This window comes from Haliotis cracherodii, unplaced genomic scaffold (genome assembly GCF_022045235.1).
Source record: "Haliotis cracherodii isolate W230 unplaced genomic scaffold, xgHalCrac1.p SCAF_4, whole genome shotgun sequence".
Classification (NCBI taxonomy): domain Eukaryota; kingdom Metazoa; phylum Mollusca; class Gastropoda; order Lepetellida; family Haliotidae; genus Haliotis; species Haliotis cracherodii.
Genome location: NW_027266297.1, coordinates 4750184 through 4809848, shown reverse-complemented (window position 1 = coordinate 4809848; position 59665 = coordinate 4750184). Strand labels below are relative to the sequence as shown.

Below are 59665 nucleotides of genomic sequence, written 5' to 3'. Positions count from 1 at the left end.
AATAGAAATTGCCTATACAGTTTGATATGGAGCAACATTATTATAAGGGTCACGACTACCTCGGCATTGTGTTGCGTAACATGATAGTCATGTGAATTCATGAAACTGGAACCCGCTCCAAAATGGATGCCTACCCGAGGGTTTGAGGTGATCCGAGTGATCGGCTAAGCAGCCACGTGTTTACGATTTAGTGCTGGTCCAGTCCTGATATATACTGCCGAGCAAAACAAGTATACACTTGTAAATTGGATTTGACCAAACAATTACAAACGTTATCAAAACGTCACTAAGCTGAATACAGTCGCCGAAACCTTGCAAAGGTCCAAAACACAACTAAATACTGCACCATCAAATGACAAATTCTTGCTTTTTTCATGTTTAGCTACCATCCAACATGGGTGTATATTTTCTGTTGTCCGGCAGTTTAGTTAGTGCGAGTTGTGCGTATGCCCTGCGGGAAACTAATTAAAGACCACCATCAGAGATAAAATATTTTTTTCGGCCACGGCTTCAAAACAAGAAGAGGAACACTGTAGCCGAAAAAAAGAAATGACATTTTTATGACATCCAGCATGTCTACCGAACATGGTAAAAACCTTGGGATTTTGTTTCCATTTTGCTTCTGGAACGAATGTTTTTAACCACCATTGGTCAAATGGTTGGTTCAGTGTCAAAGCTGTGGAGCTGGGCTTATCTTTACAAATCACACTGCATACTCCGTGGACTGTTATGGGTTCAACTATTCCAACGGGAAAATGTGACGATGCTTCATATAAAGTTCAAATAAATTTATTCTTTGATTAAATAATGAATCTTTCATTACCTATTCATGAAGACATCACCTCGACTTTAAGGTCGTGATTCACAATTTACACGTTAATGTTTTAGCAGGACGCACAATTTGGATGTTTGCGTGTTTGTTGGGAGCATGATACTCACACACGTGGCTTTTGAACAAATGTTTAGCTATCAGGTGCTCATAAAACACTTTTGTTGAACCGTAAACAAAGTTTACCAATTCTCCGGCTTGCTGAAAATGAACATCTACGCGCCTGGGGTATGCTGTAAAGAGAATTGTCTGCCAGACATTTTAACACAATATTATCTCTTGACCCGCGAAGATTACGGGGTAAAATAGGTCTTCAGCAACCCATGCTTGCCGTAAAAGGTGACTATGCTTGTCGTAAAAGGCGACTAACGTGATCGGGTGGTAAGGCTCGCTGACTTGGTTGATGCTTGTCATTGATCCCAATTGCGTGGATCGATGCTCATGATGTCAATCACTCGATTATTTACAGACGGCTGTCATATAGCTGGAATATTGCTGAGTGCGGCGTTAAACAACAAACAAACAAACAAACAAAACAAACAATATTATCTCTTGGAGACGATATCTAAAGCAGGGCAACACCAATGACTTGCCACGGGCCGGTCGTCCACGTGTGACGTCACGTCAACAAGACAACCACATTCGGTTGGTTCATTTAAAGAACCAATTATACCAAACTTCAGCATTAACAGGTCGGGCAAGTCTTGTGTTGAGAGACCGCGTCCTTGGTCTAGTGGTAGAGCGTCCGCCCGGAGAGCGGAAGGTTCGATCCCCGGCCGCGTCATACCAAAAGACGTTAAAAGATGGTAACCCTGTCTGGCGCTCGGCATTAAGGGGCTTGCTTTAATCAACGTCGTCAGTTTTAGGGTGGAGGTGTAATGGTATGGGGTGGCACCACAACTCATGGGAGAACACAACTCATCACTGTTAATGCACGTGACTTATTTTGCAGACATTTTGAGACAGCATAACATTGCTGTACTGCCATGGCAGACCGTTTCTTCAGACCGCTCCTCCATAGAACATGTCTCTGGGATGAGACGGAACGACGCCTACTACAGGACCAGAACCAGCCGGTAACGCTAAGTCAGTTGACAAAATTAATGCTCCACATGTGGAACAACATGCGCCCCCCCTTGATGTGGTCTTTGATGTAGAGGTACAGGTGTCATGCGGACAATTAAAAAACATAATCAAGACGATCATAGGATTCAGGCAAGCCTAAGGGACGCAACTCTGCTCAGCGATTCGCGGCTCTTTAGACGAATATATGCATACCTGGCAAGTCACGTGCACGATACTGCTACAGATGACAGGGCAACTACAAGGCAATGGCCTGTTCCACGAAGCGATCTTAGTGCTATGGTTGTCGTAAGCCTATGTTAAAGTATGGGAGTTACGATCATCTTAGCGCTAAGATCGTTTTGTTGAACGGGGCCCAGGACGGCTGCTGAGCTCAATGCCTCAGGCTGCTGTCACTTTCATATTCGTTCTTGTTCTGCACCTAAAACCCCGTCAAGCATGTAACATGCACCTACCTATTTCTCCAGTCATAGCCGTATCCCCTGCCAAAACCTGGCCCGTGCTTTTATGTGTGCGATCAGGGATACAGGTGAGGTGAAATGTTTTTTTTACGTCGCGTACAAGATTATTGCAATTATATAGCGACGTGCATGAACGCGAGTGCGTGCGTGCGTGCGTGCGTGCGTGCGTGCGTGCGTGCGTGCGTGCGTGTGTATACTAGTGAGGACTAATGCCGACTTTCAAGTGCTAGCTCACTGAGATGCCATGCCGCAGTTTAACATGAATACCCCACTCAGACACAGCATACTGACTCCGAGCCGACCGGTCCTTGTTTTAGCCCCTAAATGCCGAGTGCCAGGCAGGTAACAACAAGTGCCATCTTTTAACGTCTTTTGGTATGCCGAGGCCGGGGATCGAACCCCGGACCTTCCGCTGGTCACGACTAGACCACGGAGGCGATCGTCCCCATCGCCATCATGGAAAGATATGCAGGAGACTACCGTTATAACGAATTCAAAGGGACCACTTATTTTAGTTCGTAATAACCGTAGTTCGTTATAAGCATGTATACAGCATATACGCAACACATGGCCGGGACTAAAAATAAGTTCGTTATATCAGTCAGTTCATTATAAGCGTGTTCGTTATAAACGTAGTTTACTGGATTTTCCTCATGCGTGCAGATGCATATAAGCCTTTAAGCCAACGTTTAAATGTAGAATTGTTATAAGATGTGAACAAGTCAAACCTTGACTTCCTTTCAGCCCACCATCATCTCAGCGACTAGAATCACGTTACAGATGCACTGTAGGTACACACTGTAACAACTCACAGCAAGCAAACCGCCTCGTTGTTACAGACTTCGTTTCGAGGCTTCATCTCCTCTCCACTTTGTCCACCTGTTTGTTGTTTGTGTAATCTCTGTGTACAGACAGACAGACAGATGTACAGACAGACAGACAAACAGACAGACAGATGTACAGACAGACAGACAAACAGACAGACAGATGTACAGACAGACAGACAGACGTATAGTTTTATTACAGTTACAAAATAAAATACATACATGGGCCACTCCGTAAGGAGTTAAGTGAGAACAATCTAAACGTATTGACATATTTACAATAGAGAATGGGACTAAACAGGCCACTCCATACGGAGTTAAGTGAGAATAATCTAAAAAGTATTGACATATTTACAATAGAGAATAAAACCAAACGCTGACTAACAGCTGTATAAAACACCTTTCCTCTTTTGTAAAATGTCATTGCAGGTTCTGGCGGTAAAAGACGAAAACATATTATCTTGCAAATCTTAAGCTGTTTCTGCACAATACACAGGTTGAAAAAATGTGAGTTTAACTCGTGACACTTGTTTAAAAGACTGAGACAATTTAAAATAAAATCGTATTGTTGTAGCCATAAATATGTGCATATCCCAAAACATAATGACACAGGCTAGGGTGTGAGGTCTGATTAATTTATTTTCTGTGGTGATAAACCGACACCCTGGGACAATGAATACAATAATAAACATACAATTATATCCAGTACATTAAAACCGAAGCAGATTAAATAATAATCTACTACACTTATAAGTTATACATGTTATAACATTTATAACATTTAACAATTATAAGCTTAGATATGTAAGTTTAATGGATTTACACATTTAATATAAATATGGTACAATAAATATAATATTATATTATTTTATAACAATGCAAGCAATACATATATATATCCGATGAATCCCACTGGGGTGTATTTGGGTGGTCACAATCCCTCGTAAATAAGATAAATAAGATAAATCCCTCCATGAAGACATGTTTATTTACACATATGAACTTTACATGTAAACTATTATCAAATTATTAATATACAGTACAAGTTACTGAATACACAAATGTCCTAGATTAACACAGACACACATATAGTGAAATGTAATATATATACAGTATACATACACTCACCATGCACACACTAATACTAGTAAAAGTGACATGTTTAAATTTAATTACGAATATATATATATAATTATGTAAATCACTTTAGTTTTATAAATGTCTATAATATATATATATATATATATATATATATATATATATATATATATATATATATATATATATATATATATATATATATATATATATATATATATGGACATTTATTACACTAAACTACTGGCATAAAATACTAACCTTTATATAAGTATATCCTTTCTCTCAGTCCAGTCCACAGTGAAGTGTTTAATGCAAAGAGCAGGGTGAAAACAAAGGGGTTTGAAAGTGGGACACAGAGATTTAAAACTAGCCAATCCAGAGGATGCCTGGGCTTACACTCTGATTGACCATCAAGAAGTTGACTGACCCACTAAATAAAACATGACATTAGAATAGGGCTTTAATGATGATACTTGACTTACAACAACTGAAGTATCCAGCCTGAAATGAGAAATACAATAAATAACTGTTAATTAGTGCAATATCTGAAATATACAAAATAACATTATTGACGACATACATAAGTAAATTAAAAGCTAATTAATAAAACATGATCAATATATACAGAACTACTCTCTACTACAGTATTTCATCTTCAAAAACATTCAAATATATGTAATGTCCTATCTAGCTGTTGATCACTTGCCTTATAACTAGCACCATTGATAACAGTCTTAGAACCTACACCGAAACGTCGCTCCTAATTGCAATAAAGAATTTGTTCATCCATTCTTAGCACCAAGAAGTTTTTCCTTTTTGCCAAGATATTGTGCATCAGAGCAGTTTCTCTGCCACACACGCCATTATGAAGAGGTACTTCCTCTCAACCAGAGGCACTTCAGCCATGATGTCAAAGTTTGGGATGAAGAAATGTTCCATGGGTAGTTCTCCAGTGAGCATCTTCTTCAGTTTGCCAATGCACAGTTTTAACCTGTTAACTAAACTGTCATTGCCCCAAACATGATCCCCTAGTGTAGTCACATAGAACTCATTCCACATCAGCGTCCTCAGCTGGAACGTAGTGAACTTGTGTTTGTCTACACGATACCCATGTTCCCGGGTGTATTTCACCGCACGACGTAGTTTTGAGGCGATCTCTTTGCCCCCAGTAGCCAGACTCTCGTCAATCTTGCAGCGATCTTGGTCGTCCTTTGCTATCTCCAGTATCATTTTCAAGATTCTTAGCACCTTCTTCCTACACGTGCCCTCTGCTTTCGACTCACTTTTTCCAGCACATCCATCTTTTTTCTCCTCGCCCTTTTCTCCCATGTCGGCGTGTTTAGTAATTGTCTTTTCACTTGCTGAAAATGACAGCCGCCAAAGAAGATCCCTGTCTTGAGCATCAGCTATGGAGAGATATGTATTCAGTAAACAAACTTTGACATCACAAATACATGACATTTTATAGGCATTTGAATTCTCTACAATGTCATGGTTAAATCTTATACAAGATTATATATATATATATATATATATATATATATATATATATATGTGAGATAATTTTGCCATGCTTTTGCCATGCTGAGACATTGCCCCTTCATAATCACCAGCTGCTAGATTATATCAAGGCAACAACCTTGGTTTTGAATGTCCTCATTAAGACTTGTTGGGATTGCCTATACCAGAGTCCACAACATTTTAGATCAGAGAGGGTTACATTAGCCGACTTGCGTTGATATACTCATGGCTCTCTTATATATGTAAAACAGATGCTAAAGCGTTAACTCACTGCTCCAAGACATAAGTCCTCATCATACAAACACAGTGTAGGAGTGTAATGCCAAAGAAACCAAATATGAACAGGTAATTGATTTTTGCTAAAGGTAGATTAAGAGTAAGAATACATGGCCATTGAAAATACAGTAAACTACGGTTATAACGAACTCAAATGGACCACTAATTTAAGTTCGTTATAACCGTAGTTCGTTATAAGCATATGTACAACATCTATACAGCAAATGGCCGGAACCAAAAATAAAGTTCATAATATCCGTCAGTTCGTTATAAGCGTGTTCGTTATAAACGTATTTTACTGTAACAAAGTATTATCTTTAAATATCCTCAACTTGAAATTGAAAATGTAGTCGAAAACATGTTGAAAGTACCTCTGTCACACGCCTTAGCCACAACATGGAAACCTTTCTTCGAGATGTCCTTCAGTCTTCCCTGTGAGCAGCTGCTGAAATCTCGAGCAGTTTTTGGCCAGCCGGGGAAGCGGAGAGCAGGCACAAGGTCAATGGAGATGAGGAATTTACTGTCACCGGTTTTTAGACCAGTGTCATAGGTGATCCCATAAGATGGGGACCCAGGTCCCAGGGTAGTGTCCCCTATAACAGAGTGTACATGACTGAGTGTATTTTCCTTTCCTGTTGCATAAATTCATCCATTGGGACTGGAAGGGCCATCATGCTATACGAGTGAGTGAGTGAGTATGTTTTACGCCGCTTTTAGCAATATTCCAGCGATATCACGGCGGGGGACACCAGAAATGGGCTTCACACATTGTACCCATGTCGGAAATCGAACCCGGGTCTTCGGCGTGATGAGCGAACGCTTTAACCACTAGGCTACCCGACCGCCCCTCATGCTATACGAACGGTGCAGTGATTATCAAATGCTGTTAATGTTCCCGATGTCAAATCATGATGCATGGGTTTGTTCATGAATAGAATAGTCAGAATAGGTACAGAACGTAAATAGTCCCGTGAAGATCCGGGGTAGAATAGGTCTTCAGCAACCCATACTCATCGCTCATCATCATCATCATCATCCTCATCGCTCATCATCATCATCCTCATCGCTCATCATCACCATCATCATCATCATCATCGCTCATCATCATCATCGCTCATCATCATCATCATCATCATCATCGCTTCTTGATAGTTCTTCATACACATAATCATGATACAGTCGGAATATGATGACCCAGTTTGCTTCAGGATAGCCCATATAAATTGTATTGTCGCTAGGATGTAAATAACTTTTCTCATTTTCTGACATACTCTTTACTCGTCTGAGTTCCATGTCCTCCAGGCAACTGAAGACATACTGTCTGAATTTGGTGGCGCTCAGGAAGCCTTTGTTACAGAGACTGCTCAGGTCCGTCTGCGATTGTGTGACCTTCACATAGCAGAAGCCAGCAGGGGCTCCGAGTGTGGACACATCCAGGCCCTTCAGCTGTGCCACAAACATACAGTCCATCTCATCAGGACGAGAGACCTGGAGCCAAAAGAAACAATATTTTAGGCATTTGTTTTTGAGGATAAACTTGAAGGTGCTGGGGTGTGCTGGACTGTGCTGTTTAAAGCAATAGGAATCAGTAATCCAGTCGTATATGACGGCGGCTTGTAACTAATCGAGTTTGAACCAGGCACATCACTGAAGGCGCCAGCAACTATTCACGCCACCGGGCCGTTGTGCTACGCAGTTAGCCAGTGACAGGATCTGACCACTCAATACCCAATTCAGACAGCTCTTAGGGAAAGCATGAGGTACTTGTGACCTATTCTGAATCTCAAGAGAGGGTAAGGTTAGTTGATGTAGAGCAATGAGATGAATGTGTATACTGTCTTAAATAATAATCCCCACCCCCAAGATAAACGACCCGTGAAGATCCGGGGTAGAATAGGTCTTCAGCAACCCATGCTTGCTGTTAAAGGCGACTATGCATGTCATAAGAGTCGACTAACGGGATCGGGTGCTCAGGCTCGCTGACTTGGTTGATGCTTGTCATCCCATTGCGTGGATCGATGCTCATGATGTCAATCACTGGATTGTCTGGTCCAGACTCGATTATGTACAGACCGCCGTCATAAAGCTGGGATATTGCTGAGTGCGGCGTTATACAACAATCAAACAAACAAACAAACCAAATGGCTGTTAACGTAGTAATCTCTCCATTAACTACCAGTTTATTGTGTTCTTTCAAGGTCTCATAAATCCACTGACAATGCCACATGTCGATACATTCATTACACTGTTTGCTACTGTGTTGTGCTTACCTTGGTGCCATCATAGTAGGATCCGGACTTCAGATCCTCCCAGACCCACGTGGTCTTCGTCTGCAGGTGACTGATGACTTTACCGACTAGGGGGTTGAACATTTCCCTAGCAGTCTTCATCTGAAGCTTCCGCAGCTGGACCTCCGTCCCAAAGAAATCACTGATGTTTCTTGTATTGCTGATCATAATTATTTTATTTTCAAAAATACCATTTGCAAATTTGTCCAGTTCTTCTTTATCAGTTGGTGAAAGTGCAGGTTTCTGTCCATTGTATGTCTTCTTACTTTTGATATGCATTTCGGTTTGACGCTTTGATTTATCATAACAACTGAGAACCACATGTGTTTCTTCTCTGAAGGAAACCTCATCTCTCTTTTGATATTTCTCCGAATCTTGGCATTCTTCTTCCTTAATGTCATTTCTTTTCTGTTTTACAGTTGAAACTTTTGGTTTTGCTGACGACAGAGCATCATCTCTCTTTGGACATATTATATGTTTTGCCAACGATGTGTACTTTCCCTTACAGTAAGGGCACGTTTCCTTAGAATCTTGGCATTCTTCTGCCTTAACGTCATTTCTTTTCTGTTTTACAGCTGAAACTTTTGGTTTTTTTGACGACATAGCATCATCTCTCTTTGGACATATTATATGTTTTGCCAACGATGTGTACTTTCCCTTACAGTAAGGGCACGTTTCCTTAGAATCTTGGCATTCTTCTGCCTTGACGTCATTTCTTTTCTGTTTTACAGTTGAAACTTTTGGTTTTGCTGACGACAGAGCATCATCTCTCTTTGGACATATTATATGTTTTGCCAACGATGTGTACTTTCCCTTACAGTAAGGGCACGTTTCCTTAGAATCTTGGCATTCTTCTTCCTTAACGTCATTTCTTTTCTGTTTTACAGTTGAAACTTTTGGTTTTGCTGACGACAGAGCATCATCTCTCTTTGGACATATTATATGTTTTGCCAACGATGTGTACTTTCCCTTACAGTAAGGGCACGTTTCCTTAGAATCTTGGCATTCTTCTTCCTTAACGTCATTTCTTTTCTGTTTTACAGTTGAAACTTTTGGTTTTGCTGACGACAGAGCATCATCTCTCTTTGGACATATTATATGTTTTGCCAACGATGTGTACTTCCCCTTACAGTAAGGGCACGTTATCTTATCCATAGCTGCGACAACAACTTCTCCACGGTGGCCCTTATGAAGTAGAACTTCTGAACCAGTTTTTTACTTTACACACTGAGTCTTATGTGCTGCAAGGGAACCTACCTGGACCCTTCAACATCCACCTTGTCTTGGTCAAACATAAGTTCCTTAATGTTTTAGCATGAGATTTCGTTTTATTGCTACGTGTTCTCATAAATATGTTAGACATCCCATCTGAAAGGAAATATATTTTAAATTATTTCCAGTGGGACTGTCAGATCGATTAATGGAGGTATTGTGAAAAAAGCCCAATGATACTGGTATTTCTGTTGCCCTATCTATAATACAAGATGTAATTATTTGGCTCATACGGATCGCTGTAGGGTGTCCTGCGTCATTGAGCTCAGTGCCCGGACTGACCAGTCGTCCCCAAGACACCGTAGTCCACTGTGCAGCTGTGTGGTTTAGGTTTGCCAGAAGTTTATAATGGTCTCTGTTTCGCCCTGGTTATCATCCGTGATTTGTATAGACCACATCCGTGCGCGTTGGTTACACCAAATGCTTAAGGGACCGACCATTTGATTTTCAGGGCTGTTGAAAAAGCCGAAATTGTCTGGCACAAAAACAAATTGTTTGAAGGCATTTTGTGGTATTTTTAAGACAAGATTAGGTTCCTAGTTTTTTGGTTTTTTTTTAATATCTGGTTCTGCTGCAGTTGATGAAAATAAATATCTAGCCTCAATTGACAAGCTCTCCTTAAGAATATCGAAAGGTCATACTGTTCACTTTTAAACCCATCTCACTTGGTAACTTATGGTTATGACTGTGGTTTTGTCGCTTTTATTCTTATTAAGGAGACGAACTATTTTTATCCCACACTACATGTTTCTTCAGGAAAGCCACTGAACAATTATTTTCTCGTGTGAAAACATGTGGACAATTATTTCTTTAAAAGAAATTCAGACATTTCATTCTTCATAACCACCATGGCTGCTGGACCGCCTCCGTGGTTTAATGGCGGAGCGTCTCCCCAGAGAGCGGAAGGTCGGGTGTTCGAAATACCAAAATACTTTAAAAGAAAGTTCTTTAACTTGTTGTTACCCTGCCTGGCGCTCGGCATTATCGGAGTAGAACAAGCACGCACACGCACGCACGCGCTATATTAGTGCATTAATCTTGAACGCGACATTAAACCCCATTTCACCTCACCCAAGCGCCGCTGTATGTCAAACGAAGCTTACATTATTGTGCGGTTTTGAGCGACACGATATCATATTTGTCATATTTGTCATATTTGTCTGAAAAAAGACCTTGTTTTGTGTTTGTATGTTGTTTTACGCCGCACTCAGCAATATTCCAGCTATATGACGACGGTCTGAAAATAACCGAATCTGTACCAGACAATCCATTAATTTATATCCTGAGCATCAATTCACAAATTTAAGCGAGCCTGATCAACCGATCCTGTTAATTGCCTCTTTCGACAAGCATTGTCGCCTCTTACGACCAGCATAGAATGCTGAAGACCTATTCTAACCCGGATCTTGATACGTTGACTCAAGTTGCATGTCTTTGTAATACTGGTGTCGTGTGAAAAAGAGAAAACGAATTCAGTATATCCAGCTTACCTGTACCTGATTCCCGACCCAATCATTGAAGGAATTAATTTCATTAAGTCTCATTGAGTTTAAAGGTCTGGTTTCAATGATTTGCTAGCTAATGTATATGTTGGAGTGAAATGGGGTTTAAAGTCGCACTCAAGATTATTCTTATGTAGGGATATTCATGCACGAGTGGATGTGCGTGCGTGCGTGCGTGTCTGTGTTTTACCCCCTTAATGCCGAGCGCCAAACCGGGACACAACAATTACAATCTTTTAACTCTTTTTGGGTATGACGAGGTTGGGTTCCGTATGTTGATGATTGTAATTCCGGACTAATGCCGGTTTTATAGTGCTAGCCAACTGAGTTACAGCACTTTAACAAGGACACCCACTCGGACAAAGTATACTGACTCCGAGTCAACCGCGGCCGAGCATCGAACCCCCGACCTTCCACTCTCAGGGTAGAAGCTCTATCCACTAGACCACGGAGGCGACCACATATATTGAAGATGTCGTCTCTTGTTCGTGACATGACATGACGTGATATGACGTGATACAACTCAATATGTGACAGTGTATATTAATATATTGCCCACTTCCTGTTTACCTGTCTATCGGGAACATATATTTATTATAATTTTAAATTACAACCTACTGCTATTTAAGAAATACGAGTTATATAACTTGCTAATTAACGCCCTGGTTTAGGCTCGGACACTCCAATTAGTTGACTCGAAACAGATAATTAGTAATTTCTCGTAGTCCGGTAGCTAATCTGTTACTACGCGTTCATGTAAGACTTGAATACTCACTGTGCTATGTGTTCCCCGGAGAAGCCTCACTGTATGTGCAGTGTGTCCTATACGCGTGTTGAGGTCTCGATGACCTCCTATACGAGTGTTATCACCTCCGCCGAAACTGTGGGAGTGACGTACTTCGTCGGCTGGCGCAGTGGGGCGGACCGGAGTGAAACATTGCTGTTATTGTCTGAAATCTAAAAAAGTATTTTCCCGGAAAACCGCTTCACTCGCTTGCGTTTCTTTACCAGTGGAACGGTGTAGACACGTTGTCATCGTGTACTAAACGTGGACGGATTGTGTCTACAGCGATATACGGCAACAAGGAACGATATACCAAGCAGTACTCTTTCCTGGAGGTTCCCGTTGTGTCGACAGGGACATATGAATACAGAATACTAGAGTACTCGTCCCTAGAGGTCCCCGTTGTGTCGACAGGGACATATGGATACAGGATACTAGCAGTACTCTTTCCTGGAGGTTCCCGTTGTGTCGACAGGGACATATGAATACAGAATACTAGAGTACTCGTCCCTAGAGGTCCCCGTTGTGTCGACAGGGACATATGGATACAGAATACTAGCAGTACTCTTTCCTGGACGTTCCCGTTGTGTCGACAGGGACATACAGGTAATTCCTACAGGTACATAATGTGTCTACAGTGATCTGTACGAGGAAGTACTATTTCCTACAGGTACACAATGTGTCTACAGTGATCTGTACGAGGAAGTACTAATTCCTACAGGTACGCAATGTGTCTACAGTGACCTGTACGAGGTAGTACTAATTCCTACAGGTACACAATGGGTCTACAATGATCTGTACGAGGTAGTACTTATTCCTACAGGTACACAATGGGTCTACAGTGATCTGTACGAGGTAGTACTTATTCCTACAGGTACACAATGGGTCTACAGTGATCTGTACGAGGTAGTACTTATTCCTACAGGTACACAATGTGTCTACAGTGATCTGTACGAGGTAGTACTAATTCCTACAGGTACATTATGTGTCTACAGTGATCTGTACGAGGTAGTTCTAATTCCTACAGGTACACAATGTGTCTACAGTGATCTGTACGAGGTAGTTCTAATTCCTACAGGTACACAACGGGTCTACAGTGACCTGTACGAGGTAGTACTAATTCCTACAGGTACACAATGAGTCTACAGTGATCTGTACGAGGTAGTTCTAATTCCTACAGGTACACAACGGGTCTACAGTGATCTGTACGAGGTAGTACTAATTCCTACAGGTACATAATGTGTCTACAGTGATCTGTACGAGGTAGTACTAATTCCTACAGGTACACAACGGGTCTACAGTGATCTGTACGAGGTAGTACTAATTCCTACAGGTACACAATGTGTCTACAGTGATCTGTTCGAGGTAGTACTAATTCCTACAGGTACACAATGTGTCTACAGTGATCTGTACGAGGTAGTACTTATTCCTACAGGTACACAATGGGTCTACAGTGATCTGTACGAGGTAGTACTTATTCCTACAGGTACACAATGTGTCTACAGTGATCTGTACGAGGTAGTACTAATTCCTACAGGTAAATTATGTGTCTACAGTGATCTGTACGAGGTAGTTCTAATTCCTACAGGTACACAATGTGTCTACAGTGATCTGTACGAGGTAGTTCTAATTCCTACAGGTACACAACGGGTCTACAGTGACCTGTACGAGGTAGTACTAATTCCTACAGGTACACAATGAGTCTACAGTGATCTGTACGAGGTAGTTCTAATTCCTACAGGTACACAACGGGTCTACAGTGATCTGTACGAGGTAGTACTTATTCCTACAGGTACATCATGTGTCTACAGTGATCTGTACGAGGTAGTACTAATTCCTACAGGTACACAACGGGTCTACAGTGATCTGTACGAGGTAGTACTAATTCCTACAGGTACATAATGTGTCTACAGTGATCTGTACGAGGTAGTACTAATTCCTACAGGTACACAATGTGTCTACAGTGATCTGTACGAGGTAGTACTAATTCCTACAGGTACACAATGTGTCTACAGTGATCTGTACGAGGTAGTTCTAATTCCTACAGGTACATTATGTATCTACAGTGATCTGTACGAGGTAGTACTAATTCCTACAGGTACACAATGTGTTAAGATAAGAAGAAAAAATCGCGTACATTTGATGTAGCCGAATTGTGTACAGAGCGAGATCCTTTTGAGGTCCTAAAGTTTTTACCTGTGTTACTGCGTACAAAAAAACTGAAATTTGAACTATATCGAGGGATTCATCTGTGTAACTCCGATGCGACCCTAGTTCCAAAAACTATTTGTGACCCACCAGGAGAAAAAGGACCTAATGGTTGCTAGGATACAATTGTGCAATGATGTCACAAAGACGTTTGAAGTCAACTTAGATCAGCGAAGATCGCCATGTGTGCTGACTGTACAAACATGTATTATATACGTCAGTGTGAAAGACTCAGTTGTCCTGAAGGTGAGACAAGTGATATTTTCAATGCAGTGAACTTAAGACTTAAAATTTCACTGGAATGAACATAACACTTTGACTGAACTATTGTCATACAAGAGTTACTTCCCCCTAATTGTCGTCCTATTCCGTAAGCCCGTACACAAACTGTTGACGTCCCTTTAACATTAGTTTCACGTTGACAAGGCAAAATAATGACAGATGGTCATACATGGGGTAATATCACTTCTTGTCGTTTGTTATTCTCTTGAAAATGTTTCGTTTTAAACTGTAAATTTTTCATTTAACTCGTCAATCGAAACTGTTCGTTTCGCAAAGCGCCATTTTTGTTACTTGACCAGCGTGTAGAATTACGTTTCAAGGTTTTACATTTGTAATGAAAAGATTTAATTTTCGGTAGACAACTACACAAAAAGCATGTAATAAATAGGATATTCCATGTGTCTCGTGAAATATCATGTTTCTCTCACCTATTTCAAGGGAGTTATCTGGGTATTTCCGATACGACCATAATTCCAAACATGTTTGTGATCCAGCAGTAGAAAAGGGACCTTATGGTTGCTTGGATACATTTATGCAATGACGTCAGAAATACGTTTGATGTCAACGATCAGTGAAGATCGCCATGTGTACGGACTGTAGAAACATATCTTATTTTTTTTCTCGTTATTGCATAATGTAAAACAAACACGAGTTCAAAACCTTTCAGCATACGTGTTTACTTTCAGTTCATCAGATATTTTGCCAAAAAACTGCTATTATTACATAAACAGTTAAAGGTCGGAAAATGAGTCCAAATGTTTGATGTCACCAACAAGGTCCATTATTCCTGGTGGGTCACATTTGTTATGATCCCCGGCTGTCAACAGGATATGGTATTTACAATACACAAACACACTCCACTAATAATCTCTGTTTGTGAGAACACAATGTGTATATAAAGCCTTGTTTACATTACAGTGTTGAGCGTAACTAGGAGCAACGTGCATCATGAGTACTGTGATGAAACAAAGATGTCCTGATTGTGGTCGGACTTTCAAAAACTTATCAAATCACAACATCTGTCATAGTCGAGGTTCAGGGAAACATGCAGACAAACCTTCTATGGTTCAGAAGCAAGTGTGCCCTGACTGTGGCCTAGATTTTGTGAACCTCGCAAATCACAAAATATGTCATGGAAGAGGGACCAGACACAGGCAGACGTCTGATCCACCGCAGTCGTCTGCAAGGGCACCCGCGCAGCCACGGACCAACGTTGACTATCGTCAGAGGACCGCAAATCCCACGCCCAATCAACCTCATTACCCACGATATGGTACAACTGATTACGTGGATACACCACCAACTACGCCCCCCATGCGAGTGAATGTAAATGACCCACAACTTGATCAAAGTGATTACTTGGATACGCCACCCCCAACGCCCCCTTCCCCCCAGAGAGAGCGAGTGACACCATCCTCAGTCCCTCATTACGCACAATATGGTACAACTGATTACGTGTATATACCACCAACTACGCCCCCCATGCGAGTGAATGTAAATGACCCACGACATGATCAAAGTAATTACTTGGATACGCCACCCCCAACGCCCCCTTCCCCCCAGGGAGAGCGACTGACACCATCGTCAGTCACCCTTCTCTACCCGTCCATTCAGACGGTGCCCCAGGGCCGTGGGAATACTCATCACCAACCACACCCTACTCAGCCACAGAGTCGAAGTCATTATCCAGATGATACGTCTCCTCCACAACCACAACTCCCCAGTAGACAACGGAGTCATCAGCAACGTCACCATCACGACCTTGAATCCCTGCTGTATGGTCGTATATCGGACGCGTCTCAAAGGTAACAGTAAGTTTATGTTTAACCATGTGAAGTAATGCCTTCACTCTTAATATCCAAATATCTTACATTCGTCTAAGGCGGCGCAATTCGCTGTGCGGAGTTGCGTCCCTGGTGCACGCCAGAAACCCATGATCGTGGGTTTGAATCCCTAATTATGTTTCTAGGTTTGTCAGCACCATACCCCTGCTCGTGGGTATCACCGAAGTGGTAAACGTCTGAGACCTGCATCACTTCGGGCTTTCCTCCCACAATAACTGACACGCTGAGATTATAACTGAAATACTGTTCAAAGCGGCGTTAAACCCAGCCCCTCACTCATTCTAACATGAAACAATGATATGATATGGTATAAGGCTTTTTAAAGAATTCCAAATTACAATGTGCCTATATAACTCTTTGCTTATTAGTTTAGTAAGACGTAGAAACGAGGAGGTGGGGTAGGGCCTTCAGACGTTCAACTGGCTGACAACTAGTACTTTTTCCTTCTAAATTTTACTGACACGATAAAAATATTAGACTTCAGTGTGTCTAAATTGAGCGAAAGGGCTGAAAGAGAAATCTAACCACGGGGAATCTTTGACATCTTAGTTACAGAAGAGGTCACAACGATTACAATAGTGGTCTCAGTGATGAGGATGCCCTGTCTGCTGCTATTGCTGCAAGTCGGGACCAACAGGAGGCTGATCTGGGATGGACCTTCAGGTCAGTTTCTCCCCATCTACAGGAACATAGAACTACAAAGGGACCAGATTAACGTGAAAGTAGGATACAAAACGTTCCCCAAGGGGCCACACCAATAATAATAAGACAATTGGAGCTAACCTTAATTGACTTGAATTGCAAACACGCGAAAACTTGATTTGGAAACTTGTAGACATGTAAACCTGTAAAATACAAAAGCCAAACGACAAACCTGTTTAAGAATTAGGTTGTCATGTGTGATATGAATTTTGTGTGCCTCCATACATTCAAGCCAGACAGGTCCTCCGCCAGATCTAGTGGATAGATCGCCTTTCTTGAGTTAAATTACACTTTTTGCCGAAACTATTCTTCACACTGCCTCCTTAAAACTGGTTTTCAGAGAAAGATCGCGAAGATCAGTGAGTAAGAATAGAATACTTTGATCATTAATCTTATATTTTAACACGATCAATCCAATATCCTCTATGTCTGCTTTCTTGATTACACGATATTAACTCTTTTTTTTATCAACAGAGATGAATCTGACACAAATGCGGCATCTACTGGTTCACCACGCAACATTGTCCGGGAGCATCGGAGTCGATGTAGGGAGTTTGGAGCTTGCCAAATTTCGGTCAACAGGGACTCCGTCTGGCGCAGCAGCATTGCCTTCTTCAAGGATGTCGCTGTATCGAACACAGTTGATGGTATGAACAGATTGCCATGGTCCAGAACTACTTTACATATCCAAATTAGGATTGTTATAGTAAGTATGTGACGGCAATGTGAAATACCATCGCACATTTATTGTATAGTTAGGGGCGAGGTGGGGTGTTAATGCATGCGCGTGTCACCTCGAAGGCCCGGGTTCGATTCCCAACATATATATGTACAATGCGTGAAGCCCTTCTGTTGTTCTTGCTGTCTCATTACTGGTATTTGCTAAGACCAACGTAAACCTATACTGTAGCATTGACAAGTGGGTTCTTGTGGTAGGTGGTTTTCACTGATTCCGAGGACAGGCATGAGGAAGGCGTCGACACAGGGGGACCGAGGCGAGAGTATCTACGGCTGCTGTTGCAGTCCATCGTCTCCGATAGCAAGATGCTGCACGGTCAGTAATGAGGGGGTTGGGGTTTCGGCAGTTTTGCGGTTATATCATTTGTCAGCTTGATGTGAGAGGAAAGATCCAAGTCATTCAGGTCTTAGCTGACCATAAGCGTCTACCACACAACTGGCGGCGCCTCACACCCGTGTCCCCCGTTAGTACTTTCTCTAGTATTAGTATAATCTTACATGTAAGGTGTCAATTTTATTTCGTTGGGTTAAAAAACTCAAATCGATTTCTTTTGTCCTTCGACGTGATAGTGCTGACACCTTACTGAAAGCGGTGTAAGATCATACTCACTTGTAGACACATATTTTTGAATACGCACATGCATTGTAAGGAATATATAAAGATATGACTATATCTTACTTATTTCGATATATATTCATTCAAACAGGGGACAAAAACCAAGGATTTCTGATTCGACCCAACATATTTGCATATTCGAAGAATCACTTCCGGGTCATGGGTGTCATGCTGGCCACTATAATTGCTCAAGGCGGACAATCCCCCGCCATATTTGCCCTTCCCGTTGTTGATGCAATATTGGATATCGATCAGTCACTATCTGTGGATTATGTGCCGAACAGACGTACGAGAGAATCTTTGACAGAGGTATGAAGTTACTGATAGTGCTATCTTTGTCTATAATATTCCCAGCTGTTTGACAGTCAAGTAGTATATCTATACATATGTAGAAACCAATTTCAGTTAAATGATGACGAAAGTAAAATAAATACATGTTGCCATGTCACGACTGTAAGGACATGTAACTGAGAAATACTTACCCCGTCGGAAGTGGTCCCAAATAACCTTGTCTTAACAGGTGGAGGTGAACTGGGAAGAGGGGGCTGTGCATTTTGTTACAGAGATATTTTCATCCATTGCTTCAGTACAAGCATTTTTATCTCTGAAAAAAGGCGAACACAGCCAACATCCGAGGCAAAATTATTTTACAGAAGTGTTTTCTGGAACAGTTTATTAAAAAAATGATCCTAGTACTCTCCAAGAATATACAGTAGTTGGTCCCTAGTATTGTATTCTTCTGTTCGTTACAGGTGTCGGAGGCTCAAAACGCGACGGAGCTGGAGGAAGCGCTACAGGGGTGTGACTGGAGAGACGACCTAGATGGCATCCCCTCTTATGTCACTATGGCCAATAGGGATGAGTTTCTCAATGGGTGTGTCCACCACTTTGTCATACTACAGAGCAAACCAATGATAGACCAGCTTATTCAAGGCTTGCATCACTGCGGGGTGAGTACCCTACATGTCTTCTTAAGGCCGTAACTGTATGTCATATTAGTAAAGAGGCCGTAACTGGCTGCACCTCGAGTGATTTTTAAGCATACAGGTATAGCATTGTCATGTTACACGCTTATAGCGGTAGTACTTCTGGCGGAAGTCCTTCTGTGGGTGAGTGAGTGAGTTAATATTTAAAGTCACATCGGCAATATTTCAGCCATATAGTGACAGTCCCTCTGTGGAGCGCGTATTGATATGTTGAACTGTAAATCTGTACAACGATGAGTAAAAGATGCAATCATTCCACCTGGCTCTATCGAATCATTTCTGACAGGGCATTAAAATGGCAAAGGTTTCTTTTTGTATGTGTTTGCTCTTGTCATCTCCTGAAGATATAAGGTTGGTCGAGTGGTTTAAGCATTCGCCCGTTATGTTTGTTATTCCCGAGCCCTGGTGTGATATGGCTTCCATATTGCTAAAAGAGCAATAGAAGCATTTCCACTCACTTGTGACATACTAACAGTCTATTACTATATTTTTAATTGATTGTCAGATATTAGACCTCATGAGAAGACACAAGTTGCGAGATTTGCTGGAGTATAGATCGGACGTTGAAGTCACTTCCAAAAGGGTGATGGATCTGTTGAAACCAGTTCCCAGTTACCATGGAGACGAACAGGCGATCTTTAACAACCTGCACCGATTCCTGCAGGCAGCTGAAGGTAAGGGTATAGCTGGCTTGGATGGGTATCCAAGAACCAATGTTTGAATTACGTTTTGGGACAAATCAGTGAATCCTTTAATATTGGGATGAAATCAGATCGCTGAATTTCATTTACTTCAAGTAAGTAACGTGTTTGTTCTTTAAGTGCCTCTGTAAATTGTATATTACATTGGCACGAATATATCTTGAATGAGTCAGTTTAGCCGAATGATCCAAGGCATTAAAATGTTAATTATAAAAACTCGACTGCATATCTTTGATGGAATGTTATGATAGGAATTCTGTACTATTCACGGCTAGTGAGTTATTCCAAGGCTAGTCTTTTTGTGTATCACATCCCCGCGACAACGTAGCATTCGGAATGGTAAGATTTATATTGCATTTAAATATTTTTAACTTAATGAATAATTCACTGAAAATGTCGAAATTAGTTGATTATTATTACTTAGCGGTACGGTCGCTACGGAAACGCGTGACGTCATCTATTGGTTGATGACGTCATTCCAGAGCGTCCACAATTCTTCTTCACACTTTACTTCAGAAGAACAATACATACAAAAACAAGGAACAACATTTGTGTTTTCAATGTCGAATAACACTATATATGTCTTTTTAAAATTTATGGATGCTTTTGAGAATGCGATGTCCCGAATTGTAACATTTGACATCATATCCATGGAAATCTGAAAAGTTAACTCTTGAACTTAACCCTCTCCTAAAAAGCAGTTCCCGCCATTCAGCGGCATTAATGAAAACTCTATTCCATTTGACTTGTACTTACATTGTTAACAAATTACATGAATGCATCTTCTTTCAAAGGGATTTATGACTATGTTGATTGTGAAAGAAAATAATTCCTTAACAAAACTGATCAATTTGGACGATTTCATGATTATTTCACCACTCGTGGTTTCTTATACGGGGAATATTAGCCTAATCCATTTCATTTGTATCTCTTTTACCAAAGGCTGAGTCTATATGATGACATATTACCTGTCATTTCATACGGTAAACTAAAATATATATTACAATACCAACACAATGTCATTGTCAGATTTTCAGAAAAATGTACGATGTAGGTAGATAACGACAGCGAAATTCGATGTATAGTATAAACAGTTCTAATGATGTGTTTAAGGTACATTCTACTGCTCCAAATTATACATGTTCAGCGATAACTGAACTGCAAACGTATCAATTATGAAAGTGGTAGCTTTGCGGAGTTATGAAAGTGGTAAGTTGGCGGAATTATATTAGCGGTATTATTGCGGAAATATGAAAAAGGATAGCTTTACGGAATTGTGAAAGTGGAAAGTTTGCAGAATATTAAAGTGGTTAAGTCGCGGATTTACCGTTTTGGTGCCGCTGGGGCATCGCTAACATTTCGCGAAAAATACGTCAAAAAAGAGATAAGTAATGTAGAGCGGTAGTGTATGTTAACGTATGTATTACTGTCGACATTTACGTAGATAGTATTGATAGTTTAATTCATGTCATGAAAGTTTTTAGTTGCATGCCACGATCTGTTTTAGTACATTACGTTTTTTCTCTAGAGGGCCGCTTGTGTGACGTCCTCGGGGAGAGCCGATGTTTGACCCGCAACCAGACCGAGTTCGCACGGAGGATGACTCCGGGTAGACTGCTGACGTTTGTGACCGGATGTAGTAGAGAGCCAGCTGGCGGGTTCACGCCCCGACCCAGCATTGTGTTTAACTACAGTGACACCTGGCGGCTGCCATCAGCCTCCACGTGCAGTAACCAGATCCAGCTCACAGTGCACCCCAACTTGCTGGAGTTCCAAAGCTTTTGTCATACGATGATGACGTCAATGATGAATGGAGAGACCTTTAGCACTGCATGAGTTACGTGTAGTCATCATGTATCTTCTAATGGATGATAAGAGGATAACAAGAACTAACTCATGTGATAGATTCCGGATTCAGCAGAAGTATAGAGTATCCTCAACTTTGTACTCCACTATCAAACACGACACACCTAAGATTTCACTCCTTGTACCATGAACTTTTTTCACTCAACGTTGTGACCATGGATATAGTTACATCTCTGTCGTCCAAGGTTCGGGACCTCTTGTCAAAACTGAAAGCGAATGGCAGCAGAAACAAATATGTGAACTTCCTCATTGATAACATCTATGTAAAGTTTGGGGATAAAACATTTAGGTCTGAGTTAGGCTTCCCCAGGGACATTAATCTCCCCACCGCATGCTGATCTGTTTCTCATGCATACGAACCGGAAGTTTCTTTTACGAACCGGAAGTTCACCTCGGATTGGCGAAATGAAAACAAGTGAATTTAGTCAAGAAGTTAAACTTAAACTTCAGGATATCAATGATCTGATATCGTTCAATAATGGTCAAACAGCAAATTCCCATCCACTGATTTACCCACTAGAAATAAGGGAGACCAGTGAGACCGCACTGTATCTTATTTAGCATAACGATTCAGAGTGAAATCTTTTTACAAGACTGTATGACAAGAGAGATGATTTCAGTTTTCCAATCGTCAACAATGTCGATCAATACTCCAGCAGCACAGGTCTTTGGTGTCTACTTAACGCAACTATTGAGATACAGTCGAACATGTTGCTTCTACCAAAAATGTAAATAGCACCATACGACTCTTTCTCGACAGAAAGGTTTCAACATTTAATGCTTTTGTAAAGTTGTCAGACCGCTTTATGGTAGACATGTGGAGGACATTGCCAAATTTGACGCTTGAGAATGCTTGATGCGATTCCTTGCTTTGACTTGTACCATATGTTCCCGTGGGTTTTTCCCGGTGGCTTTGTACAGGGGACGCCACCTGTGTGACCCGATGCCTGGTTTCATCACTATCTATAAGTGATGCATGAATCATGCTTACGCTGTAGTCGGAATCGTACATTGGATTCTGCTTTTCACAGAGATGTCTCATAAATATAAAGGTTTTTTTCTCACTTTATATATTTTATATTCAAACTTTAACATATTATTCCGACATCACATTGTTTCGTCAATCGAGGATTGCAATCTCAAAATTTTATTTTTGTTTTATTCAATTGAGCTTTTGGATGGTTTCGCTTACATTTCATTTTGTTTTCACTGGAGCCTTTTATACAATTTTTAGCTCACCTGATTGTCATGGCCTGCTCGTCCATCGACACTGGACCATCAAAACTGAAACTCCACATGCTTCGTCCTACCACTGAATTTGTTCAAAAGGTTTGAATCCGTTTGTCTATAAATCCGCCTAGGCAGCCATTTTGCAAAAAGCTGTTTATGGCCTTTACTGAGCCACTTTTGTACTAAACGTAATGGAATTTTTTTTTTTTCTTTGATTCACAAACACATACACATGATAAAGTCAGAAAACGGACTCTGCGTTTAGCAGAGATTTCGCATGATTATGGAAATGTGTTTTGTTGCTGTTTTTAACTTGTTGGTTGGTTGGTTGTTTAACGCTGCACTCCAATATTTCAGCTATTTGACGGCTTTAATTTGTTGAGGGATATTTGATATTTTTTAATATTTTGATCTTGTTTTGACAATGCTCTTTGAATCTCTCTGAACTGAATATAGACACTGTAAACATCTGCTCCGATAGCCAGACTGAGGGAACTGAACGTGTGAAGCCCATTGCTGGTGTCCCCTGTCGTGAAATTGCTGGAATATTGCTACAAGCAGCGTAAAACCATACTCACTCACTCCTCAGCAACTGACAGCAACTTCTGTCAAATTAGCTACAGTGGCATTATTTTTGTCTTTCTTTTCAAGTTTGATTAAAACGTGTATAATGTTATTTAAAAGTGGTGTGCTTGTTGTTTATATAAAATAAACCAATTTATTCCAGAAAATGCGGGTTTATAAAGAATGGTTTGCATCCGCTTACAAACACAAAATACATGTCTATGAGTCGATTTGAGTCGACGTAGACTTCAGCTGTTTCAATGATTAATTTAAAATCCTTAAAGCTGTATTTGCACTTTGGGGATTTTATGTTTTCTTTTTCAATCTCTTTACTGCTGCTGACCCTATAGCCAGCACCTATTATAAGTAACCTGAAATAGGAGATTGCAGTCAGAATATGTAATTACTTTCTTAACTTATTTGCATGGTTTATTTAAACAGTCTTCTGATCTGAAGCAAACGCGAATAAACAGTCTTATATCAAAACAGTGTTTGTTGTTGGACGCCGAACTCAGCAATATTCCAGCTATGTGACAGCCTATCGACTCTGTTTCAACAAGACAGCACAAGGCACCATACAACATTTTGCTTGGCCAGCACAACCACCAGATTTATCACCTATAGATCTCTTGGAGATCTCTTGACCGTCAAATTAGAGCAGGACTAGATCGCCCTTAAAACAAGGATCAGTTGGCACAGGAGTTTTGAGAGGAGTGGTGTTGAATCACATTTGATGATCAGACGCATCAAATCTTCTCATGGTCGAGTTGGGACATTGGTTCCCGTGGTATACACAATACTGACTGACAACTGTGAAATTCAGATGGATTAAAAGGAGTTTTATGTGCTGAGTGAGTGAGTGAGTGAGTGAGTTGGGTTTAGCGCCGCTTTTAACAGTATTCCAGCCATATCACAGTGTGTCAGTTTAATGTGGGAGGAAAGCCCAAAGTGATGCAGCGTCCATTAAATGGCCGAGAGTGTGCAGGTGCTTAGTTGTAGTTACGCGGAAAGCTACCATTGCCATGGCAACTACTATGCTGCCAAAAGCAGCAACTGTTGCCAGACCCTAGATAGCATAGTTGGCAACTACCGTTGCTGGCCAAAAGTAAACTATCCTTGTCTGGCACAATCAGTAAACCATTGTGGCAGCTACCACCGCAGGCTTGACGACTACCGCCGGAAGTATAACCCTGGAAGGTACTAGCTGAAATGCAGTAGCCTTAAACTCGAGTAGTGATTTGGAAGGGATTAGACCGAAACGCGCGTGTACTTGAAGAGAGCTGGTGCGCCAATGGCTGACCATAGAACCATGGAACAAAGGAGGGATGACGCTTGTGGTCCCCGGACAGGATGCAGGGCGCAGGGTGCAGGGTGCAGGGCGCAGGGCGCAGGGCGCAGGGTGCAGGGTGCAGGGCGCAGGGCGCAGGGCGCAGGGTGCAGGGTGCAGGGCGCAGGGTCCTATCCCTTGTGGTTTGATTTCACATTGGCCAGGATTGCTGTCATTTTTGGCAGTGTAAATAAATTCATCCTTCTTATCTGTTGGTCCTGTTAAATGTACACATAGTTCTAATAACTTGAGAATGAGCCACAGCAGAAGATTCATTTATTAAGATTCGGCAAGTTCATTATTAACTCACCAAATTATTTATTCATTTGACTTTTCTCTGATATGGGAAAATGAGGCCATACATAATGTGATTCAGTGTTGAATATTCTAATGTAAAATATTCTCGTCATTCAAATTGTTGTTCATATAACAAGACAACCATGAACAATTTAGAACAATTTAAAATATACCACTAAAGAATTTATCATGCATAAAATACCTAAAAATACCTTTCACAGCATTAGCACCGATTTCTTCAGAAATATTTCCTTTGCCATGTTTTAACGTTTTCTTTCTTGTGGACTGCGTCACTGAAGATGGCAAGTGGCCGTAGAAAGCCCTTTTCTTCATGGCTATTGTGTTATTAGAGGAGAAGGAGAAGAGGAGGAGAAAGAGACCCAGAAACTTGTTTTTAATTGATGTTGGCAAAGTACTTTGATTATTTGTTGCCACTTGTAGGATCCAAAGGAAAATATGTCATGGCTCAAAACATAAGTTGTCGTCTCATATTCCAGAGGTTGTTAAAGCACACAACAATTTTCAAATTCGAATGTTGAGAAATACATTCTACAACAATTTTGATGTGTGAATGTCTAAAATATTTAGTTCACCTAACCGAATCGGCCGTTTACATTATAATATTAAGGCAAATTTAACCAGTATTTGAACACCACGATAAACCCATCATGTATGGAGCTTTATATAACTGGGCGCGAGAACAGAACGTGACGCTCTAGCTGTTCACAAGCTGTCAATTCAATTCACTCTTTTGTTTCAGGTCGGCACAGCACATGGTTTGTTTTCAGAGCGAGATGAGTAGAATTGATTTTCAGTGTTGCAATTCAAAACCCATACCAAAATCAATTCCATACATTATACCGTGCCTGTCATTACATCAATATTTCAAATATCTTTCCAGGAAAAGCTCTAGCTTCTTTCTTTTTCTTTTCCTGGAACAGGCTCCAAAGTTTGATCACGTCACCTATAATGTTTGCTGTAGTCATGGTATTTCGTTTTGTTACCAGTGGAACGCTGTAGACAAGTTGTCATTGTGTGCTAAACGTGGACGTGTTGTGTCTACAGCGATATACGGCAACAAGGAACGGTATACCAAGCAGTACTCTTTCCTGGAGGTCCCCGTTGTGTCACAGTGGCATACGGATACAGAATACTAGCAGTACTCGTCCCTGGAGGTTCCCGTTGTGTCTTGAGCGCCATACGAGGCAGTACTAATTCCTACAGGTACATAATGTGTCTACAGTGATCTGTACGAGGTAGTAAAAATTTCTACAGGTACATAATGTGTCTACATAGATCTGTACAAGGTAGTACTAATTCCTACAGGTACATTATGTGTCTACAGTGATCTGTACGAGGTAGTTCTAATTCCTACAGGTACATTATGTGTCTACAGTGATCTGTACGAGGTAGTTCTAATTCCTACAGGTACACAATGAGTCTTCAGTGATCTGTACGAGGTAGTACTAATTCCTACAGGTACATAATGTGTCTACAGTGATCTGTACGAGGTAGTTCTAATTCCTACAGGTAAATTATGTGTCTACAGTGATCTGTACGAGGTAGTTCTAATTCCTACAGGTACACAATGAGTCTTCAGAGATCTGTACGAGGTAGTTCTAATTCCTACAGGTACATTATGTGTCTACAGTGATCTGTACGAAGTAGTTCTAATTACTACAGGTACACAATGAGTCTTCAGTGATCTGTACGAGGCAGTACTAATTCCTACAGGTACATAATGTGTCTACAGTGATCTGTACGAGGTAGTACTAATTCCTACAGGTACATAATGTGTCTACAGTGATCTGTACAAGGTAGTACTAATTCCTACAGATACATTATGTATCTACAGTGATCTGAACGAGGTAGTACTAATTCCTACAGGTACACAATGTGTCTACAGTGATCTGTACGAGGTAGTGCTAATTCCTACAGGTACATAATGTGTCTACAGTGATCTGTACGAGGTAGTACTAATTCCTACAGGTATATTATGTATCTACAGTGATCTGAACGAATTAGTACTTATTCCTACAGGTACACAATGAGTCTTCACTGATCTGTACGAGGTAGTTCTAATTCCTATAGGTACACAATGAGTCTTAAGTGATCTGTACGAGTTAGTTCTAATTCCTACAGATAAATTATGTGTCTACAGTGATCTGTACGAGGTAGTTCTAATTCCTACAGGTACACAATGAGTCTTCAGTGATCTGTACGAGGTAGTTCTAATTCCTACAGGTACATTATGTGTCTACAGTGATCTGTACGAAGTAGTTCTAATTACTACAGGTACACAATGAGTCTACAGTGATCTGTACGAGGTAGTACTAATCCTACAGGTACATTATGTGTTTACAGTGATCTGTACGAGGTAGTACTTATTCCTACAGGTACATTATGTGTCTACAGTGATATGTACGAGGTAGAACTAATTCCTACAGGTACACAATGAGTCTTCACTGGTCTGTACGAGGTAGTTCTAATTCCTACAGGTACATTATGTGTCTACAGTGATCTGTACGAGGTAGTTCTAATTCCTACAGGTACACAATGAGTCTTAAGTGATCTGTACGAGTTAGTTCTAATTCCTACAGGTAAATTATGTGTCTTCAGTGATCTGTACGAGGCAGTACTAATTCCTACAGGTACATAATGTGTCTACAGTGATCTGTACGAGGTAGTAAAAATTTCTACAGGTACATAATGTGTCTACAGTGATCTGTACAAGGTAGTACTAATTCCTACAGGTACATTATGTGTCTACAGTGATCTGTACGAGGTAGTTCTAATTCCTACAGGTACATTATGTGTCTACAGTGATCTGTACGAGGTAGTACTAATTCCTACAGGTACATAATGTGTCTAGAGTGATCTGTACAAGGTAGTACTAATTCCTACAGGTACATTATGTATCTACAGTGATCTGAACGAGGTAGTACTAATTCCTACAGGTACACAATGTGTCTACAGTGATCTGTACGAGGTAGTGCTAATTCCTACAGGTACATAATGTGTCTACAGTGATCTGTACGAGGTAGTACTAATTCCTACAGGTACATTATGTATCTACAGTGATCTGAACGAGGTAGTACTTAGTCCTACAGGTACACAATGAGTCTTCACTGATCTGTACGAGGTAGTTCTAATTCCTATAGGTACACAATGAGTCTTAAGTGATCTGTACGAGTTAGTTCTAATTCCTACAGATAAATTATGTGTCTACAGTGATCTGTACGAGGTAGTTCTAATTCCTACAGGTACACAATGAGTCTTCAGTGATCTGTACGAGGTAGTTCTAATTCCTACAGGTACATTATGTGTCTACAGTGATCTGTACGAAGTAGTTCTAATTACTACAGGTACACAATGAGTCTACAGTGATCTGTACGAGGTAGTACTAATTCCTACAGGTACATTATGTGTTTACAGTGATCTGTACGAGGTAGTACTTATTCCTACAGGTACATTATGTGTCTACAGTGATATGTACGAGGTAGAACTAATTCCTACAGGTACACAATGAGTCTTCACTGGTCTGTACGAGGTAGTTCTAATTCCTACAGGTACATTATGTGTCTACAGTGATCTGTACGAGGTAGTTCTAATTCCTACAGGTACACAATGAGTCTTAAGTGATCTGTACGAGTTAGTTCTAATTCCTACAGGTAAATTATGTGTCTACAGTGATCTGTACAAGGTAGTTCTAATTCCTACAGGTACACAATGAGTCTTCAGTGATCTGTACGAGGTAGTACTTATTCCTACAGGTACATTATGTGTCTACAGTGATCTGTACGAGGTAGTTCTAATTCCTACAGGTACACAATGAGTCTTAAGTGATCTGTACGAGGTAGAACTAATTCTTACAGGTACATTATGTGCCTCCAGTGATCTGTACGAGGTAGTACTAATTCCTACAGGTACATTATGTGTTTACAGTGATCTGTACGAGGTAGTACTAATTCCTACAGGTACATTATGTGTCTACAGTGATCTGTACGAGGTAGTACTAATTCCTACAGGTACATTATGTGTCTACAGTGATCTGTGCGAGGTAGTACTAATTCCTACAGGTACACAATGTGTCTACAGTGATCTGTACGAGGTAGTACTAATTCCTACAGGTACGCAATGGGTATACAGTGATCTGTACGAGGTAGTACTATTTCCTACAGGTACAAAATGTGTCTACAGTGATGTGTTCGAGGTAGTACTAATTCCTACAGGTACATAATGTGTCTACAGTGATCTGTATGAGGTAGCACTATTTCCTACAGGTACACAATGTGTCTACAGTGATCTGTTCGAGGTAGTACTAATTCCTACAGGTACATTATGTATCTACAGTGATCTGTATGAGGTAGTACTATTTCCTACAGGTACAAAATGTGTCTACAGTGATCTGTTCGAGGTAGTACTAATTCCTACAGGTACATTATGTGTCTACAGTGATCTGTATGAGGTAGTTCTAATTCCTACAGGTACAAAATGTGTCTACAGTAATCTGACGAGGTAGTACTAATTCCTACAGGTACAAAATGTGTCAAGATGAGAAGAAAAAGTCCACGCACGTACATTCAACGTAGCCGAATTGTGTGCAGAGTGAGATCCTTTTGAGGTCCTAAAGTTTTTACCCGTGTTACTGTGTACTAGAAACTTGTAATTTGAACTATTTCAAGGGGTTCATCTGGGTAACTCCGATGCGACCCTAGTTCCAAAAACTATTTGTGACCCACCAGGAAAAAAAGGACCTAATGGTTGCTGGGATACAATTGTGCAAGGATGTCACAAAGACGTTTGAAGTCAACTTACATCAGTAAAGATCGCCATGTGTGCTGACTGTACAAAAATTTATTATATACGTCAGTGTGAAAGACTGAGTTTTCCTGAAGGTGAAACAAGTGATATTTTCATTGCAGTGAAGTTAACACTTGAAATTTCACTGCAATGAACATAACACTTTCACTGAACTATTGTCATACAAGAGTTACTTCCCCCTAATTGTCTCCCTTTCCGTAAGCCCGTACAGAAACTGTTGACGTCCCTTTAACGTTAGTTCCACGTTGACAAGGCAAAATAATGACAGATGGTCATACATGGGGTAATATCACTTCTTGTCGTTTGTTATTCTCTTGAAAATGTTTCGTTATAAACTGTAAATTTTTCATTCAACTCGTCAATCGAAACTGTTCGTTTCGCAAAGAGCAATTTTGTTTATACTTGTAGCGTGTAGAATTACGTTTCAAGGTTTTACATTTGTAATGAAAAGGTTTAATCTTCGGTAGACAACTACACAAAAAGCATATGATAAATAGGATATTCCACAAGTCTCGTGAAATATCATGTTTCTCTAACCTACTTCAAGGGATTCATCTGGGTAAATCCGATACGGCCATAATTCCAAACATGTTTGTGATCCACCAGTAGAAAAGGGACCTTATGGTTGCTTGGATACATTCATGCTATGACGTCATAAAGACGTTTTTTGTCAACGATCAGTGAAGATGGCCATGTGTACGGACTGTACAAACATATCTTATTTTTTTCTCGTTAGTGCATAATGTAATACAAACATGAGTTCAAAACCTTTCAGCATACATGTTTACTTTCAGTTCATCAGACATTATGCCAAGATGTCCTGATTGTGGTCGCACTTTCATAAACTTATCAAATCACAACATCTGATCACCCTTCTCTACCCGTCCATTCAGACGGTGCTCCAGGGCCGCGGGAATTCTCATCACCAACCACACCCTACTCAGCCACAGAGTCGAAGTCATTATCCAGATGAAACGTCTCCTCCACAACCACAACTCCCCAGTAGACAACGGAGTCATCAGCAACGTCACCATCACGTATATGGTCGTATATCGTACGCGTCTCAAAGGTAACAGTAAGTTTATGTTTAACCATGTAATGCCTCCACTTTTAAATATCCAAATATCTTACACTCGTCTAAGGCTGCGCAATTCGCTATACAGAGTTGCGTCCCTTGTGCACGCCAGAAACCCATGATCGTGGGTTTGAATCCCTAATTATGTTTCTAGGTAAGTCAGCACCATTTTCGTGCTCGTGGGTATCACCGAAGTGGTAAACGACTGAGACCTGCATCACTTTGGGGTTTCCTCCCACAATAACTGACACAGTTTCTCCCCATCTACAGAAACATAGAACTACAAAGGGACCAGATTAACGTGAATGTAGGATACAAAACGTTCCCCAAGGGACCACACCAGTAATAATAAGATAATTGGAGCTAACCTTAATTGACTTGAATTGCAAACACGCGAAAACTTGATTTGGAAACTTGTAGACATGTAAACCTGTAAAATACAAAAGCAAAATGACAAAATCTTTAAGAATTAGGTTGTCATGTGTGATATGAATCTTGTGTGCTCCCATACATTCAAGCCAGACAGGTCCACCGCCAGATCTAGTGGATAGAGCGTCTTTCTTGAGTTAAATTACACGTTTTGCCGAAGCTATTCTTCACACCGCCTCATTAAAACTGGTTTTCAGAGAAAGATCGCGAAGATCAGTGAGTAAGAATAGAATACTTTGATCATTAATCTTATATTTTGACACGACCAATCCAATATCCTCTATGTCTGCTTTCTTGATTACACGATATTAACATTTTTTTATCAACAGAGATGAATCTGACACAAATGCAGCATCTACTGTTTCAATGCGCAACATTGTACGGGAGCATCGGAGTGGATGTATGGAGCTTGGAGCTTGCCAAATTTCGGTCAACAGGGACTCCGTCTGGCGCAGCAGCATGGCCTTCTTCAAGGATGTTGCTGTATCGAACACGGCTAAACAGTTGATGGTATGAACAGATTGTCCTGGTCCAGAAATACTTTACATATCCAAATTAGGATTGTATAGTAAGTGTGTGACTGCAATGTGAAATACCATAGCACATTTATTGTATGGTTAGGAGCGAGGTGGGGTTGCCTTGGTGTTAATGCATGCGCGTGTCACCTCGAAGGCCCGGGTTCAATTCCCAACATATATATGTACAATGCGTGAAGCCCTTCTGTTGTTCTTGCTGTCTCATTACTGGTATTTGCTAAGGCCAACGTAAAACTATACTGTAGCACTGACAACTGGGTTCTTGTGGTAGGTGGTTTTCACTGATTCCGAGGACAGGCGTGAGGAAGGCGTCGACACAGGGAGACAAAGGCCAGAGTATCTACGGCTGCTGTTGCAGTCCATCGTCTCCGATAGCAAGATGCTGCACGGTCAGTAATGAGTGAGTGAGTGAGTTGGGTTGAACGCCGCTTTGAGCAGTATTTCAGTTATATCACGGCGTGTCAGCTTAATGTGGGAGGAAAGCCCGAAGTGATGCAGGTCTCAGACATTTACCACTTCGGTGAAACCCACGAGCACGGGTATGGTGCTGACAAACCTAGAAACATAATCGGGGCGAACCGGGATTCGAACCCACAATCATAGGTTTCTGGCGTGCACAAGGGACGCAACTCTGCACAACGAATTGCGGCGCCTTAGACGACTGGGCCACCCGTGCCCCCGGTTAGTAATGAGTGGGTTGGGGTTAACGCCGCTTTTTGCAGTTTTGCAGTTATATCTTTTGTCAGCTTGATGTGATAGGAAAGACCCAAGCCATTCAGGTCTTAGCTGACCATAAGTTTCTACCACACAACTTGCGGAGCCTCACTCCCGTGTCCCCCGTTAGTACTTTCTCTAGTATTAGTATAATCTGACATGTAAGGTGTCAACTTTGTTTCGATGGGTTAAAAACTCAAATCGATTTCTTTTGTCCTTCGACGTGATAATGCTGACATCTTACTGAAAGCGGTGTAAAATCATACTCACTTGCAGACACATATTTTTGAATACGCACATGCATTGTAAGGAATATATAAATCTATGACTATATCTTACTTATTTCGATATAATATATTCATTCAAACAGGGGACGAAAACCAAGGATTTCTGATTCGACCCCACATATCTGCATATTGGAAGAATCACTTCCGGGTCATGGGTGTCATGCTGGCCACTATAATTGCTCAAGGCGGACAATCCCCCGCCATATTTGCCCCTCCCGTTGTTGATGCAATATTGGATATCGATCAGTCGCCATCTGTCGATTATGTGCCGAACAGACGTAAGAGAGAATCTTTGACAAAGGTATGAAGTTACTAATAGTGCTATCTTTGTCTATAATATTCCCAACTGTTTGACAGTCAAGTAGTATATCTATACATATATAGAAACTAATTTCAGTTAAATGATGACGATAGTAAGATCACTACATGTTGTCATGTGATGACTGTTAAGGACATGTAACTGAGAAATACTTACTCCGTCGGAATTCGCGGATAGAAGTGGCCCCAAATACCCTTGTCTTAAGAGGCGTTTTGTTACAGATATATTTTCAGCCATTGCTTCAGTTCAAACATTTTTATCTCTGAAAAGAAGAGGCGAATACAGCCAACATCCGAGGCGACATCCGAGGCAAAATTATTTTTCTCAAATATTTTCTGGAACAGTTTATTAAAAAAAATTATCCTAGTACTCTCCAAGAATATACAGTAGTTGGTCCCTAGTATTGTATTCTTCTCTTCGTTACAGGTGTCGGATGCTCGAGACGCGACGGAGCTGGAGGAAGCGCTACAGGAGTGTGACTGGAGAGACGACTTAGATGGCATCCCCTCTTATGTCACTATGGCCAATAGGGATGAGTTTCTCAATGGGTGTGTCCACCACTTTGTCATACTACAGAGCAAACCAATGATAGACCAGCTTATTCAAGGCCTGCGTCACTGCGGGGTGAGTACCCTACATGTCTTCTTCATGCCACAACTGTATATCATATTGGTAAAGAGGCCGTTACTGGCTGCACCTCGAGTGATCTTTAACATACAGGTATGGCATTGTCATAGGACTATGTTACACGCTTAAAGCGGAAGTACTTCCGGCGGAAGTCACTCTGTGGAGCGCGTATTGATATGTTGAACTGTAAATCTGTACAACGATGAGTAAAAGATGCAATCATTCCACCTGGCTCCGTCGAATTATTTCTGACAGGGCATTCAAATGGCAAAGACTTCTTTTTGTATTTGTTTGCTCTTGTCATCTCCTGAAGATATTAGGTTGGTCGAGTGGTTTAAGCATTCGCCCGTTACTCCGAACACCCGGGTTCGACGGATACACCATTGTTTGTTATTCCCGAGCCCTGGTGTGATATGGCTTCCATATTGCTAAAAGAGCAATAGAAGCATTTCCACTCACTTGTGACATACTAACAGTCTATTACTATATTTTTTATTGATTGTCAGATATTAGACCTCATTAGAAGACACAAGTTGCGAGATTTGCTGGAGTATAGATCGAACGTTGAAGTCACTTCCGAAAGGGTGATGGATCTGTTTAAACCAGTCCCCAGTTACCATGGAGACGAACAGACGATCTTTAACAACCTGCACCGATTCCTGCAGGCAGCTGAAGGTAAGGGTATAGCTGACTTGGATGGATATCCAAGAACCAATGTTTGAATTACGTTTTGGGACAAATTAGTGAATGCTTTAATATTGGGATGAAATCAGATCGCCGAATTTCACTTACTTCAAGTAAGTAACGTGTTTGTTCTCTCGGTGCCGATGTAAATTTAGCCGAATGATCCAAGGCATTAAAATGTTAATTATAAAAAACTTGACTGCATATCTTTGTTGGAATGTTATGATAGGATATCTGTACTATTCACAGCTAGTGAGTTATTCCAAGGCTAGTCTTTTTGAGTATCACATCCCCGCGACAACGTAGCATTCGGCAGGGTAAGATTTACATTGCATTTATAATATTTTTAACTGAATCAATACTTCACTGAAAAATGTTGAAATTAGTTGATTATTATTACTAACGGTGCGGTCACGGAAGTGTATGACGTCATCTGTTGGTTGATGACGTCATTCCAGAACGTCCACATTTCTTCTTCACACTCAGTTTACTTCAGAAGAACGATTAATACAAAAAGAAGGAACAACATTTGTGTTTTCAATGTCGAACAACACTATATATGTTTTGTTTAATTTATGGGTGCTATTGAGTATACGATGTCCCGAATTTTAACATTTGACATGATATCCACGGAAATCTGAAAAGTTAACTCTTGAGCGTAACCCCCACCCAAAAAGCAGTTACCGCCATTCAGCGGCATTAATGAAAACAATATTCCATTTGGCTTGTACTTACGTTGATAACAAATTACAGGAATACATCTTTCAATAGGATGTATGACTATGCTGATTGTGAAAGAAAATAATTCCTTAACAAAACTAATCAATTTGGACGATTCCATGATTATTTCACCACTCGTGGTTTGTTATACGGGGAATATTAGCCCAATCCATTTCGTTTGTATCTCTTTTACCAAAGGCTGAGTCTATATGATGACATATTACCTGTCATTTCATACGGTAAACTAAAAAAAATATTACAATACCAACACATTGTCATTGTCAGAATTTCAGAAAAATGTACAATGTAGGTAGATAACGAAAACGAAATTCCATGTATAGTCTGAACAGTTTTAATCGTTGAGGGGTTTAAGGTACAATCTACTGCTCCATAACATACCTGTTCAGCGATAACTGAACTGCGAACGTATCGCCGTCGCTTTGCGAAATTATGAAAGTGGTAGCTTTGCGGAATTATGAAAGTGGTAACTTTGCGGAATTCCAAAGGGATAAGTTTGCGGAATTATAAGAGCGGTACGTATGTAGAGTGATAGAAGTGCTATGTTTGCGGAATTATAAAGGTGGCGACTTGGTGAAATTATAAAAGCGGTAAGTTGGCGGAATTATATAATCGGTATGTTTGCGGAAATATGAAAAATGATAACTTTACGGAATTGTGAAAGTGGAAAGTTTGCAGAATATTAAAGTGGTAAAATCGCGAATCTACCGTTTTGGTGCCGTCAAAAAAGAGGTAAGTAATGTAAAGCGGTAGTGTATGTTAACATATGTATATTACATAACGACATTTACGTATATAGTATTGATAGTTTAATTCTTGTCATGAAAGTTTTTAGTTGCATGCCACGATCTTGTTTAGTACATTACGTTTTTTCTCTAGAGGGCCGCTTGTGTGACGTCCTCCGGGAGAGCCGACGTTTGACCCGCAACCAGACCGAGTTCGCACGGAGGATGACTCCAGGCAGACTGCTGACGTTTGTGACCGGATGTAGTAGAGAGCCAGACGGCGGGTTCACGCCCCGACCCAGCATTGTGTTTAACTACAGTGACACCTGGCGGCTGCCATCAGTCTCCACGTGCAGTAACCAGATCCAGCTCACAGTGCACCCCAACTTGCTGGAGTTCGAAAGCTTTTGTCATACGATGATGACGTCAATGATGAATGGAGAGACCTTTAGTACTGCCTGAGTTACGTGTAGTCATCATGTATCTTCTAATGGAAGATAACAAGAACTAACTCATATGATAGATTCCGGATTCAGCAGAAGTATAGAGTATCCTCAACTTTGTACTCCACTATCAAACACGACACACCTAAGATTTCCCTCTTACATCTCTGTCGTCCAAGGTTCGGGATCTCTTGTCAAAACTGAAAGCGAATGGCAGCAGAAACAAATATGTGAACTTCCTCATTGATAACATCTATGTAAAGTTTTGGGATAAAACATTTAGGTCTGAGTTAGGCTTCCCCATGGACAGTAATCTTCCCACCGCATGCTGATCTGTTTCTTTATGCATACGAACCAGAAGTTCTCCTCGGATGGGCGAAATGAAAACAAGTGAATTTAGTCAAGAAGTTAAACTTAAACTTCAGGATATCGATGATCTGATATCGTTCAATAATGGTCAAACAGCAAATTCCCTTCCACTGATTTACCCACTAGAAATAAGGGAGACCAGTGAGACTGCACTGTATCATATTTAGTGTAACGATTCAGAGTGACATCTTTTTACAAGACTGTATGACAAGAAAGATGACTTCAGTGTTCCAAAAGACAACAATGTCGATCAATACTCCAGCAGCACAGGTCTTTGGTGTCTACTTTAGTCAATTATTGAGATACAGTCGAACATGTTGCTTCTACCAAAAATGTGAATAGCATCATACGACTCTTTATCTTCAGAAAGGTTTCAACATTTATTGCTTTTGTAAAGTTGTCAAACCGTTTTATGGTAGACATGTGGAGGACATTTCCAAATTTGACGCTTGAGAATGCTTGATGCGGTTCCTTGCTTTGACTTGTACCATATGTTCCCGTGGGTTTTTCCCGGTGCCTTTGTACAGGTGATGCCACCGGTGCGACACGGTGCCTAGTTTCATCACTATTTATTAGTGATGCATGAATCATGCTTACGCTGTAGTCGGAATCGTACATTGGATTCTGCTTTTCGCAGAGATGTCTCATAATTATGTAAAAAAAATTCTCACTTTATATATTTTATCTTCAAACTTTAACATTTTATCCCGACATCACATGTTTCGTCAATCGAGGATTGCAATCTCAAAATTTTATGTTTGTTTTATTCAATTGAGCTATTGTATGGTTTCGCTTACATTTCATTTTGTTTTCACTGGAGCCTTTTATACAATTTTTAGCTCACCTTTCTTAACTTATTTGCATGGTTTATCTAAACAGTCTTCTGATCTGAAGCAAACGCAAATAAATAGTCTTACATCAAAATAGTGTTTGTTGTTGGACGCCGAATAATGTTCCAGCTATGTGACGGCCTATCGACTCTGTTTCAACAAGACAACACAAGGCACCATACAACATTTTGCCTTGGCCAGCACAACCACCAGATTTATCACCTATAGATCTCTTGGAGGATCACATTGACCGTCAAATTAAAGCACGACTAGATCGCCCTTAAAACAAGGATCAGTTGGCACAGGAGTTTTGAGAGCAGTGGTGTTGAATCACATTTGATGATCAGACGCATCAAATCTTCTCATGGTCGAGTTTGGACATTGGTTCCCATGATATATACAATACTGACTGACAACTGTGACATTCTGAAGGATTAAAAGGAGTTTTATGTGCTGAGTTAGTGAGTGAGTGAGTGAGAGTGAGTTGGGTTCAGCGTCGCTTTTAACAGTATTCAAGCTATATCATGGTGTGTTAGTTTAATGTGGGAGGAAAGCCCAAAGTGATGCAGCGTCCATTAAATGGCCGAGAGTGTGCAGGTGCTTAGTTGTAGTTAAGATACGCGGAAAGCTACCGTTGCCATGGCAACTACTATGCTGCCAAAAGCAGCTACCGTTGCCAGACCCTAGATAGCATTGTTGGCAACTACAGTTGCTGGCCAAAAGTAAACTACCCTTGTCTGGCACAATCGGTAAACCATTATGGCAGCTACCACCGCAGGCTTGACGTCTACCGCCGGAAGTATAACCCTGGAAGGTACTCGCTGAAATGCAGTAGTCTTAAACTCGAGTAGTGATTTGGAAGGGATTAGACCGAAACGCGCGTGTTCTTGAAGAGAGCTGGTGCGCCAATGGCTGACCATAGAACCATGGAACAAAGGAGGGATGACGCTTGTGGTGTCCGGACAGGATGCAGGGCGCAGGGTGCAGGGCGCAGGGTGCAGGGCGCAGGGTGCAGGGCGCGTGGCGCAGGGTGTAGGGCGCAGGGTGCAGGGCGCAGGGTCCTGTCCCTTGTGGTTTGATTTCACATTGGCCAGGATTGCTGTCATTTTTAGCAGTGTAAATAAATTCATCCTTCTTATCTGTTGGTCCTGTTAAATGTACACAAAGCTTTAATAACGTGAGAATGAGCCACAGCAGAAGATTTGTTTATTAAGATTCGGCAAGTTCATTATTAACTCACCAAATTATTTATTCATTTGACTTTTCTCTGATATGGGAGAATGAGGCCATACATAATGTGATCCAGTGTTGAATATTCTAATGTAAAATATTCTCGTCATTCAAATTGTTGTTAAAATATACCACTAAAGAATTTATCATGCATAAAATACCTAAAAATACCTTTCACAGCATTAGCACCGATTTCTTCAGAAATATTTCCTTTGCCATGTTTTAACGTTTTCTTTCTTGTGGACTGCGTCACTGAAGATGGCAAGTGGTCGTAGAAAGCCCTTTTCTTCATGGCTATTGTGTTATTAGAGGAGAAGGAGAAGAGGAGGAGAAAGAGACCCAGAAACTTGTTTTTAATTGATGTTGGCAAAGTACTTTGATTATTTGTTGCCACTTGTAGGATCCAAAGGAAAATATGTCATGGCTCAAAAATATAAGTTGTCGTCTCATATTCCAGAGGTTGTTAAAGCACACAACAATTTTCAAATTCGAATGTTGAGAAATACATTCTACAACAATTTTGATGTGTGAATGTCTAAAATATTTAGTTCACCTAACCGAATCGGCCGTTTACATTATAATATTAAGGCAAATTTAACCAGTATTTGAACACCACGATAAACTCATCACGTATGGAGCTTTATAACTGGGCGCGAGAACAGAACGTGACGCTCTACCTGTTCACAAGCTGTCAATTCAATTCACTCTTTTGTTTCAGGTCGGCACAGCACATGGTTTGTCTTCAGAGCGAGATGAGTAGAATTGATTTTCAGTGTTGCAATTCAAAACCCATACCAAAATCAATTCCATACATTATACCGTGCCTGTCAATACATCAATATTTCAAATATCTTTCCAGGAAAAGCTCTAGCTTCTTTCTTTTTCTTTTCCTGGAACAGGCTCCAAAGTTTGATCACGTCACCTATAATGTTTGCTTTAGTCATGGTATTTCGTTTTGTTACCAGTGGAACGCTGTAGACAAGTTGTCATTGTGTACTAAACGTGGACGTGTTGTGTCTACAGCGATATACGGCAACAAGGAACGGTATACCAAGCAGTACTCTTTCCTGGAGGTCCCCGTTGTGTCACAGTGGCATACGGATACAGAATACTAGCAGTACTCGTCCCTGGAGTGTGTCTTGAGCGCCATACGAGGCAGTACTAATTCCTACAGGTACATAATGTGTCTACAGTGATCTGTACGAGGTAGTAAAAATTCCTACAGGTACATAATGTGTCTACAGTGATCTGTACGAGGTAGTACTAATTCCTACAGGTACATTATGTGTCTACAGTGATCTGTACGAGGTAGTTCTAATTCCTACAGGTACATTATGTGTCTACAGTGATCTGTACGAGGTAGTTCTAATTCCTACTGGTACATTATGTGTCTACAGTCATCTTTACGAGGTAGTACTAATTCCTACAGGCACATTACGTGTCAACAGTGATCTGTACGAGGTAGTTCTAATTCCTACTGGTACATTATGTGTCTACAGTCATCTTTCCGAGGTAGTACTAATTCCTACAGGCACATTATGTGTCTACAGTGATCTGTACGAGGTAGTACTAATTCCTACAGGTACATTATGTGTCTACAGTGATCTGAACGAGGTAGTACTAATTCCTACTGGTACATTATGTATCTACAGTGATGTGTTCGAGGTAGTACTAATTCCTACAGGTACATTATGTATCTACAGTGATCTGTACGAGGTAGTACTAATTCCTACAGGTACATTATGTGTCTACAGTGATCTGTACGAGGTAGTACTAATTCCTACAGGTACATTATGTGTCTACAGTCATCTTTACGAGATAGTAAAAATTCCTACAGGTACATTATGTGTCTACAGTGATCTGTACGAGGTAGTACTAATTCCTACAGGTACATTATGTGTCTACAGTCATCTTTACGAGGTAGTACTAATTCCTACTGGTACATTATGTATCTACAGTGATCTGTACGAGGTAGTACTAATTCCTACAGGTACATTATGTGTCTACAGTGATCTGTACGAGGTAGTTCTAATTCCTACAGGTACATTATGTGTCTACAGTGATGTGTTCGAGGTAGTACTAATTCCTACAGGTACATTATGTGTCTACAGTCATCTTTAAGAGGTAGTACTAATTCCTACAGGCACATTATGTGTCTACAGTGATCTGTACGAGGTAGTACTAATTCCTACAGGTACATTATGTATCTACAGTGATCTGTACGAGGTAGTATTAATTCCTACACGTACATTATGTGTCCACAGTGATCTTTACGAGGTAGTACTAATTCCTACTGGTACATTATGTGTCTACAGTGATCTGTACGAGGTAGTACTAATTCCTACAGGTACATAATGTGTCTACAGTGATCTGTACGAGGTAGTTCTAATTCCTACAGGTACATTATGTGTCTACAGTCATCTTTACGAGGTAGTACTAATTCCTACAGGTACATAATGTGTCTACAGTGATCTGTACGAGGTAGTACTAATTCCTACAGGTACATAATGTGTCTACAGTGATCTGTTCGAGGTAGTACTAATTCCTACAGGTACACAATGTGTTAAGATGAGAAGAAAAAGTCTACGCACGTACATTTAACGTAGCCGAATTGTGTGCAGAGTGAGATCCTTTTGAGGTCCTAAAGTTTTTACCTGTGTTACTGTGTACTAGAAACTTGTAATTTGAACTATTTCAAGGGGTTCATCTGGGCAACTCCGATGCGACCCTAGTTCCAAAAACTATTTGTGACCCACCATGAAAAAAAGGACCTAATGGTTGCTGGGATACAATTGTGCAAGGATGTCACAAAGACGTTTGAAGTCAACTTACATCAGTAAAGATCGCCATGTGTGCTGACTGTACAAACGTTTATTATATACGTCAGTGTGAAAGACTCAGTTGTCCTGAAGGTGAGACAAGTGATATTTTCATTGCAGTGAACTTAACACTTGAAATTTCACTGCAATGAACATAATACTTTGACTGAACTATTGTCATACAAGAGTTACTCCCCCCTAATTGTTTCCCTTTCCGTAAGCCCGTACACAAACTGTTGACGTCCCTTTAACGTTAGTTCCACGTTGACAAGGCAAAATAATAACAGATGGTCATACATGGGGTAATATCACTTCTTGTCGTTTGTTATTCTCTTGAAAATGTTTTCGTTATAAACTGTAATTTTTTTATTTAACTCGTCAATCGAAACTGTTCGTTTCGCAAAGAGCAATTTTGTTTATATTTGTAGCGTGTAGAATTACGTTTCAAGGTTTTACATTTGTAATGAAAAGATTTAATTTTCAGTAGACAACTACACAAAAAGCATATGATAAATAGGATATTCCACAAGTCTCGTGAAATATCATGTTTCTCTAACCTACTTCAAGGGATTCATCTGGGTATTTCCGATACGACCATAACTCCAAACATATTTGTGATCCAGCAGTAGAAAAGGGACCTTATGGTTGCTTGGATCCATTCATGCTATTACGTCATAAAGACGTTTTTTGTCAACGATCAGTGAAGATCGCCATGTGTACGGACTGTACAAACATATCTTATTTTTTTCTCGTTATTGCATAATGTAACACAAACATGAGTTCAAAAACCTTTCAGCATACGTTTACCTCGTTCATCAGACTTTATGCCAAAACACTGCAATTATTACATAAACAGTTAAAAGTCGGAAAATGAGTCCAAATGTTTGATGTCACCAACAAGGTCCCTTATTCCTGGTGGGTCACATTTGTTGTGGCCCCGTGCTGTCAACAGGATATGGTATTTACAATACGCAAACACACTCTGCTCTGGTTATGAGAACACAGTGTGTATATAAAGCCTTGTTTACATTACAGTGTTAAGCGTAACTAGGAGCAACGTGCATCATGAGTCCTGTGATGAAACAAAGATGTCCTGATTGTGGTAAGACTTTCAAAAACTTATCAAATGACAGAATCTGTCATAGTCGAGGTTCGGGAAAACATGCCGACAAACCTTCTATGGTTCAGATGCAAGTGTGCCCTGATTGTGGACGAGATTATGTGAACCTTGCAAATCACAAAAAATGTCATGGAAGAAGGTCCAGACGCAGGCAGACGTCTGATCCACCGCAGTCTGCTTCAAGGTCACCCGCGCAGCCACGGACCAACGTTGACTATCGTCAGAGGAACGCGTCTCAAAGGTAAGTTTATGTTTAACCACGTAAAGCCTTCACTGTTAAATATCGAAATATCTTACACTCGTCTAAGGCTGCGCAATTCGCTATACAGAGTTGCGTCCCTTGTGCACGCCAGAAACCCATGACCGTTGGTTTGAATCCCAAATAATGTTTCTAGGTAAGTCAGCACCATTTTCGTGCTCGTGGGTATCACCGAAGTGGTAAACATCTGAGATGGCTTTAGGCTTTCCTCCCACAATAACTGACACAGTTTCTCCCCATCTACAGAAACATAGAACTACAAAGGGACCAGATTAACGTGAAAGTAGGATACAAAACGTTCCCCAAGGGGCCACACCAGTAATAATAAGACAATTGGAGCTAACCTTAATTGACTTGAATTGCAAACACGCGAAAACTTGATTTGGAAACTTGTAGACATGTAAACCTGTAAAATACAAAAGCAAAATGACAAAATCTTTAAGAATTAGGTTGTCATGTGTGATATGAAACTTGTGTGCTCCCATACATACAAGCCAGACAGGTCCACCGCCAGATCTAGTGGATAGAGCGCCTTTCTTTAGTTAAATTACACAGTTTGACGAAACTATTCTTCACACCGCCTCCTTTAAACTGGTTTTCAGAGAAAGATCGCGAAGATCAATGAGTAAGAATAGAAGACTTTGATCATTAATCTTGACACGATCAATCCAATATCCTCTATGTCTGCTTTCTTGATTACACGATATTTACTTTTTTTATCAACAGAGATGAATCTGACACAAATGCGGCATCTACTGGTTCACCACGCAACATTGTCCGGGAGCATTGGAGTCGATGTAGGGAGTTTGGAGCTTGCCAAATTTCGGTCAACAGGGACGCCGTCTGGGGCAGAAGCATGGCCTTCTTCAAGGATGTTGCTGTATCGAACAAGGCTAAACAGTTGATGGTATGAACAGATTGTCCTGGTCCAGAACTACTTTACATATCCAAATTAGGATTGTTATAGTAAGTGTGTGACTGCAAAGTGAAATACCATAGCACATTTATTGTATGGTTAGGAGCGAGGTGGGGTCGTCTAGGTGTTAATGCATGCGCGTGTCACCTCGAAGGCCCGGGTTCGATTCCCAACATATATATGTACAATGCGTGAAGCCCTTCTGTTGTTCCTGCTGTCTCATTACTGGTATTTGCTAAGACCAACGTAAAACTATACTGTAGCATTGACAAGTGGGTTCTTGTGGTAGGTGGTTTTCACTGATTCCGAGGACAGGCATGAGGAAGGCGTCGACACCGGGGGACCAAGGCGAGAGTATCTACGGCTTCTGTTGCAGTCCATCGTCTCCGATAGCAAGATGCTGCACGGTCAGTAATGAGGGGGTTTGGGTTTCGGCAGTTTTGCAGTTATATCATTTGTCAGCTTGATGTGAGAGGAAAGATCCAAATCATTCAGGTCTTAGATGACCATAAGTTTCTACCACACAACTGGCGGCCACTCACTCCCATGTCCCCCGTCAGTACTTTCTCTAGTATTAGTATAATCTAACATGTAAAGTGTCAACTTTGTTTCGATGGGTTAAAAACTCAAATCGATTTCTTTTGTCCTTCGACGTGATAATGCTGACATCTTACTGAAAGCGGTGTAAAATCATACTCATTTGCAGACACATATTTTTGAATATGCACATGCATTGTAAGGAATATATAAAGATATGACTATATCTTACTTATTTCGATATATATTCATTGTTTGAATAAGGGGACGAAAACCAAGGATTTCTGATTCGACCCCACATATCTGCATATTGGAAGAATCACTTCCGGGTCATGGGTGTCATGCTGGCCACTATAATTGCTCAAGGCGGACAATCCCCCGCCATATTTGCCCCTCCCGTTGTTGATGCAATATTGGATATCGATCAGTCGCCATCTGTGGATTATGTGCCGAACAGACGTAAGAGAGAATCTTTGACAAAGGTATGAAGTTACTAATAGTGCTATCTTTGTCTATAATATTCCCAACTGTTTGACAGTCAAGTAGTATATCTATACATATGTAGAAACCAATTTCAGTTAAATGATGACGATAATAAAATCACTACATGTTGTCATGTGATGACTGTTAAGGACATGTAACTGAGAAATACTTACCCCGTCGGAATTCACGGATAGAAGTGACCCCAAATACCCTTGTCTTACGAGGCGGAGGGGAACTGGGGAGAGGGGACTGTGCATTTTGTTACAGATATATTTTCAGCCATTGCTTCAGTTCAAACATTTTTATCTCTGAAAAAGAATAGGCGAATACAGCCAACATCCGAGGCGACATCCGAGGCAAAATTATTTTGCTCAAATATTTCCTGGAACAGTTTATTAAAAAAATTATCCTAGTACTCTCCAAGAATATACAGTTGTTGGTCCCTAGTATTGTATTCTTCTCTTCATTACAGGTGTCGGAGGCTCGAGACGCGACGGAGCTGGAGGAAGCGCTACAGGAGTGTGACTGGAGATACGACTTAGATGGCATCCCCACTTATGTCACTATGGCCAATAGGGATGAGTTTCTCAATGGGTGTGTCCACCACTTTGTCATACTACAGAGCAAACCAATGATAGACCAGCTTATTCAAGGCCTGCGTCACTGCGGGGTGAGTACCCTACATGTCTTCTTCATGCCATAACTGTATATCATATTGGTAAAGAGGCCGTAACTGGCTGCACCTCGAGTAATCTTAAACATACAGGTATGGCATTGTCATAGGACTATGTTACACGATTAAATCGGAAGTACTTCCGGCGGAAGTCACTCTGTGGAGTGCGTATTGATATGTTGAACTGTAAATCTGTACAACGATGAGTAAAAGATGCAATCATTCCACCTGGCTCCGTCGAATTATTTCTGACAGGGCATTAAAATGGCGAAGACTTCTTTTTGTATTTGTTTGCTCTTGTCATCTCCTGAAGATATTAGGTTGGTCGAGTGGTTTAAGCATTCGCCCGTTACTCCGAACACCCGGGTTCGACGGATACACCATTGTTTGTTATTCCCGAGCCCTGGTGTGATATGGCTTCCATATTGCTAAAAGAGCAATAGAAGCATTTCCACTCACTTGTGACATACTAACAGTCTATTACTATATTTTTAATTGATTGTCAGATATTAGACCTCATTAGAAGACACAAGTTGCGAGATTTGCTGGAGTATAGATCGGACGTTGAAGTCACTTCCGAAAGGGTGATGGATCTGTTGAAACCAGTTTCCAGTTACCATGGATACGAACAGGCGATCTTTAACAACCTGCACCGATTCCTGCAGGCAGCTGAAGGTAAGGGTATAGCTGACTTGGATGGATATCCAAGAACCAATGTTTGATTACGTTTTGGGACAAATTAGTGAATGCTTTAATATTGGGATGAAATCAGATCGCTGAATTTCATTTACTTCAAGTAACTAACGTGTTTGTTCTTTCGGTGCCTATGTAAATTTAGCCGAATGATCCAAGGCATTAAAATGTTAATTATAAAAACTCGACTGCATATCTTTGATGGAATGTTATGATAGGAATTCTGTACTATTCACGGCTAGTGAGTTATTCCAAGGCTAGTTTTTTTGTGTATCACATCCCCGCGACAACGTAGCATTCGGCAGGGTAAGATTTACATTGCATCTATAATATTTTTAACTGAATCAATAATTCACTGAAAAATGTTAATTGAAATTAATTACTAACGGTGCGGTCAAGGAAGTGTATGACGTCATCTATTGATTGATGACGTCATTCCAGAGCGTCCACAATTCTTCTTCACACTCAGTTTACTTCAGAAGTACGATTAATACAAAAACAAGGAACAACATTTGTTTTCAATGTCGAATAACACTATATATGGTTGGTTTTTTTTATTTATGGGTGCTATTGGGTATACGATGTCCTGAATTGTAACATTTGACATGATATCCACGAAATCTGAAAAGTAAACTCTTGAGCGTAACCCTCACCCAAAAAGCAGTTCCCGCCATTCAGCGGCATTAATTCGAAATTCCATGTATAGTCTCAACAGTTTTAATCTTTGAGGGGTTTAAGGTACAATCTACTGTCCCAAGTTATACCTGTTCAGGGATAACTGAACTGCAAACGTATCGCAAACATATGAAAGTGGTAGCTTTGCGGAATTATGAAAGTGGTAACTTTGCGGAATTCCAAAGGGATAAGTTTGCGGAATCATAAGAGCGGTACGTGTGTAGAATGATAGAAGTGCTATGTTTGCTGGGGTATCGCGAACATTTCACGAAAAATACGTCAAAAAAGAGGTAAGTAATGTAAAGCGGTAGTGTATGTTAACATATGTATATTACATAACGACATTAGGTATATAGTATTGATAGTTTAATTCATGTCATGAAAGTTTTTAGTTGCATGCCACGATCTGTTTTCGTACATTACGCTTTTTCCCTAGGGGGCCGTTTGTGTGACGTCCTCCGGGAGAGCAGACGTTTGACCCGCAACCAGACCGAGTTCGCACGGAGTATGACTCCAGGTAGACTGCTGACGTTTGTGACCGGATGTAGTAGAGAGCCAGCTGGCGGGTTCACGCCCCGACCCAGCATTGTGTTTAACTACAGTAACACCTGGCGGCTGCCATCAGCCTCCACGTGCAGTAACCAGATCCAGCTCACAGTGCACCCCAACTTGCTGGGGTTCGAAAGCTTTTGTCATACGATGATGACGTCAATGATGAATGGAGAGACCTTTAGTACTGCCTGAGTTACGTGTAGTCATCATGTATCTTCTAATGGAAGATAAGAGGATAACAAGAACTAACTCATGTGATAAAATCCGGATTCAGCAGAAGTATAGAGTATCCTCAACTTTGTACTCCACTATCAAACACGACACAACTAAGATTTCACTCCTTGTACCAAGGACCTTTTTCACTAAACGTGGTGACTATGGATATAGTTACATCTCTGTCGTCCAAGGTTCGGGACCTCTTGTCAAAACTGAAAGCGAATGGCAGCAGAAACAAATATGTGAACTTCCTCATTGATAACATCTATGTAAAGTTTGGGGATAAAACATTTAGGTCTGAGTTAGGCTTCCCCATGGACAGTAATCTCCCCACCGTATGCTGATCTGTTTCTTTATGCATATGAACCGGAAGTTCTCCTCGGATTGGCGAAATGAAAACAAGTGAATTTAGTCAAGAAGTTAAACTTAAACTTCAGGATATCGATGATCTGATATCGTTCAATAATGGTCAAACAGCAAATTCCCTTCCACTGATTTACCCACTAGAAATAAGGGAGACCAGTGAGACCGCACTGTATCATATTTAGTATAACGATTCAGAGTGAAATCTTTTCACAAGACTGTATGACAAGAAAGATGACTTCAGTTTTCCAAAAGTCAACAATGTCGAGCAACACTCCAGCAGCACAGGTCTTTGGTGTCTACTTTAGTCAATTATTGAGATACAGTCCAACATGTTGCTTCTGTAACAGTGCTAAAATTTCTATATCTTATTCAACTTTTTGTGAAATTCGCCTTCAATTCATAAATTGTCAGTTAACCATTTAAGACCTGTTGGTACATACTAGCGATACAAAATTGTATAACAACATCTGGCACTTAAGATTTACGCCTCCACCATCAGGTCGGTGGGCACAACTTTAATTACATGTTGAATAACAACTGGTAGTGGTCAGCGAGTTTGGCACTTACCAGTGTACCGTTATCAGCTATTTAGCGGCAACTGACCAAACTAGAAAATTGAAAACGCGAAACCAAACACGAGCTGAGTGATTCTATCGGTATTTATAATCTTCTATTACTCAACTTTCCAAACTGACCGTCTGCTTTGGCTATTAACAGACCAAAACCATCATACAAAATTGTATAACATGTCCAGTCTTTATTAGTCCAAAGTCTCAAATTTCAAACTGGACATGCACGTGTAGACTTGCCTTCAGATTAACAAAGGAGGTCTCAGGTATAAATATAGGGGGAAATCGACTGTTAGTCATTCCTGCTTTGCCTGAGAACCACTCTCTGTTTGTCTTTGAAGGTAAGTCACTTTTACTTGTTACTTTGCCATTTAGGTTAAACTTTGCTTAAAATTGTCTTTAATTTTGTATGAATATCTTGCTTGAACAATAAACTTATATTCTATGTATTCGAAATGCCGTTCGAATGTAAGCTGCATATTATTCAAGTATTACCGACACAAATTAACTACAGTAATTTATATGCGTGCGTCTCATGTAGAAATATTACTATTTCACAATCAGCGCTCGTATCCCACATGTTTATTTATTGGTTTAAAACTACTAGGCAAATGATTATTAATCACAGGTGTCGTGGATGCTTTATAATTATCATGTTTCAATGTTAAAAGTTTGCATTATAATAATGTATGAATTATTTGTCCGTGTATCGGTAGGACCAGTATTCATATGTATGTCGTGTTATTTACCTTATTGTATGTTGTATCGTTAGTAGAGTGGTTTTATAATGCAACAACGTTAAATGCGTCAATATGCATTAACATGATCCAGTTACTCAATATAACTTACGTTATGTATTTTTATTTGCGTTCTTATGCCTGATAAATACGGTTCTAGAATATAACTTATGTCCGATGTTCATGCATCAAATATATTCTTTATATACAAAACCAAATCAGTGCAAGTACAGCAACATATATTATTCTTATCTGTAGCCCAAAGTATATTTCTTATTAGGTAACTACTTTGTGAGGGCATATCACTAGACTACAATACTTGAACGTAGCTTTTTGCTCTAGATAAATGCACGCAAATTAAGCAATGCCTAATACATTTATGTTTTCCATTCGGTAAGATGAATGGACGCTGTATAGAATATCTCAGATACTATACTTTTAGCATAATTTGGACACTACAGATAGCGTAGTAGTTTTATGTTGTAGAATAGTTATAATGAAACAGGCTTTCCTATAGCAGTGTTTATATCCATTCCTAAATTACAGTTCACAAGCAATTTCTCTGTTTGGCGAAATCTCAAATAAGGTTCATAAACATTCACAATAGAATATACGTTCACTAATAATCAGTTTTAATTCATACATATTTCGAGTTTCAAGTACGGTATTCATTCATGTGTGATTTGTGTAAGCTCGGCCTGCATAGCGCGGCATGCACAGGCGGCACCGCTCATTGTTATATAACGGCGCACTCACCAGCGCTTGGCACCAAGCCAAAGGTCATCAGTGGCTGTGACAAGAGCATCCTCCTCCTCATCATCATCATCATCACCACCATCAATCTCATCTTCCTCTGCTGAAGCTGATTGGAGTGAAATGGCAGCTCCACATGTCAAACTATGGCCGTTCACTGGGCAAGAAGAGGTGGCAGGATTTTCAAGATTTTGTTGCATTGTTCAATTACAATGCTGACAAACAATGTCGCCTATTTCCATTCTATTTAGAAGCAGTGGCCAAGGTCTGGCACCAGGACTTGGCTGAAGAAACAAAGAGGGACGCCAAACTGCTGGAAGCAGCCTTCAAATCAAGGCTTTGGAGGCCAAAGGCTTTCGACGTGATGAGACAATTCAGATGAGACAATTCCTGGTTTCATCTGCAGAGTCCAGAAGGCCAGTGGCTGTCAATGGACTTTGACAAAGCATCAGACAGTGGGTTGTCAACAAAGAACCCTGTACCTTAGAAGAAGTCCGACACCATGCTGTGCTGGCTGAGAAGTCTCAGACAGGGTCCAAGGCATCAGATGTCAACATGACGGCCAAGGTAGAGCAACTGTCTGATTTAGTTGCAACTCTGATAACTAGATCAGAAGCCCCTACCGTTGAAGTTGCAGCTGTGCCAGCAGCCAAGCATCAGCAACAACACCATCAACAACAACAACAACAGCAACAACGATTCCAGTCGTTACCAGGGCAACATCACCCTCAACAACAACTTTCACAAAGATGAGGCCATTTTTCAAGTCAGCAGTCCTTGTTGCCACCATCCTCCCCACAACAAGGCTACCAACAGCAGTCCCGGAACAACTTCTACCAGAGGCGTCCTTCCTACCAGCAACATGGCTGGCACAAACAGCAACCACAGAACAATTACTACCAGAGTCCACAGCAGAGGTGCCGGGGATGTGGTATGTACTGTTCAGATCGATTTTCCTGCCCACACTTTAATACTATATGTACATATTGCAACATAGTAGGACACCACTCCAAAGTTTGCATGAGGGCACATCATTCACAGAATGGAGGTCCTAGACAATGAGGACTCGCGCCTGATTCTCAGACCTCTGAGGTCAGGCACAAGAAACCATTGGTCTCACTCGTGGCTCCCTTGCTAAAGAACACTGTTCTGGTCAGGGTGAAGCAAACAAAGACAACAGCACTTGTTGACACAGGAGCTAGTGTATCCTATGTGAACATGAGCTTCCTCAAGAGGGTAGGTTATACCAATCAAAATCTGCACTTGTCGGATCTGTCTGAAATAGTTGGCATAGGTGGTGAAACACACAAAGTGCTAGGCTCCATTACCTTAGAAATCACAATTGGTCATCTCACCTTTTCTCAGCTCTGCTACGTTTTTGAAAAACTTCATCATTCCCTTATCTTAGGCATGGACTTTCTTGAACCAAACAAAGCCATTGTTTCCTTAGCAGACAAAAGTCTTATCATTCAAGAAGGTCTTCTCTCAGTACCATTGATAGAAACTAGTGCAGACTACGCTAGATGTAAGAAGCCAGTTGTCATTCCACCTCATTGTCAAGTTGACATTCCTGTCCATATTTCCCGTTGTAGGCCAGGCACAGTTCTCCTTTTAGAACCAGTTCCTGAACTCTCTAGAACTAACATTCAAGGTGGTAGATGTCTGGTCACCAATTCCAAAAAGGCAGTTTACATGCGGTTGCTAAATCCTAGTGACTTAAAAATTCATTTGAATAGACAACGTGTACTTGCCCTTGCATCAGAAGTTGATCCTTTAAGTGTTTCTATTCTCCCGGATACACCCGACTCAAATGATAGGTCACCTCAGGAACACTTTAGGTCATCCACACATACTCCCAGGTCACACGAAGACAACTTTCAATCCCCTCCCTGCACACAAACACTGCCTCCTGACCTCAAATTTGATCTTTCAGAATCAGACCTCACATTTGACCAAAAACAACAACTCCTTACCTTTCTCAAATCACAACATTCTGCCTTTGCTCAAAACTGGTCTGAGTTAGGTAAGACACATCTACACAAACATAAAATAGAGACAGGTGATGCTAGACCAGTTAGGTTTCCCTTTTACAGACAAAGTGCTGAGGTTAGGAAAGAATGTTCATGCCAAATTAAAGAAATGCTAGATGCCAAAATCATTCGACCCAGTTCTTCTGAATGGCACTCTCCTGTAGTAATGGTAAAAAAGAAAGACAACACCTATCGTTTTGCTGTAGATTATAGGCGTCTTAATGCTGTCACAAAACCTATACTTTTTCCCCTAAATGGGTTTGAAGATGTTGTTGATGCAGTTGGTGAAAGTCATGCTAAAGTCTTTAGTGTCCTTGATTGTGCTAGTGGGTTTTGGCAAATTCCACTGCATGCAGCTACAAAACATAAATCAGCGTTCATTACGCCCGATGGTGTTTTTGAATGGAATCGTCTCCCTTTTGGCTTGAAAAACGCTCCAATGGCATTCCAAAACACAATTTCTGAAGCCCTAAAAGAGATGAATTGGAAATATATCCTAATATATGTTGACGATATTATCGTCTTTTCTAAATCATTTTCTGAACATTTAACACATTTGAAATGCGTTTTCGAAAAGATCAAACAAGCAGGCTTGACCCTCAAACCCAGCAAATGCAAGTTTGCAGCAAAACAAGTTCAGTATCTTGGGCACATCTTCAACAAAAATGGCATTGAAGTGGACAAATCTAAAATAGAAGCAGTCATGCAAATTCCCCAACCAAAGAATGTCCATGATGTTCGCCACTTTCTCGGTCTTTGCAGCTATTACAGGAAATTTGTTCCAAATTTCTCAGGCATAGCATCACCTCTCTATGAAACTCTAAAGAAAGATGTAAAGTTTTCTTGGACAGACAATTGTCAAAAAGCCTTTACTACACTAAAACAAGCTTTAACATCTGCTCCAGTCCTTGCATATCCAGACCCTACCAAACCTTTTATTCTCACAAACCTTATGCTTCACAAACATCACTAGGCTATATTCTAGGTCAGAAAGGCTCAGATGGTAAAGAGCATGTCATCTGTTATGGCGGCAGGTCACTTCATTCCACAGAAAGAAATTGGGGTGTTACACAACTAGAATGTTTGGCAGTTGTAGAAGGGATCAAGTTATTTAGAGTGTATTTGGCTGGGAACAAATTCCAAGTTTACACAGACCACAAAGCTCTCACATGGCTAAAAAGTGTTAAACATGAAACTGGTCGTCTTGGACGACGGTCTATTATGCTCCAAGATTATGATTTCGAAATTGTGCACAAACCTGGGAAAGCCAATACAAATGCAGATGCATTATCTCGAACTAAATACCCTGAACCTAAAACTGCACCAGTTACAGATGACATACCTTCACCACCCTTACCATCTCAACAGACATATGCACAAGTAGTTGCATGTCGTGCCCCTCCTATACACAAAACTATACCCACCCCAAACTCCTCCTCCATGTCAACCTCCAGAGAGACTTATCAGGATGTGTATAGCAAAAGGCCTCTGACCTCCCAAGTCACATCCACATTATCCCCTCTACCATCTGATCCCTCATCTCATTCAGACCTGTCCTCAGACCCTCCAGTTCCATTAGCTGTTGATTTCTACTATGCTAACGAAACTGTTGCATCTGGTCCCACTGTAATGTTTGCAGGCTATGACATTGATGATGAGCACTTTGATGAACAGCAATACAATTCTCCAGACCTACGACCAATCATTGATTACCTTTCAAATGGTGAAATCCCTCCCAGTTACACTGATGCCCAAGTCAAAGGTCTTGTCGTTCATTCACAGGAATATGTCATTAAAGACAACATCATCTATCATTTGTATCAGCCCAAATCCAGGGGTTCAAAGACCCACAGACCTCCACAAATCACTCAAGTTGTTGTCCCCCTTAGCAAACGTAAGGACCTGCTTTATACTTATCATGATTCCAAAGTAGGTGGCTGTCATCTTGGAAGAGATTCCACTTTTAAGGCTCTCATTTCCAAATATCACTGGCCTGGCATGTACCAAGACATTGAAAACTACATTAAGTCCTGTGAAGTGTGTCAGAAGATTAAGTCCCAGTCCCATGGTAGACATGCTCCTATGGTTCCAATGCCAATTTGAAATACATTCTCTCGTCTCCACATAGACATCTTAGGTCCACTGCCTGAAACTAAAGATGGTTTCAAATATGTTCTACTTGTAGTTGATTCCTTTACTCGTTGGACTGAAGGCTTTGCAATAAAAACTCAGGATACTGAGGATACTGAGGTTGCTAATGTTCTCTTTAATCAGGTCATTACTCGCTTTGGTGCCCCAAAAACCCTTCTTTCCGACAGAGGTCGTCAGTTCACATCAAAGCTTGTCAATGCTCTTTGAGAACTACTTGAAATTAAGCATCATCTGACCTCCTCATATCACCCCGAGACAAATGGCATGTGTGAGAGACACAACAGGACTCTTCAACAAGCCCTTAGAGCTTATTGTCCTCAAGATCAGTCCAACTGGGCAGACCTCATTCCATGTGGAATGATGGCAATGCGAAGGACACCATGTGCCTCTACAGGGTACACACCATTTTACCTGATCTTTGGCAGAGAGATGCATCTCCCCATTGACACTGCCCTTCTTCCCCAACCAACTCTTGGCAAAACTGCAGAAAGTCATCTTAAATCTCTTCTTGAGAATCTAAAGATAGCAAAAGCAATTGCCAAAGATAAAATGGAAATTTCTCAGGATGTCAACAAAGAAAGCACAAACCTCAAAGCAAAAGAACCATCATATGCTGTAGGTGATCTTGTATTATTGCAGAATTCACATGTTCTCCCAGGCCAGTCCCCAAAACTTGTCGTAAAATGGTTAGGTCCCTACACTATCCTAGAATTAGGTCCAAATCACACATACAAAGTTCAAAACACAGAAACGAACAAACCACACAAAGCCTTCATGCATGCAAACAGATTGAAACCTCACATTGCCCGCACACATCCCAACAATAGACTCCCAGATCATGTCCAAAACCCGAGATGTCAAACTCCAGTTCCAAGCAGATGTTGAGGCACATCCAGACACACAGATGGTCCAGTCACAGCCATATATATCTGATCAAGGCAGTACACCATCTACATCTCAGTCAGGTACCGGCTTCTCACAGCAGCCAGACACATCTCAAGATGACCAAACATATCCTGTTGACAAGATTCTCGAATGCAAAGTTGTCAATGGCTCCAAACACTATCACATTAAATGGTTAGGTTACTCCGAAACCACATGGGAACCATCCTGCAATCTCAGTCAGGACCTAATCCAACACTTCCATAGATCTAGAACCATGTCCGGAAAAAGGCGCAAAAATGGGCGAAAATACTTTAAATAATACACCAAGGTTTCATCAGCTCCCACCTATCTTTGAGAAGTTTCTAACTGTTGCCTTAGATGATGAATGACCACCCCTTCTTACAGTTACGTCGTTTCTGTGTCTCAATAGTGGTAGGTTGTTCAGATGTTGCTGGCCAGAACATCATGCTCAACCAGGTCATCTCATCTAATGGTCACATGTTCTCTTTCGTTTCTCTAAGGTTCATCATGGAGTCTGATTATCCTGTGTCTGCTCTCGTTTAGCGCCCCTTCTGTCCTCCGGTCCAGTTCAAAGTCTTAACTATGGGGTTGTGTTTCAACCATCATCTCAAATCAATTTTGCCACAGATTACTGGATACACACATACGAGGTGAAGCTTCCACATGTACCAGGCATCCCAACCATGAGTGGATGTCTTCACAGTAACAGAACCTGTGTCCTACTTCACCAAATTCAAATGCATCTAAATGTAATTAAAACTAGATGCGTTGCCCAGCTAAATGAAACTAGACAACAAATTATTAAGCTAATTCCAGCATCAAAAATACCTTCATCATCTAGATCTAAACGCGCTATTCTTAGTTTTGTCGGGTCTCTCTCTAAAACATTGTTTGGTACTGCTACTACCAGTGATGTAAACCTTCTCGCCAAACATATTAATGCTCTCACAAGACATGATATAAACCTTGCAAACACCATCCAACAACACTCTGCCCATCTCTCTTCCTTTATGAAGCTTGTCGACTCTAGATTTAAGAATGCACTTAAAGGTGTCAAAGCTAATCATGATGCAATTACATTTTCAGCTATTGCTATGGAAAACAATGTCAAAACAATCCAGTCTACATTTACTGCTCTTACCGGCCTTTTGATTGATCAAATCCAACATGCTTCCATTATAGAACACCAGTTGGAAGAACTAAAGTTAGGAATCTTAGACTTAGCCAAAAATAAGTTATCACCATTGCTGGTAGCAACAGAAATTTTAGAACAAACAATTCATCACCTGTCCGCAGTTTTATCTTATAAATATCCCTACATATTATTATTCCCATGCTAAATTTATCTTTGTCCGTACTAAGTCCCATATCTATATCTCACTTAAATTTCCACTCTCTTCACTGGCTAAACCCCTCCAAATGTATAAAGTTATCTCTTTACATTTGCCAATCAATAGCACTTCACCACATTCTACCCAATTGTTAGACACTCCTACCTATTTTGCGTTGTCTGCTGATTCCCAGCACCATATCAATATTGATAGCTCAATGCTTGCCCTCTGTACAGGTGATGAATCTCATTTGCTATATCCAGTTAGGCTTTCTCTCAATTCCATTACTAAATCTTCTTGTCTTTTGGCACTCTTTCAAAAAAATAATCAGCAAGTTAAGGCACTTTGTAACTTCCGCTATGTAACCAGACCTCAACCGCCTACACTCATCTCTGTTGGTTCTTCAAATGTTTTTGTCTACAGAGTTCCATTCCTGACCCTTACTTGTCCTGGCACTCACCGTGTGATTCCTGGTTGTCAATTTTGTCTTATTGCAACTCCCTGCTATTGCTCTCTCTCAACTGAAGATATATTTTACCCAGCCTCCTTTCAGTTCTTGTTGAAATTCCACCTCCCACATCTCCCATCTCCATCCTGTCAATCTAGCCTCACTACAACATTTCTTTGATGACTCTGCCCTCTCCAGTATACCTGGGGGTACCAATTTTAGAAAATCAATTGATTTCACAATTCCATAATTTAATATATTTTCCCATGCCATTTCCAATGTTTTGCCTAATGACAATCAAGCTCACCTCAGTTTAAACGTGTTGCAGAGAGTGCTAAAAAGGATCAAACAATCTTTCAAACAATTGCTGAGCCACTGCTTGATGGTCAAATCAGTCTTCCTCCAAGTTCCTGGCTTGATACGAATGCTATTCTAGCCTTAAGCGCCTCAATTGCATCAGCTGTGTTTATAATTTTGATTGTTTGGATGTTTTTCAAAATTCGAACTCTATCTGCAGCACTCATGTCAGTCACTCGCGTTGTCCCCACTAAAGCAGTGCAACCACCAGCTCATAATTAAAATGATCATGCCACTACTAGTACTCCACGCAAGGACTTTGTCATCACAGATCTTGCTGACTACCATGTCTCAATCCTTCTCGGTTTTATCACACTTTTAATTGCCTCCATCTTGCTTATACTCATCTTTCAGCGCCGTTCAGGACATCAAAATGGCTTGTTTTAGAACTTACTACCGGTCCTGAATGCGTCACTGTCCCTTTTTGTCTTTGACTCTATGCCCTGCCTACTGGGACATCCAGGCCCCATATGCAGTAGACAACCTTTGTGTTTCGGGATACATCTTTCCCACTCTGTCAGTTGATTGGACAGGCTTCATAGTAACAAATAAACTTACTAGCACATCCCTTACCGTTCCCTCAACCATTCAGATATCATTCTTTACAGCTCAAAAGCTGCAGCGACTCTTTAAACAGCCATTCACTGCCTATGTCCTTCTAGTTCATAATGGATATTATAAGGTAGTGGATCCGACATCACTTCTACCTCAATTTTAGTTGTTGCAATATGTATTTCTATAGTTATTGAATGTACATATTAGATTTGGGCTTTCTGAACAGTACGTATCATTGTTGTCATGTTCTTGGATGTGATCATATCTTATGCTTGTACACTTAGACTTTAACTACCATTATTTTACCTGATGTTACTTCAAGCTTTTGAGGTCAAAAGCTCCACGACGCCCAGGGATATTGTAACAGTGCTAAAATTTCTATATTTTATTCAACTTTTTGTGAAATTCGCCTTCAATTCATAAATTGTCCGTTAACCATTTAAGACCTGTCGGTACATACTAGCGATACAAAATTGTATAACAACATCTGGCACTTAAGATTTACGCTGCCACAATCAGGTCGGTGGGCGAAACTTTAATTACATGTTGAATAACAACTGGTAGTGGTCAGCGTGTTTGGCACTGACCAGTGTACCGTTATCAGCTATTTAGCGGCAACTGACCAAACTAGAAAATTGAAAACGCGAAACCAAACACGAGCTGAGTGATTCTATCTATGTCCAGTCTTTATTAGTCCAAAGTCTCAAATTTCAAACTGGACATGCACGTGTAGACTTGCCTTCAGATTAACAAAGGAGGTCTCAGGTATAAATATAGGGGAAAATCGACTGTTAGTCATTCCTGCTTTGCCTGAGAACCTCTCTCTGTTTGTCTTTGAAGGTAAGTCACTTTTACTTGTTACTTTGCCATTTAGGTTAAACTTTGCTTTAAATTGTCTTTAATTTTGTATGAATATCTTGCTTGAACAATGAACTTATATTCTATGTATTCGAAATGCTGTTCGAATGTAAGCTGCATATTATTCAAGTATTACCGACACAAATTAACTACAGTAATTTATATGCGTGCGTCTCATGTAGAAATATTACTATTTCACAATCAGCGCTCGGATCCCACATGTTTATTTATTGGTCTAAAACTACTAGGCAAATGATTATTAATCACAGGTGTCGTGGATGCTTTATAATTATCATGTTTCAATGTTAAAAGTTTGCATTATAATAATGTATGAATTATTTGTCCGTGTATCGGTAGGACCAGTATTCATATGTATGTCGTGTTATTTACCTTATTGTATGTTGTATCGTTACTAGAGTGGTTTTATTATGCAACAACGTTAAATGCATCAATATGCATTAACATGATCCAGTTACTCGATATAATTTACGTTATGTATATTTATTTGCGTTCTTATGCCTGATAAATA

At 40.6% G+C, this 59665-nt stretch overlaps 3 protein-coding genes and 2 pseudogenes across 3 annotated transcripts; 4 read left to right on the top strand and 1 right to left on the bottom strand.

Annotated features, from left to right (window-relative positions):
• Window positions 1-4537: 4537 nt before the first annotated feature.
• On the bottom strand, window positions 4538-12078 carry LOC139478605 (uncharacterized). The gene is made up of 5 exons (XM_071261158.1): window positions 11933-12078; window positions 8366-9751; window positions 7367-7583; window positions 6467-6688; window positions 4538-5704 (listed from the first exon to the last, which is right to left on the bottom strand). Exons 2-5 carry the CDS (start codon window positions 9536-9538, stop codon window positions 5133-5135), a joined length of 2184 nt encoding a protein of 727 aa, XP_071117259.1. The 5' UTR covers window positions 9539-9751; window positions 11933-12078; the 3' UTR covers window positions 4538-5132.
• On the top strand, window positions 12040-23188 carry LOC139478606 (uncharacterized; annotated as a pseudogene).
• A 7798-nt stretch (window positions 23189-30986) lies between these two features.
• Window positions 30987-36838, top strand: LOC139478422 (G2/M phase-specific E3 ubiquitin-protein ligase-like; the record flags this gene model as incomplete). Its single annotated transcript, XM_071260877.1, has 7 exons — window positions 30987-31195; window positions 31960-32140; window positions 32438-32555; window positions 33251-33468; window positions 33913-34110; window positions 34620-34788; window positions 36415-36838. Coding segments are annotated over 7 exons (1401 nt in total), but the record flags the coding sequence as incomplete, so codon positions are not given.
• A 3438-nt stretch (window positions 36839-40276) lies between these two features.
• On the top strand, window positions 40277-48083 carry LOC139480277 (G2/M phase-specific E3 ubiquitin-protein ligase-like). Its single transcript, XM_071263330.1, has 8 exons — window positions 40277-40306; window positions 42987-43312; window positions 44057-44237; window positions 44536-44653; window positions 45048-45265; window positions 45739-45936; window positions 46446-46614; window positions 47744-48083. The coding sequence occupies exons 2-8, from the start codon at window positions 43017-43019 to the stop codon at window positions 48049-48051; spliced, it is 1488 nt and encodes a 495-aa protein (XP_071119431.1). The 5' UTR covers window positions 40277-40306; window positions 42987-43016; the 3' UTR covers window positions 48052-48083.
• An 8116-nt stretch (window positions 48084-56199) lies between these two features.
• On the top strand, window positions 56200-58441 carry LOC139480284 (uncharacterized; annotated as a pseudogene).
• The last annotated feature ends 1224 nt before the right edge of the window (window positions 58442-59665 follow it).

Coding starts and splice junctions, on each gene's coding strand:
- LOC139480277 (XM_071263330.1), top strand. CDS start 43,017: ATGAGTCCTGTGATGAAACAAAGATGTCCTGATTGTGGTAAGACTTTC. Junction 43,313..44,056: donor CAGAGGAACGCGTCTCAAAG/GTAAGTTTATGT, acceptor TTTTATCAACAG/AGATGAATCTGACACAAATG. Junction 44,238..44,535: donor ACAAGGCTAAACAGTTGATG/GTATGAACAGAT, acceptor TTCTTGTGGTAG/GTGGTTTTCACTGATTCCGA.
- LOC139478605 (XM_071261158.1), bottom strand. CDS start 9,538: ATGGATAAGATAACGTGCCCTTACTGTAAGGGGAAGTACACATCGTTG. Junction 7,584..8,365: donor CCTACTATGATGGCACCAAG/GTAAGCACAACA, acceptor TTTTGGCTCCAG/GTCTCTCGTCCTGATGAGAT. Junction 5,705..6,466: donor GGCTAAGGCGTGTGACAGAG/GTACTTTCAACA, acceptor ATCTCTCCATAG/CTGATGCTCAAGACAGGGAT.